This window comes from Nuphar pumila, chromosome 5 (genome assembly GCF_984573655.1).
Source record: "Nuphar pumila chromosome 5, dmNupPumi1.hap1.1, whole genome shotgun sequence".
Lineage (NCBI taxonomy): Eukaryota > Viridiplantae > Streptophyta > Magnoliopsida > Nymphaeales > Nymphaeaceae > Nuphar > Nuphar pumila.
In genome coordinates this window covers 101,327,053-101,399,141 of record NC_143253.1, presented here as the reverse complement: position 1 = coordinate 101,399,141, position 72,089 = coordinate 101,327,053, and the positions used below count along the sequence as shown (strand labels likewise).

At 35.3% G+C, this 72,089-nt stretch overlaps 1 protein-coding gene across 1 annotated transcript; it reads right to left on the bottom strand.

The window, feature by feature from the left end:
- Nucleotides 1-26,579: 26,579 nt before the first annotated feature.
- Nucleotides 26,580-35,982, bottom strand: LOC149837929 (transcription factor MYB1-like). The gene is made up of 4 exons (XM_090008155.1): nucleotides 35,848-35,982; nucleotides 28,701-28,833; nucleotides 28,262-28,391; nucleotides 26,580-27,183 (listed from the first exon to the last, which is right to left on the bottom strand). The coding sequence occupies exons 1-4, from the start codon at nucleotides 35,980-35,982 to the stop codon at nucleotides 26,580-26,582; spliced, it is 1,002 nt and encodes a 333-aa protein (XP_089864281.1).
- Between the last annotated feature and the right edge of the window lie 36,107 nt (nucleotides 35,983-72,089).

Sequence of the window (72,089 nt, the reverse complement as noted above, 5' to 3'; positions counted from 1 at the left end):
GACCGTAAGTATTTCATTTTCACTTATTGCATATCTTATAAATATTGTATATTGATATTTACTGTGTACCAATTAATGTGCAGCACGAGGTTCGAGCCACAAGAAGCAGTACGCGATATTAGGAATTCACTACTCCAACATCTACCAGGACCGATCGCTCAATGGAAAGAGTATCCAAAAGAGGTGATAGACAGATTGTGGTCCTCATTCACGGTATACAGTTGTTTGTCATAGTTAATGTATTTCATATTTAATTATTTGTTATAGTCATGTCTACTAACTTTCCGAAAATATTTGTAGGCTTTGAATCGCTTCACGACTACGATGGAGGAACATGATGCAAGGAAGGTGTGGCAGAAGGTGGCTGTCAATCGATTTGTAGACATGTTGCACAATATGAAGACTGCAGCAAGAAAAGCATCTGACGAGATAGATGATCCACTGCAGTGGAAGGGTCATGGACCTCCTACTATCAGGTCAGATGTTTGGGATGCAATGTGTGACAAGTGGGCTCGGGATGCATTTCAAAACCGCTCAACGAAGGCTGCACAAAATTGAGCGAAAATGTCTGAAGCTCATCTACACACAGGTGGATTTAGGACTTTTGGGAGCCGCCTGAAGAAAATGGCAACTCATCAATATATAAACAAATCAATTTTATAAGTATTGTTGCAAACCTGTTAACTAAATTTTTTATCATTTCACTTCGCAAGAAGCAGAAAAATGAGACATTGTGCTATACAAGGATGTGTTTGTTCAAACACATAAACGTAAGACCACAGGAGAGTTCGTATCAAAGAAGGCGAGAATGACAACGGTATGTATTTATTGTATTAATAATCATTGTAATATACAAGTTATCATAAATATTGTAATTCTTAATTATTAATTCATACTGTAAATATTATTTTGTAGGAGTCATATGAGCAACAGATGGTAGAGCGATATGGTGATGACTCTACTCAGCATCCAACATTTGATCCTACAACATGGGTGACTGCAGCAGGTGAACCAAAAAAGGGTCGTGTGTTTGGGTTTGGGAGTAATATGAACACCTCACCAGTCGTTGCTTCCTCCAGTCACGGATCAGCGACTTCTCCCATCAACATCAGCTCCAAGCATCCGACTGATTCTTGGGATGATGTACGCAAGATCGTTAAGGACACAATGCATGACTACTTCCATGAAATAATTGCCAACGCTCTTCGGGATGAGTTCAACATTTTTTTACAGAACAAGGGAGCTTCGTTTGCAGGTGCCTCTGAGGTATGAAAGTTTCATGTGATGTATTGCATGTCATTAGATTTCGTATAACTTTGATTGCCTTAACTTAGGTGCATTGCATATAATTTATTTCAGTATATTTTATTTATCAATACTGACCTTTTATATAATATTTCAGTATAATATTTTTACTACCTTAGAACACATATGAGCATGAAAGAATCACATATACAGTTTTTTTACTGTCTTTGAGCACATATGAGCATGATAGAATCACAAATACAATTTTTTTACTGCCTTAGAACACATATGCACATGATAGAATCACATACAGTTTTTTGACTGCCTTAGAGCACATATGAGCATGGTAGAATCACATATACAGTTTTTTTGACTGCCTTAGAGCATATATGAGCATGATATAATCACATATACAGTTTTTTGCCTGCCTTAGAACACATATGAGCATGATAGAATCACATATACAGTTTTTTACTGCCTTTGAACATATATAAGCATGATATAATCACATATATAATTTTTTTACTGCCTTAGAACACATATAAGCATGGTAGAATACAGTTTTTTGACTGCCTTAGGGCACATATGAGCATGGTAGAATCACATATACAATTTTTTTGACTGCCTTAGATCACATATGAGCATGATATAGTCACATATACAGTTTTTTGCCTGCCTTAGAACACATATGAGCATGATAAAATCATATATACAATTTTTTGACTGCCTTAGAGCACATATGCTCATGATAGAATCACATATACAGTTTTTTTGACTGCCTTAGAACACATATAAGCATGATATAATCACATATACAGTTTTTTGCCTGCCTTAGAACACATATGAGCATGATAGAATCACATATAATGTTTTTTGACTGCCTTAGAGCACATATGAGCATGATAGAATCACATATACAGTTTTTTTGACTGCCTTAAAACACATATGAGCATGATTTAATCACATATACAGTTTTTTGCATGCCTTAGAACATATATGAGCATGATAGAATCACATATAAAGTTTTTTGACTGCCTTAGAGCACATATGGGCATGATAGAATCACATATAAAGTTTCTTTGACTGCCTTAGAACACATATGAGCATGGTAGAATCACATATACAGTTTTTTTACTGCCTTAGAGCATATATGAGCATGGTAGAATCACATATAAAGTTTTTTAACTGCCTTAGAACACATATGAACATGATATAATCACATATAGAGTTTTTTGCCTGCCTTAGAACATATATGAGCATGATAGAATCACATATAAAGTTTTTTGACTGCCTTAGAGCACATATGGGCATGATAGGATCACATATAAAGTTTTTTTGACTGCCTTAGAACACATATGAGCATGGTAGAATCACATATACAGTTTTTTTACTAACTTAGAGCATATATGAGCATGGTAGAATCACATATAAAGTTTTTTTACTGCCTTTAGAACACATATGAGCATGATTGAATCACATATAAAGTTTTTTAACTGCCTTAGAACACATATGAGCATGATATAATCACATATAGAGTTTTTTGCCTACCTTAGAACACATATGAGCATGATAGAATCACATATACAGTTTTTTTACTGCCTTAGAGCATATATATATGAGTATGATAGAATCACAAAAATAGTCTTACTGTCTTTAGAACACATATGAGCATGATTGAATCACATATAAAGCTTTTTTACTGCCTTAGAACACATGAGCATGGTAGAATCACATATACATTTTTTTGACTGCCTTATAGCACATATGAGCATGATTGAATCACATATAAGTTTTTTTACTGCCTTAAGAACACATATGAACATGATAAAATCACATATACAGTTTTTTTACTGCCTTAGAACACATATGAGCATGATAGAATCATATATACAGTTTTTTTACTGCCTTAGAAAACATATGAGCATGATAGAATCACATATAGAGTATAATTTATTTCAGTATGTTTTGTTTATCAATACTGACCTTTCTTTTCTCGTGTAGGTTGCTGACATTAATCAGCGTAGTGGAGCTGAAGGGACAGATCAAGACAATGAACAAGAGGACGCACAAAATCTTGTCGATGATTAGATTCATGTGTTGAATTTGTTCTACCTTCTTTTTGTTTCAAAAATGTAAATGTTGAATTGTAAATAATTAGAACTTGTGAATTTTACAGTGAATTGATTAATTATTTTTGTTTCCTTTTATATGTATTTTGATGTATACTTTGTTTTTTATTCATAGGAAATATAAATTGTACAGGAAATATAAATTGTATCACGAGAAATTTTTTCTCGATATTTAATTTTCAAATATTTTTTTTAAATTTTTTTCTTGTTTGCGACGGATTAACGATGAATATATCTGTCACTAATTACTGTTAGCGTTGAATGTAGCGATGGATTAGCGATGACTATAAATTCGTCACAACACTAAAATCGTCGTATAGTAACGGCGGCCTTACGACGAATATTGGCATTCGTTATTTCGTCGCAACTTAGCGACAGAACTGGCGACAGATACATTTCGTTGCTACTTAGCAACGGAATGGGCGACAAATATATTTCGTCGCTAATTAACGTCAAAAATTTTGCGATGAAAGCTATCCGTCTTTAATCCAACGCTAATCCGTTGCTAAGTTGTTTAGCTATGGATTAGTGTCGGATTAGCGACGGATTTAGGTCATCACTAATCCACAAGTTTCTTGTAGTGAGGTACCTGCAGTAAACACACTCCAATATTCTACTAAGTGCTACCTTATAACTACTACCTCATCAAACATGGCAATACATTCAAACCATTCATAGCACTCAAACATGTATTTCACTAGATCGAGTATGCTTCATCATCACTTGTTTCACTTTCATATTTTTCTTATTCCTCCTCCTCTTCATCTTCTTCTACATTAGGCGCCCATCCACTTGGTATATCATTTGGATCACATTCTTCCATACGTGTGCCATCAGACAATGGAGATGTGACATGCAGATCATGTGTGATATCGTGACCATAAGAGAAGTCATACATATCATCTGATTGATAGTATTCAACCTCTTCAACAATCTTGTCTTATTGTAACTGATTATACTCGGGATATAGTTTAGACATCACCTTGCAAACCGCCCACTATTCATTTCTATCTGACTTCCTTGTATTCGGATATAAACTTGTTGAGCTTGCGATGCTAATATGAATGGTTCATATGTTTCAAACCTTGAATTATGATTCACCTCCATAATGCCTGAGGCTTTGTCGACTCTTGTTGTTGTGGTATCAAACCAATGACACTTGAATAAAGTTAACCTGTTATTTATGCCTAAGTAAGTGAACTCCATTATTTCTTCTATAACACCATAGTAGTCAAGTTCATTTTCACCGTAACTGCTACCCTGGACACACACGTCACTATTAATTGTTGATTTGTTTGCACCGTAGTCTTTTGTATGGAATCGATAACCATTTACGATGTATTCGTTGTAACATTGCACAACTTTGGTTGGACCATTTTGTAAATCACATATTCTTTGGTCATTAACACTACCATGGCGGACCTACAAGCATAAACAATGACTGTAAACACGACCAATTAAGTAACATATTGTTATTCACATGAAAATGCATGTCATCGTCCTTACCAATTCTTTCATCCATGCCACAAACTTATTTTCATATTCTTTTTGTAATTCTAAATCAGTTAGATGTGGAAGTTCTCTTCACAACTCCAGATCAAATCATATGTATTTAACTAATAATTATATTACCAAAACATATACGTAGAGAACTAAGTGTAACATATTATGTATACTTACTCGATGTAGGGGTCAATCTCTGAGCAATTAAAAATGATATAGATTTGTGATGCATTTTGCTCTTGATCTTTCAAGAGTCTTGATCGGCAACTACCAAAGGCCTTCCCAAGTGGTTTAAATATCAATAGTTTGTCAGTCACAATAACTTGTTCTCCATCATCATTACGAGGTGGGCAAGTGTAACATGTTGGAATGTGAGGCTCAAAGTACATAGATGAGAAATTTGAAATCTCTTCTAAAGTGTATGCCTCACAAATTGAACCCTCCACTCTTACTTTATTCCGAACCTTTTTTTTAGGTCAAACATGCATCTATCAATAACAAACATCTCGTAATACAATAAATTCTCAATAGCATTAAGGAGAAAATATAAAATAAATTTTACCTTTCAAATAGGTATATTCATCGATATTGCACAGGACCACCAACCCTAAGTTCATATGGCAAGTGTATGATCACATGTTCCATAACGTAGAAAAATATTAGAGGAAATATTTTCTCTAGCTGACAAATAGTAGTGACGACAAAATCCTCGCGATTCTTTACCTCAGCTACTACAACTTTCAATGCACACAATGTTTTAAAAAATTGACTCAACTCGGATAATACCCTCCATATAGATTTGTCTAACAAATCATGAAATGCTAAGGGAATCAACCGTTGCATGATAACATGACAATTATGGCTCTTCAACCCATACAATTGACCCTCGTCTATCTTCACAGCCCGAGCAATGTTAGAGACGTTTCCATTCAGAAATCTCAACTGTCTCAACCACTGGCATACCTGCTTTACTTGATCTGGTCCAAGTACGTACCTTGTCTTTGGTTTCAATAATTTACCATTGTACTCTTGGAGTTCCAATTCTAGTCTTTTACATATTACTTTTAAATCCATATGGGCTTTCAGATTATCCTTTGTTTTCTCTTTGACATTCATTACCGTATTGAACACATTATCAAACACATTTTTCTCTACATGCATCACATCCAGATTATGTCATATCAATAATTAAGGTCGGTCAATATGGTAGTTCCCAAAATATAGATTTCTTTGTCCAATTATGATCATTCCCAAATCCAAGGAAGGGACTCGCATTATAGGCATATGTCAGTCCATATGAAAAGTATCGCAATCGTCTTAAAATCTCTATGCCCAACAATCGTGCAAGTGGACATTCTATTTCAACTGTGCCTACTCAGAACGCATTCCTTTATCGTTGAAATGCATGATCGCTAGGTAGAAATCGATGATGACAATCAAACCAACATGACTTTCTTTCATGCGTCAATCTAAAAGATTTTGTATCCGCCATGTAGTACGGACATGCCAACCTCCCATGTGTGCTCCAACCATATAACATATCATATGTAGGGAAGTCACTAATTGACCATAAAACAACAACCTTCACATTAAAGTTTTGTTTTTTTTTTGCATCGTATGTGAGAACACCGTCATCTCATAGTATTTTCAGTTCAGCAATCAATGGCCTTAAATATACATCAAAATTTTGGCCCGGAGAAGTTGGACTAGGGATCAATAGAGATAAGAAAAGATTTTGACACTTCATATACAAGTTTGAAGGAAGGTTGTATGGGGTGACAAATACCGACCAACACGAGTATGAGGTTGATCTACCCCCAAATGAATTAAATCCATCTGTACATAAACTGAGCCTAACATTTCCTACTTCCATCGCAAAGTTCTGATGAGTATGATCAAAGTGTCTCCAAGCTTCCGCGTCAACAGGATGTGAGATCTTGTCTTTATCATGTCAAACTTTATTTGCATGCTATATCATTTATTTAGCTGTCCTCGAAGACATATACAGTCATTGCAATCTAAGGGTGAGAGGGAAGTAGCAGAGTGACTTGTATGACATTTCTTTTGACCTCGTGCTACCATTTTCACTTGTCTTTGGCTTGAACCAAGGATGCTCACATGACGAACATGATCTGCTATTTTTTTTATCCTTGAAATACAACATGCAGTGATTCAGACAAGCATCTATCGTTTGATACCCCATACCTATGGCGTTAACCATAACCTTTGTACATGTAAATACCCCAAATTTTCACTCACCTACCTGGCACTTCCATCAATCATTACAACGGGTTCTCCGAGATCACTGAAGGGCAAAATAGTCATTTCTTGAGAGTGAACCTTGCAGAAAGTCCAAAATTCATTCTCAATTCTCAAAATTTCTCCATTTAGGCTTAGGAACATCTTCAAATCGCAAATATTCAAAGCCTTACTCTTGATAGGGGACTGGACTCTCCAATTCCTGGTTCAGAATTGCATTGCCTAATACATGTCTTTGCATATCATCGCATGAGTATTTCATATCACTTCACCGCATAGCATGTCATTTCGAGATCTAGAACTCTTGATTTTCAAAACTTTCAATCCATATTCGAAATTCAACTCTTCCAAAATTGATTTCAAATCCCTGGGTTTTCAAAATTGCCAATTTTTCTCATTTTAATCCACAAGACCCCGAATTACAAAAGTTTTCTTAAAAAAGCAATCTAGACAGTTTTTAATATTGATTTTTAAAATATCGTCAATTGGAAAGAAGGGGATGAAGCTTTAAATTTAGAGATTTTATTTTAACTTTTTGCAAAAAAGACTTTGAATTTCTTTACAAAATCTCTACATTTTTTTATATTTTGCTCTAAAAGGCCATCTTTCTTCTAAATTTTTGCAATTAAGCGAAACTTTGCTTCATAATTTTTTTATTTAATCTAGTCTTAAAAAAAAAATCCAAAAAAGAGTTTTTATTTATATTTTTACTTTGGTTTTACTTATATTTCAAATAAAGAAATGATGTGGGACCCACCCTGAGGTGGCGTCACACTTGATTTCCCTTTTATTTCTCGTATTTCAATCTTGATTTCACGCAGGGCCCACCTGAGGTGGTGCAAATTTATAAATTCTTCTCTTAAATTTTCATTTTTTATTTATTTTATAAAATAACCAGTGGGCCCATGCATAGGTGGCACCACACTAGAACTCCCTGCATAGAAAATCAAATAAAACTTTATTTAAAAAAAAAAGAATTTTAAATCAGGCTGAGGTGGCACCACCCTAAGACCCCCTATTTTTACTCATTTTACCTTCATTTTCTTTACTTATTTTTTTAATAAAGGTAGCCCCAGATGGTGCCACCGCCGAACCCTGCTCCAAAAGGGGTTCACTTTACCTAAAATTTAGGTAAATGAACCAGAAAATATTACCTGAGAGTTGTCCCCCTCTCAAAATGGCGAGTTTTCAAAATGTTTCAAAAGTTTGTTTGAAAATTTTTCGAAGACTTTCAAAAATCGGTTGGAGAGCTTCAAGAAGCTCTGATCTTTCTGATAAACCTCCTCCAAAAGCTTTAAAAAGCCCCCTCTTTGGTGGCACAAGGGATCCGCTCTCCGATCTTTTCTTCCCTCCCATTTGCTCTTCCTTTCCCGTTCAGTCATCTCTCGTGCTATCTTGTTTTCACCCCCTTTCACGAGTTCCTGCTTTCATCTTCCTTCAACCGAACAGTCCAAGAGGACCAATCAAACCTGCAAAGGCATACAAGAGGTATACTACCTTCTTGCAATCAACCCTGGACATCGAGTTTCTCGTTTTCAAGTAAAGAGTTTTCAGGAATCGTCTTCAAGGAGGCTTCCAGTTCAAACAATTAGGTGAGGAATCCCTTTATATCTACAACTCAGTAAATTAGGCATCATATTCATGCCATATGCATTGTAAATTCATTACTTTCATTGATGAAATTTACACCCATGGTTGTTGCATGCATTGAGGATCGGTGATGCCTCGCAATGGCATCATTGATCCCTCTAGAGAGTAAGTTTTAGTTGAATCATTACCTTTCCCATAACATTTTGCCTGATTTATTTCAAAATTATAAGCCTTAGGAGATGATATCTCTTTCCAGTTCAAAGTTTTTTTTTTTTTAGAGTCATATCCATGCCATCCCCCATTGCATGTCATTGATTTCATCAAGATTATCAAAACTATTTTGCAGAAAATCTCGTTTCAGCCTCACATTCATGGACATATTGTCGTTTTTCATGTGCCTTCCATGTTTTCTTACGAGTTTTTATGTTTAACAACAGCATTGCCTAACTTCCTGTATCTCATTATTTCATATATACCCATATGATTTTTAATAAGGATGTTTGCATATCATTGTGTCAAACGAGGTCCAGAAGGACTCATCATACAGTGAAGGGTGACATTGACATAGGCACTACATCTAAATTTATGACTAATTCCCATTTTGTTTCCTATGACATCCCATTCCACATTGCATCATACATTTGTATGCTTTAACATATCATGATCTCGTATATTTCTATGTTTTCAAGTTCTATACTTCATATTTCATGAGTAGTCAAGCATAAGAGATCTGATCACTTAGTGATCTGTTTTGGCATCACTGATTATTCTTACCCTTAATATGAATTTGAAGTACTAAATGTTAATCTGAAATTTCAAATGCCAATGAGTCATAGTGAAGGTCTGTTGGAATATCATTGTTTCCATTTGATTCCAGCGTCCTACACTATCATATCTCATATTTCTGCATTCTGTAAAGTTTTATACCATTGAAGTTACTTTGTGTAATTAGCTTAATTTGTTTTATATATGAGTTCATATGGTGGCTATATCCATGTTATAGTATATTGATAACCCCTCTGTAACATCATATTTTATTTACCTTGTAATGAAGTACCCTGCTATGCATTCACGTCTTTCATTTTTTTTATATATATCATACAACCTTTTCACTATTTGTGCAGCCCCTGTTCTTACAGTATCACACTGATTGTATTTCAGCTACATTCCTTTTATATTTCCCTTTCCTTTTATCAACATTCGTTCTTCCATCTTACATCGCATGTTTTGGAATGCTGTTTTCTCCATCTGCATCATGGTTCTCGGATATGTTGCATACACATGAACACTCAGCGTGTCTTACTTCACAGTTCCCTTAATGGTTGTGTTCTTTTCTAGTGCTATTTTTATATGGATACACAATGGGTACCATTTCCAATTTTCACAAGCAGCTAGTACAGTACCGTCACGCAGTCATTAGATATATGATATCCAGAAGAACATTTTGTTGGCAATTTCCACAACAGTTTTAATTAGATCAATTACAACATTATATGCAAGTGTTTCAGCAAAATCTTTGGACGAATAGGGTTGCTATTGTCTGAACACCTGCTGCATGAAATCAGGTTACAATAATGTTTGTTGTGGGAGCTTAACCTATTGAAGACAATTGTTTAAGCAAAAATATCTCTTATGTTCGTTCAGAACAGTGGAATTTATAGTCATGATATGACATCCATATCTTCACTACACAAGCACTTAGGCAAAATACAGTGTTAGTATTTAGATGTTAGTCATTTATGATTTCTTAGTTAGAACATTGCTATACTATATTAATCATGTATATTTGTACACCACTTCATTGTCTTTCATATGTTAATTCCCATCTAAGGGCATATCGTTTGTATATTACATATTTCATTGCATTTTTTTTATTTTTTTCAATTGAACTAAGGCATTCCCATTACCTGTCATCACATTATCAAATCCTGTTTTTAGTTGCAGAAGCCAAGAGACTGTGCTATAGATAGAAATGTATGCATTTACAAGATAAACCTGTTATGGCTTTTTAAGGTTGCAAATAGGAATATATATATATATATATATATATATATATATATATATATATATATATATATGTGTGTGTGTGTGTGTGTGTGTGTGTGTGTGTGTGTGTGTGTGTGTGTGAGTGTGAGTGTGTGTGCTGAAGCCTTCAGCATGATAAAATGTTTCTTGTTTGTTGACCATCTCAAGATCAGTTTACAGGAACCAATTTGTGGCTGGCAGTTCATGTGAATTATATCCATCAGCCATCTATGCATTCCATAGTAACCAACAATTTCATCATTGTATATCGCATGTTATTTCCTGCATCTACTGCAATTTCAGCATTGGCATTTGTTTCCCAAAACGGTTCGTTGATCCATTCATCATGGCCTCTTATGATTTCATTTTTTTTATCATCTACATTTGTTTTATTTTCTGTAGCATCGCTCTGATATCTGTTTATCATTTTACATATCACTAGAAGCATGACATATCCCTGCGCAATGCATTTACAGACCATCTGTTGCAGCCATTAGTATAGCACTTCCTCACTGCATCTTTGTATTCTATACTTAGGCATCATCACTACACTTTTAGTGTTTAACATTCGATCTCACGGCATACCCTACTACTATTTGTAGCATTCATCTTCCTCACTGCTATACTTTGCATTTCATTGATGCATCTACCCTTATATCTGCCATAACACTTGTCCCCCACATATTTCCCCTTTCTGTCATTTGCATATTCACCTTCAGCTTAACACCTTCACTCCTTTGTACATCAATGCGGCACACCGCATTAATCACCCAGTACGTCTCTGCTTATTGCACACTTATTGCATTCATATACAACACTTATCTGGGCATTGGTGTTAATGTGAAATCTTCAGTTTCTCTACTGTATTTGGTATTTCTTGTGCTAACTCAGGAGGTATTTCAAAAGCCTTATCATCTAACATGGTAGGTTTTTCTTGTTCATTCTCTTCATATGATTTGATAATGTTTAACTCGCAGAATCATTTACATGTCATCTTCTTTCAATAAAAGGTATTGTAATCATGTTATCTTGCAGTGTTTTCTGTATTATCTGATAAACATCTACCTCAACATTTCGTTGCTTTTTCTTATGAAAAAAGAATCTTCATTAACTATCTAATTGCTATTTAATCCTTTTTTTTCTTGTTTTGTAACTCAATGAGATTGTCATTTGAAGGCATATCATTTTGAACACAAGGAATTTAGCTTATCATTTGCATTTTTGGAGGTAGGTTACACAACCTGTGAACATTTTGTTATCATCTATGTTCGGCAAGAGGATGCATATCAAAATTCTTTGCATGTAAGTGTTCTATGATTTTCTCAAAAGAATGTCATTTGTACTATTTCTATGCCAAGATTGAAGACTTGCAAACACAAGATGAATGTGATTTTGCATTTGTTTATAGTTTATAGTTTATACCATATTGAGCTCTAAATTTAGCTTTCAATATGGTCTTAAACAAATGTGCTTTTTATTTTGTGTATTGATTGAATATATGGAGTTCTCAAGATCCAGGAAGTTCTAGGGTTTGGATGGAAAAAACAGATGCAGTTATCAAACCATATGATGATGGTGAAATGTGGGCTTCTTTCTTTATTTTATGTATCACTTGTCTTCTTGAACTTTCTTTTTTATTGGATAGGATGAGATTTGGGCTGAGTTGAGATGTTTGGAAGTGGAGTTTTTTTTCACAATTTATTTATATATATATATTTTTTTATGTATTTGTTCTTAAACGAGATGGGATTTATATAGATTTGGTCTTCACATTGAAAATGATGTTTTTTACGTGTGTGCTTTTCTATTTTCTACTCTTAAGAGGGTTTTTGAGTGGGAAGGGATTGAGGATGTGTTTTAGGATTACAGATAATGAATTTAGTGGAATATGAATCAGCTCATTGGGATGCCTTCTTATTTTCTGTTAGTTTTTCAACAAAGTTTGAATGGTGCCATGATGATCCATTTTTTGCTGTTGACAAAAAGTGTTGATGCTTGGTGGGGTTGATTTTGATTAGTCTCTCTCTCTCTCTCCATGAAAGCAGTTAGACCATATTCTATGTTGATGGTTTTGAGTCTTTTGACTTAGGTTGTTGCTTGATGAGCACTTTCCTCACACTCAAAAGGATTTGTTTTTTAGAGAGAGAAAGGCAAATCTCATAATTTGCAGCAGTGGGTATCACTAAAACAATAGCTCATGTTATGTGTAGTCATCTGATTTCTTTATGAGAGAAAGAAAGATCTCATAATTTGTTGTATATATTAGAGTGGTTGGTTTGTTATGTGTAGTCATCTAGTTTCTTTATGATTTATGATTTATGATTACGTGTTGTAAACCATTGCCCCTAGGGCTCTGATTTTACTATTTTGACTTTTGATAGCTGCATGGTTTGTTAAGACTACCAGTCATAAGGCTATGGACATGTATGCAGAATTGCAGCGAGGTGAAAATATCGTTGTTACGCTCAAAATCGCTAGGGGTTCCATACTCTCAACCCTTTCACAGTTTGAATGCCTTTAATAACTGTAACCATTACTCTGATATGACTTCATATCATGTACCATGACCTTTTCACTGCATTTATAGTTGTCTAAAGAGTTCAAGTTTAGAACACGTCCTTGGAAAAAATCCCTTCTTTTCCCAAAAGATACGTCTCTTTGCATTTGAGCATTGTGATTGCTAGAATGGCCCCCAACAATCACCTTATGCCCACATGGCCTTACATCTTCCACTTGGCCATAAGGGATTTTCTCTATTCATATGCTTGTTCTCAACCGGAACCTTGCATACACGCTTTTTGAGTAATCTTTACTCATTCACCACTTAGACATATCTGAGTCTCATCTGACTCACATATCTAGTGAAAACATCCTCAGTGACTACCTTGGTTAGCGGATATGCTACCATGTCACTTAAAGGAATATAGTCCACTACTATTTTATTTTTCATAAGCCTATCATGAATATATTGATATTTAACTTCAATATGCTTATTTTTAGATCTATCAGCTCCTGTTTGTATTAGTCTTATAGCAGCTTTATTGTTACAATAAAATTAAACTGAATCTTTTGGAATATCCAATTTCAACTCATTGAGGAAATGATTTATTCACACACCAAAAGTGGTTATCATGTTATAGGCAATATACTCAGCTTTATGGATATGCTGTGCCACACACCCTTGTTTCTTGCATGACCGTACAATTGCCCCACCTCCTAACATAAATACATAACCAGAGGTGGGCTTTGCTTCATCTCTATCACCAACAAAGTCATCATCTGAGTAGCCTACACGCTTTAAACTATTTGATTGATAGCATAACTTGAGTTCCTTAGTTCTCTTTAGATATCAAAAAATTCTCTTCACTGCTTCCTAGTGAGAGAGTCCAAGATTACTTTGATATCTACTCACTAGACTTACGCCAAAACTTAATTCAGGTCTAGTGTAAAGCATTGCATACATCCGGTTTTTAATTGCCTGTGCATAGGGAACATTCAATTTTTTTTGTTTATCTTTTGGACAATCATTCTTACTTAACCTTTGGCCTTTTAGTACAAGAGTACCCTTTGCCTTGGTACTTTCCATTATAAATTTCTTTAGAATATGGTTAAGATATTTTTCTTGACTTAGACATAGCAATCTCAATTTTCTCTCTCTTTATCTTAATTCCAAGGATATATGAAGCTTTACACATATCCTTCATTTTAAATCAAGAACTTAACCATAATTTAGTCATATTTATCATATTTATATTATTTTTTGTAATTAATATATCATCAATATAGATGGATAACACAATAAACTTACTCTCACTATTTTTGGCATATATACAGTAGTCCAGACTATTTGCCTCATAACCCAATTTAGTTATAGCATTATAAAAAGTTAAATATCATTGTCTTGGTAACTGCTTAAGTTCATACAAGGATTTATTCAACTTGTATACTTTATCCTCTTGACCTTTAATTTCAAAACCTTCTGGTTGCTGCATGAAAATAATTTTATTTAGTTCACCATTTAAGGTCATTTTTACATCCATTTGATATAGATCAAGATAAAAATAAGCTATCAATGTCAAGATGAAATGAATAGATGTCAGTTTGGCTATAGGAGAGCAAGTTTCTTCATAATCAATCCCTTCTCGTTGAGAATAGCCTTTTTCTATTAATCTTGCCTTGAATCTATTAATAGATTCATCTGCCTTAAGTTTTTTCTTGAGAAACCTACTTACTACCAATTGCTCTATGTCCACTAGGAAAAGTGGCTAGTTCTCAAACTCCATTCTTTTCAATGAAGTTCAACTCATCTTTCATTGCTTCCTTTCATGGTTTAGACTCATTACAAGTAATTACATCTTCAAAACATAAGTTGTCAAGAGTTTCATTCAAATCCATGGAATAACATAATTCCTCAATCAAGAATATAAAATAATCATTCAAATAGGATGGAGGAGTTTTTGTTATTTTTTATCCAATTACTGGTTGTGAATTTTACTCATTATTTACAACTAGATTGTTATACTCTAACTCTTGATTTGGTACCCCAGGATCATTTATGATATCAAGAAAGACACTGTCATCTTTAGGATCAAAATTGTTTTCTTGAGTTTTCAGGAATTCTACCTCTTTACTCTTTATAAATCCCTTTTTAGGATTATATAGTCGATATCTTTTTAATCCTTTTGTGTATCTCATAAAGATACATTTGATAGTTTTGTTATCTAACTTGTCTATCAATTGACTAGAAATCAACACATGAGCAGGTGACCCCCACTTTCGCAAATGACTCAATTTTGGCTTCCTATCAGCCTATAATTCATGGGGTATAAGCTCTATAACCTTAGAAGAAACCTTATTTAGGATATACATGGTAGTGCAAATTACTTCTCTCCAAAATTTCTTCGGAAGATTTGCATGTGCCAACATGGACCTTGTCATATCCATTAAGGTTCTATTCCTTCATTCTGCTACACCATTCTGTTGTGATGTATAAGGCATAGTTGTATGCAAAGTTATATTATTATCAATGCAGAAGATCTTAAACTCGTCAAAATTATATTCACCTCCACTATCAGATCTAATAACTTGGATTTTTCTTCCTAGTAATCCTTCATCTTCATGTTTATATGACTTAAACTTTTCTAGAGCTTAAGATTTCTTATAGATTAAGTATATGCATTCATACCTTGAATAATCATTTATAAATGTGATGAAATGTGATTTCTTTTCATGTGTTTCTACTGTTAAGGGTCTAACTAGTAACTCACATGATCTATTTTTTTAGAAAAATATTTTCTAGTAATTTTAACTGATATGCATGGTTCACATATTTTAAATTCTATATTTTTAAGATAAGGTAATAATCCTATGCAAACTATTCCTTTTATTTTATTGACACTTAAATGCCATAAATATGCATCAACATTAAATGCATAGTCAATATAACCAGAAATATTCATTGCATTATTTATAGGAGTTACATTTAGAAGAAAGACTTTGGTCAGCATCATAGTGGCCTCTATGCTTCACTTTTCCATCTTTTTTAATAGTGACCTTGTCACCTCGAAAGCGAATTTTGAAACCCTTTTTAGCAAAATCTCTTATTGCTAAAAGATTATCTTTCATGAAAGGTACATAAAGTATATTTGTTAGTAAGAGACTGATCCTTTCTACCTAAAGCTTGTAGGTCCCTATTTCGACCATATCACTATAGGTGTTATTTTCCATATACACTTTATGATCTCCAAGCTTCAAATCTTTCATCTCTAAAAGTCTTTTCTTTGTCTTAGACAAATATCATGTTGCCCCTGAATCAATCAACCACCTTGAGAGATCACTATCTGCGATCAATAATTCAGACACAGTGCATACTAATTCTCGTTCTCCATTTACTTGCTTTCCTATATTATTTTTCTTGGTTTTATTTGGACAATTATTCTTGAAATGTTCAACTTTTTCATAAGAAAAATATGCTCTCTTGATTGCAGTCTTGGAGTTTTTAGTTTGCACTGGACGCTTCTTGTTGAATTTATTCTTCTTAAAATTTTTGAAGAATATGCATTTAGGCTTGAACTTGTGAGAGGTTGCCGGGAAGGATTCTTGGGTATTCATAACTTCTTTCTTCTTGTCTTTTGACATATGCTCTTGCTCAAAGGCTAATTGCAGAGGGAGCTCAGTTAGAGTAAGACTTTTTTGGTTTAATCTCATGGTAATTGACACCATGTTTCAAGTTAAAGGAAGGCTATTTAGTATGGTAGAGATTTGTATTCGCTTGAGAATATCATTTTCAACTATAGCTAAGTCATTAGCCATTACCAGCATTCGATTCACATGATCGACTACATTGCCTGACTCTTTCATCCTGCATGAGTTGTATTTCTTAAGAAAAAGTTGAATGTGGGTTTTTAAAGTCATATCATACTTTTTTTTTTTACTTATTCCATCATTCACTTTATAGTGTCAAAGTCTTCAAACACTCAGATAAGGTAATCTTGCATAAATGTCAGAAGAGTTGCCCAAGCAAGTTGATCGTCTTCGATAAACTTATTATGAGTTTTCTTCTCTTCTTCACTTGATTTATCAGTTAGTGAAGATTTTACATTAATCAATACATATATAGTCTTGTCATGTATAAATAAATATTTCATCTTCCTTCTCCATATTTCAAAATTCATTCTATTGAGTTTTTCGATTTTGGATAACTCAGCCATGACTATTCAATTTGTCATATTTCTAATTATAAACAATTATTAGAATTAATAAAGCTTATTTCAACTAATATTTGTAAATATAAATAGTTTTGATCTTTTAAAACTAGTTTAGCATGCAATATTGTCTTTAAGTATGCAAGATATTCACAAAAATTGCTAAATATTAAGTACTTTTTAACAAAAATAAGTAGTAGGTAGTTTTCAAAAACTCAGAACCACTTTTCTATAATTTCAAAAATTAAAATAAGTGGTTTTATGTAAATAAAAATAACAAAAACCTGTTTCTCTAACTTTCTAAGTTAAACAAAAAGTTCAAACTCTCTTTTTATAATTTCAAAAAAGATTAGAGGCCTTGTTCTGCAAAAATTCAATAAAGCAGAACACTTTCTGAAATTTTTTAGTTTATCAGAAAAGATAAACCACTTTTTTACAATTTCTAGAAAGATAAAAGCTTGTCTAAGCAAAAATGAAAACATAAACCTAAAAAAAAATTGAGTTAAACAGAAAGATACAACCCGCTTTCTGTAATTTAAGAAAAGATCACTAGTCACTTCGTAATTATCCAGCAAACTATATATGTATATGAAATTTTTTGAGTTTAACAAAAAATAAAGGAACCACTTTTCTGTAATTTCAAAAAAGTTGGTATATTGGTTTTTTGTTTTTTAGAAAAATGAATTAACAGAAACCCTTTTCGAAAATTTAAGTTTCAAACTAAAAATTTTTTTTATGTGTAAAGAAAGCTTATACGTAAAAATGAAAGGGGAGAACCTAATTAGGGTTCCCTTTTTATTTTTTCTTTCTTTTTGTTCTTTGAGAGAGGGAAAATGGCAGTTGGAGTTGTGCTGGAGTGGCGTCCGATTTTTCTTGTTTCAATGGCTTCAGTCGACACCTCTGCGAGTAATTTCTGGCGGGTCGAGCCCCTCAACAAAGAGAGAGAAAAGAGGCAGTTGAACCGTCTTTCTCTCATGATTTTTTATTTTCAGTCCCCGCCCTCTATCATTGCAGATGCTCTTTGGTGAGAGGGCAGATGTCTAAAAGAAAAAAGGGGAAGAGGGAAGCAATCGAACCCTCTTCCTCTTCTCCTTTTTTTTTGGCACTGCGACCACCGAAAAACCGAGTGGTCTGATGCACAGAGAAAGAGAGGGTCAAAACGACTGGACCACCACCAGTGGTGTTTTTTTTTTCTCTCTACCCAAAAAAAAAAACAAAGAGAACCGAACCCTCTTCCTGTTTTATTTTTTTAGTTTACGCAAATCGGGAATGCTTGGTTCACTGATTTGTCTAAATCAAAAAATAAAACTAACCACTTGTTTTTTGTTTTTCTTTATGTACCTTTTTCTGACAATGAGTCACTGCCATCACTGGCGATCCTGCATCAACATCCCTGCATGCACAGACTGCTTTCGGCACCGTCAGGGATCTGTTGAACCCACTCTGATATCAATGTAGGGACCTATATGCATGGATGCAGAATTGCAGCGGGGTGAAGATGTTGCTGTTATGCTCAAAATCGCTAAGGGTTCCACACTCTCAACCCTTTTACAGTTTGAATGCCTTTAGTAACTATAATTGTTACTCTAGTATGACTTCATATCATGTACCATACCCTTTTCACTGCATTTATAGTTGCGTAAAGAGTTCAAGTTTGGGACACACCCCTAGGAGAAATCCCTTCATCTCTCAATAGACACATCTCTTTGCATTTGATCATTGTGATTGTTGGAATGGCCTTATGGCCACATGGCCTTACAATAAGGTCTTTGTTTTTTTATTCTTTCATAATTTATCCAACATATGTTTCTGGTTTACTGATGATTGCATTTTTGGGGAGGAAAGCAAAAGAAAATTTTCTTTTGAGAAACTTCTTTTAAAACAAAGTTTTTGAGATACAAAAATTGAAGTTTCTGATAAGACCATCATTGTTTGGTGTATTGAAGGCCTTTGGGTTTGTATGGTTAAGGTAAAGTAAGCTTATTTTCCTGCTATTGGATGATAAGGATTGTAGGGTGAGGAATGAAGCGTTTGATTTCATACATATGTGCGTGTGTGATCATGTGCTATGCCTTTTAATGACCATTATTTGACATTACTTTGCAGGACAGTCCCTTGTTGCCAATTGGAAGAAGTCCTTGAGCAGATGTTCTCCTTAAAGCAGAAAACGAAATTCTTGAAGTTGGTGGTTGTGCAATCGGACTGGCAGGACCTTATATATCCTTACAGTTGCTTTTCTGTTTTGACTTTCGAAGTATTTATTGATTTTTCACTTGTGTGTGTTAGAAGTTGAATTCCTAGGCAGTGGCATTGCTGATTTGTAAGCCATTGTTCCTTGACTTTCTGTACAAGTCTGATAAGAGTGCCCATGCGTATTGGTCGGAGAAAGGAACTCTGGACATTTGTCCAGACCATATAGTCAGTCTTATTCACTGTGAGGTTATGAGTCATACCTTGTGTGATGTTGATATGCTTTCAAGAATTCTGTTACTAATGTTAGCATAGCCTTAATAGATTTCTCTTCTCCGGAATCATGATGTTGATGCGCTTCATTTTCTTTTCCCACTGGTCTCTCTCTCTCTCTCTCTCTCTCTCTCTCTCTCTCTTTCTTTCTTTACTGAATTTAACCATTAATGTCATGTCAGATAAGATTCATAAGCTAAGAGATGATGACCTGCAATCTCAACTAACTAAACTGATTGAAGGGAATGAAAATTTCTTTTTCTTGAGCCTCTATCCTCTCATTTCTGGATATATATGTGCAAGAGTGTGGTGGATCTACCTGAATTTTCAAAGATTTTTTTTCTGTTCAGAAGCTATTGATATTTGAATTCAACACATACGACTATATATATATCTTGTTTTTTTTGTAAGTATTTGGAAACAAAGAGTTACAAAGCTGATGTACTCTGTACTTTAAAAAATAATATATTAAATTTTTTATATGGTCGAATTTTCAAATCTGATTAATTGTGTTTATGCGTAGAATGAAAAACAGTTCTTGCCACTAATTTTATTATGTTGTAGGATGAAGAGAAGATGCAGCTGAATTGTGAAAAGAATTTCAAGCAACTGAAGGATTTGGATATTAAAGGTGCAGAACCTGAAAAGCTTCGTGTTACTCAAGTGTCAATTAGAAAACAACTGACAAAGATTAATCTGACTATTAGAGTCATTAATGTCATGTCAGATAAGATTCATAGGCTAAGAGATGATGAGTTGCAATCTCAACATACTAAACTGATTGAAGGGTATGAAAATTTCTTTTTCTTGACCCTCTGTCCTCTCATTTCTGTACATATATGTGCAAGAGTGTGGTGGCTTTACCAGAATTTTCAAAGAATTTTTTTTTCTGTTCAGAAGCTATTGATATTTGAGTTCAACGCATGAAGTATTTTTTCTTATGACAGCCGCATGCGTTGGTTTTTCTATTCCCACTGGTCTCTCTCTCTCTCTCTCTCTCTCTCTCTCTCTCATGAATTTGTAAAAAAAAAAAAATTATAGTCAATGTCAATGATAAATATCGTCCGCTTTTTAAAAATAATAATCAATGTCGACGATAATTAAATATTGTCGAGTTTAATATCTAACCGAAGATATTTATCATCGCCTTCAAATAAAATGGGTGACAATATTTATCATCGGTTAAGTAACATAGCCAACGATATTTGTCATCGGCTAATTAAAAATATATGATTCTTTTAATATAAATACGATGATAATTATCATCGCCTATTATCTCTCGTCAACGATAAATATCATCGATGATATTTATCGTCGCCTGTAATATATCACCAACGATACTTATCGTCGGTGAGAGATAATAAGGTTGACAATATTTATTGTCGGTTTTACTTACCATAGGTGACAATATGTATCATCGGCTTTAAATAATATAGGTGATGATATTTATCTTTGGCTCCTTTAATTACTATTACGGATGATATTTTAGAGCCGACCATTTTATACCGACTATAAATATTGTCGACTATATTATCTCTCGTTGACAATAAATATCATCGATGATATATACCAATTATAAATATATTATATTATCAAATTTATTTTTATAAAAACAATGATAAATAAATATCATCGTCTATAGTAATATAAATGACCATAAAAAGCCGACGATTGGGTTGACGATATTTATCGTCGTTTATGTTATTGGCCACCATAAATCATATATTTTGCCGACAATAAATGTCGTCGGCAATGACCTGTGTTCTTGTAATTTATTGCAAACCATCTCATAACCCCTAGGTTCAATACAACTTCACTTTGGAGGACTATGTCCACAAAGCACCACTACGATCAATGGTCCAACAACTTTCTCTCTCTCTCTCTCATCCCACATTCCTCTATTGGATCTTGGTACGAATTCAGTGTGGTCAATGGGTCACACACGAAACCCATATGTTGGATCCAGATAATAGATCTGAAACATGGATCTAGGTAATTAGATCCAATGATCCAAAGTAGTGGGCCAAGAATCCAATGACCCACTTGAGTAGTGAGTCATTGAGATATGAACCACCAGGATATTGGTGGGCCCACTTCACATTGGATTCTCAGCATGTTTGGGAATTCAATAAGATGATTATGGTTGGGTAACGGCTACCTAGGAGAGGATAAATATCCTAGCCCCTGTCTCTATAGGAGATATAAAGAGCTCAATAATTACATCGAGGGATCTCTCTGAAACAGATCGTTAATATCAACCATTTTCACTTCTTCTCTAGCCTTCATTATGCACACCATGATCCTAATTCCTATAGTGGTATCAAATCTTGGTTTTTCCGGTGTGTGTTGTGGTGTCAAATGGTATCTTTTCTACCGCATGGGTCCAACAATGAGGCCCTTGCTGCCTCCTACGCATCTCACCGGTGTCGACCACCTTGCCCCCCTTATGCCCTTCTATTTCTCTCTATCAAATAGTTGCAACCGAACATGGCGGGCCTCCCATTTAGCTGGCAAGATGGCCAGGGTTGCACCTTGCCGCACAACCTGAAGCCTCGCACAACCTGCTACCTCCTGCACACATGTTTTTTCCTTTCAATAGAGATGTGTCGGGAAATCTGATTGCCCGTCGAGAAAGGAAAAAAAACAATGGTCTCCATTAAAGACTGACTCGCCCGGGTGGGTTGCCAAGTCTTCGATCGATAGAAGAAGCACCACAAGGACCAGAGGACCCACTGAACCTCATCAAAAGAATCCTAATCCTCTTATCCCAGTGTTGTTGCACGCCATATCGGTGTAGATGTGCTTGAACTCAAGAAGGTTGGGCTCATCGTATTGTCGGTCGAGTTGAAAGATGGCATCATCGATCCGATTGAGGTCCTTGAGCTTCTCAGTGCGAGAGAGGCCGAGAAGGAAGGCCTCATCCTGGGAGACGTGCGAGGCAATGCTGGGGGACCGCATGGTCTCCAACTGAAGGTGCAAGACTTTATTGTCAGAGAGGGAGTGATGGAGGTCGATGAGAGGGTGAGGGCATTGGAGACGAACATCTCGTTCATGGGCTACCACTTCCTAAATTAAATCTCCAACGAGAGATCGGTCGACTCAGGTATGCCAGATGCCATCAGGATCACCAACGAACGGCCTCCAGGGTCCAAGGGCAAAGGAGAAGCACCAGTTTCTCTGTTTTTTCTAAAATATTATTGATAGTGGTTTTTTTGAACCCTACCCTCACTCAAGATTGATGTTCCATTGCCATCCCTAGACACTCGTCGATCGTATGATCGGCCATCGAAGCTGAAAATAGGTTTCCCATCTTCAGGCATGCCTCAGTCGCGTGGTTACCCATCGACCTCGAAGTTTGGTGTTTTGATAGCTAGGTCACCATAGATTGATGTTTCAGCAACGGAGTCACCTCGGCGAAGCGGTCGGCCACCAAAGCCTAAGGTCGGCATTCCAATGATAGGGTCGCCTCCACCTCATGGGCAGCCGTTGGAGCCAAAGATTGGCCTACCAATGGTGGGTTTTCCTCACCCTCGTGGAAGACCACCAAAGCCGCAAATCAGCCTACCGATAGTGGGTTCTTCTCAACCTCGAGGGTGACCACTGAAGCTGAAGGATTCAGCGACTATCGTGATGGTACGATCGCAAAGGGAGTAATTGAAGATCGGAGATGGTAGAGCCTCTCTCATTGGCTGACGGTTGTCGAATCTCATGGCAAATGGTAGAGCTGCAGGGTTAGAAGAGAACCCCCTACTGCCAGCGTCAGGGGCAACATATCTTCTGGAGGAGATGATCTTGCTAGCAGTTGTACCAAAAACCATGGCAGGTGACCACAGACGAAGCGGAGAAGCAACCGCCCACTACTGCTTCCCTCTGGTAAAAGGGGGAACCCTAGTTTGGTGAAAGGTAAAGGAAAAAAAATGAAAGAAGAGGGTGGTTGTCAGCAGCAAAGGCGGAGGCATAAGGGTTAGCTTCCCTCTTCCCACTCTTAAAAGGGGTGGAACCCTAATCAGGTTCCCTTTTGTTGGTGACGGTGAAAAAAAATAGAGTTATTCCTTTTAAGCAATTTTTACAGATCTGCCCTTATCTTTCTAGTTTATTCTGCCTTTGACCCTTTGTTTTATAAAACACAGTCCTCTATTTATGGGTAATTCCATAAACAACCCTATTCTCTGGATATTATCCGAGATAGGGTTGTTGTGTCCAATTTTTTCATAATAATTCCAATTTTTTGTAAAAATAAAGAAAACCACCAAGAGTTTTTTGTTTAACTTAATTTTTTTTGGGATATTATGTTCTAAATTATTTATTTTACCCAGAATTGTTTTTAACTTTTCTAATTTTGCAGAATAGTGCTTCTGGTTAGTGGAATACCTCCCAGAGCTTTATCCAAAACATGTTTGGATCTAGATTGGATCAATTCAGTATAGATATTTTCGTATACACCTAGTTAGATCTGGTAAATTTCTTTTGAACCTAGATATAATCTGCTTTAGATCTCTACCCCAATATTGAAGAGGTTGTTTTTTATATGTATCTGACTTGAATCTTGAAATATTTACATATTATTATTTTTATATGTTGTTCATGTTTTGGATCATATTATATTTCGATCCAGTATTATATGGATTAAGTATAAAGAGACAAGAAATCATTAGATCTAAAGTTTGGGTCAAGAATAGATCTAATCAGTATTAGATCAAATGTTTGGATATAATAAGGTGACACAGACCTTGGTTTGATTCAGTAAAATATTTTGGATCTGGTTGAATTTGTATAGATCTAAGTAGATTAAAATGAGAATAAGATCAAAATGATTGAGTATAGATTCAATTGAATGAGTTTAGATCCAGGCAATGCTATTGGATATTGTTGAACTTCAATGGATCTAAATAAATCCAGATTAAAATTTTTTACTCAAAGCTCTTAGTATGATATGTACATAATTATGGTTTAATGCATGGATAGTCTCTTATTGAATGAATCTAATATTGGATCTAGATCGTATAATTCTCAGATATGGGATATCAAATTGTGATGGATCCGAATAAGTATAATTATCATATATAGGATATAGATCTAGAATTGATCCAAAATTCATGATTGGATCCGGATAAGTGTTATACCCGGATATGGGATATGGATCCATATTTGATCTAGACACACCCGCATATATATATATATATATATATATATATATATATATATATATATATATATATATATATATATATATATATATATATATATATATATATATATATATTGTCACATATATTCTATGGATCTAGATTTGATCCAAGTTTTATGTTGAATCTAGATAGTATCAGGCCAGATATTTAGACCTAATAATGACATATATGAGTCTTTGTTTGACCTAAAATGATTATCTTGATATACTGATCACATGACTATCTTGATATACTAATCTAAAATGATCAACATGTGATAGTGCACATAGTGAGAGTATAAACTATGGTAAAAGTTTGAAAAGTGAAAGTATTTGCTATAGTTGGCAAATCATGAATTTATGAATTAATAAATTTTATAGTATTCCACTAGTGTATATGTAGACGTGATGATGTCCGATAATATAGTCATGAAAGAGCTACAAGAACCCCATGATTATGTGAGACCCACATTATATTGTATTCACTTTTTAGAACTATAGATTGCATGACTCAGTATGCAGTGGATGGTAATAAACTATTACACATTAAAGGTTATGATAAAATTTATGATATAATGAAAAAACAACCTAGTTTGTGAATAGCCTTATGATAGGGATATATCATGAAGGAGAAATCCAAATAGCGTATGTAAAACCTCATAATATCATGAGTGCATATTGCATTGGTTATGATATAATGTGGGTGTTCGCCTCATATGGCCAAGTGGGAGATGTTGGATCCTAGTATGGATTCAGTGTAGTCAATGGGTCTCACGTTGAACCCATATGTTGGATCCAGAGTTGAATCCAAGTAATGGATCTGAAACATGGACCTAGATAATTAGATCCAATGATCCAAAGTAGTGGGACAAAAATCCAATGACCTATTTGAGTAGTGGGTCATTGAGATATGAACCATCATGATAGTGGTGGGCCCACTTCACATTAGAATGTTTGGGAATCCAATGAGTTGGTTATGACTAGGTAATGACTACTTAGGGAAGGATAAATATCTCAACCCCTACCTCTACAGGAGATATAAAGAGCTTGATAATTATATGGAGGGATCCCCTTTCAATCAGGCCATTAATATCACCCATTTTTCACTTCTTCTCTAGCCTTCATTATGCACACCACGATCTTAATTCCTACACCCTCATGATTTCAATTTTATACCATCAGTTTACAAAAGCATAAGGGCATTTATTATCTTTTTTTTTTAAGAAAGTTAACTTTATTTAGATCATTACTTCAAATGATAAAATATCACTTGCAACATGTGCAGAGCATTAGAAACATCATATGACACATCAAAGAGACTGTGGGACCACCCAGCAAGTTTGAATTCTTATTGCGCCACTTATAACCCAGCAAGTTAGAATTCTTATTGGGCCACTTAAGTTTAGTCAAACAATGGGTTCACGCACCATGGATTAAGGCCCTAGACCATGGATCTTTCATATAGCTACAGGCTTCAAAAGGTGCTTAACCAATTTAAGTTGCATCACCCTCTTGCTTTTCGTCTACAATGCGGTTATTATCAGATGTATCAACGTTCTCCTCACCATGGCAATTGACAAGGTCTAGATAGTCCTCGTACACTTTATCAATCATATTCGGATTGTCGATGATCCAGCTTTCACATTCCAGCCATGAGCTCAAGTCCGCCATAGATGAGCTAATTGGGACTTCTTTCTCAATAATAGAGGGTTGTTCCATACCAATGCCAACCACATCAGGTGCTGAGAAGGCCATGGATGTTACTGTTTCTTGGGTTTCATCAAGTGTTGCCAATGGCACCATATTGCACCTTAGCTTGGAAAGAAAGGTAAATGGATCTATGCGGCTAGCTTTTGGAACATGGACTTTTATTGCATTACCACGCTTGGAATCCTCTGCTGGTTCACTATTGCTTGTGGACTTCTGGGTTACTTGAGTAGAGGAGGCAAGGTACTTGTCATGAGCACCTGGAGGCAATGGTTTGTGGGTTATTGGATTTATGCCTCTTTTCTTCAAGATTTTGCTGAGATGGGTGTTCCAATAATTCTTGATTTCATTGTCGGTTCGTCCGGGCAGCCTCCCTGCGATCATAGACCACCTGTCCAAGAAATTTATATGCATGCGTCATCAAGTAGTATTATGCTTGTGCTTAATTCTTGTGAAAAAATCAGGTGCAATATGAATGCAAAAATATTTGTGCATTGTTAAGCATGTGATCACCCTCCATCTCGGCGACATGCAAGGCCTGTCAGGTGTGGGACCCAAGACCTGATGGAGGTGCTTAATGCACAAATTTTTGTGCAATATCATATTACACTCCATCTGGACTCTTAATTCTTTCCATCGGCAATAAAAATTTTCTTTAGTTAGGAGTCTTAGCCTCAAAGTTTTACACTGGCTAAGCAAGCACGATGAGATCTTCGTGCCGGTGAAGTTTCTGTGGGTTATTAATTCAAAAAGTAGTAAAACGCCCTTTATAATGTTGGGGGAGAAATCACTGATTTTTGGGTTACTGAGAGGATAGGTGCAATGTATTTTTTTTTATAGATGATGATGTAAAACTCGCACCAAGAACTGGGTCTTAATGGGCTCACCTCCCTGTAAAGTAAAACTGGGATAAGGGTAAACCCTCACCGAGAACAAGACCACACCCAGCCTAACGTAACCGGATTGCGATAAAGCAACAGCAGCCTCCATGTGCCACCGGGATTCGAGAAACATTAATGGTGCCTTATGCTGGTGTCATTGTAAAACTCCAAGGGTACTCCTGTCCACCGGAAAAGCTTCCTCTTATGCTTCGGCTTGCGCACGGGGCGCACTCTTATGTTTCAAACTTATGTCTCCTCCTCATTCAGGACAAATGGAGACGACACCTCGCTAGATGTGCAGGGTCAACAATTTTATGATAAACATTAATTGTTCATGAGTGCTTTTATTTTCCATATAAATCTTTATTGAAAAGTTTTCTTTCACAAATAGTCTTGTCCAGGTTTATGGTTGAGCATCTGTGATCAGAGTAAGAATGCATTATGCACAAGTAAAATTTATTATCATTTTTCTCCAGCAGCTTATAAATAGAAAATTTTTTAGAAGAAGCTTATAGAAAGAATTGCATTGATGTTATGATATATATATATATATATATATATATATATATAGAGAGAGAGAGAGAGAACCTGTTTCCTAGAAGTGCATGGAGTTTGATGATAAGATCCTCTTCTTCTGGTTCTATATTTCCACGCTTTATGTTTGGTCTAAGATAATTCATCCATCTCAATCTGCAACTTTTGCCACACCTCAGCAGACCTAATTAAAGAAGGAACAAATTAAGGAGAGAGAGAATCCAGTGATCGAGGCTAAGTAACTTTACAAAGTATTAGGACCATACAAAACACAGAAACTCACTTGTGCATGCAGTGATTTTCTGTGCAACAACAGCACATAGCGTTTTTCTGTGTTTGCACAGAGAATCACTGCATGAAAAGTCGCTGCACGCACAAGCATTTTTCTGTGTTTTGTGTGGCCCGAGTAGTCCGATCGATGACTGGAACATTGGCTCGAGAGCTTTGGAAATAGAAACGGTCTATCAGGAGGCTTTTAAGATTCCAAAATTACCTGCCTTCTTTGGTAATGATCTCCAATTGCCCTCACCATGGTTCTCAACGTACCTCTTGAGAAGGGTGTCTTCCCTAGGACTCCATGGGCCTCTATGAAGCCCAACCTTGGAGCAACATGGAGCCCTTCCCATCTGAAAAGTTTTACTTCCAAAAAACACTTGGTTCAACTTATGTCTCCTTGGGGCTCTAGGGAATTGGCCCGCCTTATTACCCTTTTTAAAGCCCTCCCATGCATTAATCACTGGGGTCCCAAATCCCAATCAGGCGTTGAAGGGTAGAGAGACGGGTAGATATTAGAGCTAACACTCCACATACACACTCTTAACACTGAAAAAATTATGGAGCTTAAGATCAAGAGGAGTTCCCCCGACGGCCTTTGAGTTTAATGAGATGACATCAAATTCAAAAATTTTATGATGCAAGTTGTTTTGATCAAATCTGATCTTATAGCTGGATTCAGCATGGTCGATTTAATAATAATCAACCTTTGGATTGTATTTTTTTAACAAAAAAATATGAGTTTTTAAATCACAAAATGTTATATTTTGTCAACCGTTGATTCTTCACTAAATGAACAACGTAGATCACATCTGTGGAGCCGGATTTGATCAAAACAAGTTGCATCAATTAAATCACAAGGAGGGGTATCAAGACAGGGATGACATAGGGGATGAGTGGAACCGATTTGCCAAAATGGTGTGTCATGAGACATATCCTTTTTGAGATGATAGTTTGCCATTTGCATAACTTTGAGGTACTTACTAATTAAGGTACAGAACTAATGAGTTAGAAATCATAGGTGCAAGTTGTATAGACTCAATCTAACAATATAGATGTGTTCAACATGGTTTGTTTGCTAAGGATCAAGCCTTCTATCACATGTAAGAATGTGATCTTTTGAGTTATGAAATTTTGGCACATTGTGGGCCATTGAATTTTTTAACCCTTTAAACCTAATCATTTGTCATAATCACACGATTCAAAACAATTTTTCTACTAAACAAACCATGTAGAGCACATCCATAACATTTGATCCTCAAAATTTAGAATTTTTTGAAGAAAATAGTGATTTCTACTCATTAGTTCCGTACCTTCATTAGTAGTTAATATTAAAACATATATATATATATATCAAGCGGGTGCAACGTCGAACGAGTTGGGCATCGAATGCAGTTGGGTGCGCCTAAAGCATCCATGTGCATTTTTTTATCCGTTTTACACTTTTAGTGGCAGTCCAAGGCCACTAAATGTCCAATAAATGTAAAAAAAAAGTGTGCCATTGATCGTGCGCGCATTCGTCCGAATCAGATATTTTTTTGTGTATGACTATATATATATATATATAGAAAGAGAGAGAGAGAGAGAAAGAGAGTAATGCGCTCGTTCTGCCCCCTTTAGGCCCATTCAAAATCATAGTTTTTGGTATTTTTTTCTCACATCTAACACCATAGACATGATCTATAGGTTTTGTATAGTTGGAACCAGCTTTTAGAACACCAGAATCTGCCTATATAGATTTTTTTCGGTGATCCAAAATCAATGGCTATAAAGGCATCAACTTGAACCCCCCCCCTGCCCCTCCTCCTGCATCATCTTCATTGTTGTCACCCCATCACCATAATCCCGATCAATGGGTGGTGGAGGTGGTGGGAAGGGAAAAGAGAAAGAATGAGTTACACAAGAATTGTTCAATCTCAGATCAAACAACTCTTGTTGGTGCAAACTATGTTTGTTGGTTTGCAAATTAGAGTTCATATATATATATATATATATATATATATATAGTGATGCATAGCTGCACAATTACTAGGAGCACAATAGATGAGCGTCAATTTTCGCAAAAATACTTTTATCGGTGCACTAAAAGTGTGTGTCAGTAAAGGTCTGAGACTTTTAGTGATGCTTTTAGTGCACTGCTAAAGGTCTGGGATACGACGATAAAGGTCCCAAACTTTTACCAATGCACACTTTTAGTGCACCAGTAAAGGTATTTTTGCAAAAATTAACATTGAGCATCCATCACGTTGCGCAATAGACACTCAACATCATCCTGCTAGTAGTTGTGCACCTAAGGATTGTGCAGCGATCACTTTATATATTTATTTATTTATATATATACATATATATAGAAAAAGTGATAACTACTTAATCCATATGTGCTTAACGAAATGCATGTGTGATGATCATCCATCGCGCATGTGTGATAGATGCTCAACATTTTTTTGTTTTAAGATAACTTTTAGTAGTGCTTTTAAAGCACCACTAAAGGTCCCAGTTTTGTTGGAATCTTTAACGACACTTCAAAACCTCGATAAATGCCTCAACGGGGGCATGCACAATATAAAAATATTTGTTTTTAGCATCACTTCAAAACTTATTTTTGCGCAAAAAAATTATTGATCAAGCAACTAGCACTCTCTCTCTCTAATGGAGATTGTTCAGATACTTTTTTCGTTAGGTCATGTTTGGACCCTCAAAAATCATGGTTGTAGGTGTTTTAGGCTAAGTTCTGAACCATGAGATGTGTTTAACATCAGTCCTTATTAATCCGGTTTAGCATTGGTCCTTATAAATCTGGTTTAGCATTGGTCTTTCTAAATCCGGTTTAGCACTGGTCCTTCCCAAATCCAATTTTTCAAATTGGTCCTTATAAATCTGGTTTAGCATTGGTCCTTCTAAAAACCAATATTCGAATTGGTCCTTCCAAAACCTGGTTTAGCATCGGTCCTTCCAAAAACCAATCTTCAAATTGGTCCTTCCAAAACCCGGTTTAGCATCTGTCATTCCAAAAACTAATCTTCGAATTGGTCTTTCCAAAACCCGGTTTAGTATCGGTCATTCCAAAGACCAATCTTCGAATTGGTCCTTTCAAAACCCGGTTTAGCATCGGTCCTTCGAAAAACCAATCTTTGAATTTGTCCTTCCAAAACCCGGTTTAGCAGTGGTCCTTCCAAAATCCAATTTTTCAAATTGGTCCTTCCAAAACCGGTTTAGCACTGGTCCTTCCCAAATCCAATTTTTCAAATTGGTCCTTCCAACCCCCAGTTTAGCATCAGTCCTTCCATCAAATTCAACCTTGCATTGATTCTTTTACTAGATCCAGTTTTATGTTGGTCCTTTTACCAAATCCAATTCTTTGCTGGAATTTCCAAAATTCAGCTTTCGAGTTGATCTTTTACTGAGTCTTTTCAGGACTCAATTTAGCCAAGGGCGTGTCAGTTAGACCTCAAACAATTTCTTTGACCAGAGATTTCAAGAACATTTTGTCAATTTATCATCAAATATTTGTTGATTTCAAGACTTTTATTACGCAAAAGAACTACCTCAGAATACCTCCAACATTACTTCTGAAAGAGCAAAGCTTTTGCGAAAAAGGATTCAAAATTTAAAATCTTTCTATTGGCCAACCAAATGGACAAAGAATAAATCCTCAACATGGCCAGCAAAGAAAATTAAATGTTGTCGCAAAGCCATAAGTGGTTGATATTGATCGCAGTCAAGGGCATATTTTTAAAGACCATTCTTATGGTAATAAGGCAGTGGAAATATCCTGGGCGATAAAGAAAAAAAAATCATTCAATTTTAATCTCTCTTCAATAAATATCAAGTTGCAATTATATATCTGCAAAAGGGATCGCTCAAATATCGTCAAGTTGAAGACGGTGGACGAGTCAAATCCCCAGGGGGCAAAGAAGACTCGAAACATCTCCAAGTTGAAGGAGTTTATGATGAGTCATTTCAAGAAAAGTTTAAATCATATCCAAGTTAAAGGTTGATGCGATGAGCCTCCTGCCAATCCCTAAAAGATATCTAATCAAAGCTATCGTCAAAAGAGATTTCAATCAAAGAGACAATATCATCAATATAATTCCTGAGACAAAGAAGGCTCGAAACATCTCCAAGTTGAAAGAGTTTGGGACATATCCTTCTAAAAAAGAAGAAGAAGAAGGATCAAAGCATCTCCAAGTTGAAAAGGTTTGTGACGTACCCTTCCTAGAAAAAGAAAAGTCAGGACGTCTCCAAAATGAAGGATGATGTAATAAACTTTTCACCAAAAAGCCAAGAAAGCTCAATGTCTCAAAAAAAGAGTGCAAAAAGATCATCATGAGAAAATTCTAGGATATCAAACCACCAAATTTGTCAAGAATCTTCTTTAATTCTGTGAAATTCTATTATCAATATTCTTTCACCAATTGCTTTTACAATATCAAGAATACTCGCTTTTCTGTTTATATTAGGGAAATTGATAGCCTCCTTGAAAGAAAGTCCATTGCAAGCAATTTGAATTTAAATCTTGATTCTACAAAGTTAAGCCCAATTGGAGGTAATACTTCAGGTAGAAAAGAGGGAATATTTTCACACCAATGTACATCATTTTCAATTACTTTGAATCAATAATAATTTTCAATATTTTGACAATATTTTCTAGCTATCCTGGCATGAAGTGAGAGCTTGATGTCTGCTTTGATACATCCTGACGCCATTTGCCATCCCTTTTTAGGACTTGATAACGGGAGTTTTCAAGATTTCTTCCCTTCTTTGATATAATCTGAGCGCCAGGGCTCTCAGATTCGCACACTTCTCTGTGTCCCCACTCTTCCACCATAGACAGTCCAATTTCAGTTCGAGGTTGAGCCACCAATTATTTTCTCGCAAAAGGTCATTAATTTCAAAAGTTATTTAGTCTCAGCATTGAGGCACCCAAAATCAATTCATTTTCAAGCTTTAGGGACCCCTATTTTCATCCTTTTATAAAACCTCTATCGGATTCATTGTGCGGAAGTCTAAAGGTTCTATCATGGTCTCTTATTTTGACGATTCCATTTGTTTCCTGATCAGGTTAAGGGTTAAACCTGAGCTTCATTCTGATGAGGTATTTCATTTCTCGATCAGGTTAAGGATTAAACATGAGTCTCATTCTGATGAGGTATTTCATTTCTCGATCAGGTTAAGGATTAAACCTGAGCCTCATTCTGATGAGGCATTTCATCTCCCGATTAGGTTAAGGGTCAAGCCTAAGCCTCGTTTCTACACGAGGTATTTTTTGTCTCATCCAAGTTAAGGGCAAAACATGAGCTTCATCTCTATAAATTGAATCTTTCCTCTTCATTCTCCATTTCATACCTACCATTTTCATTAGGGCTAATCTTCTCATGACCATTTAGATCCTTCTAACTGGGGTATTTTAATAGCCCAAATTTGGTATGTTTTTTTTTTTGCCACTAAGCTCGGCTCTAAATTGGCTTAGTAGCAAAGAGGGGCATCTATAAATACCCTAAATTTTCCTCATCCATCCCCATCATGTGGATGTCAACCCTAATAGGCCAGTATAGGAGTCCAACCTCGAGACTATCTTAGGAAATTACCATTTTACCCATCTTTACCAGGAAAATTATCATTCTACCGTTAGGTCATCCTAGACCCCCATCAGTCAGAGTCAACCAAGCTCATTCTTAATCTTAGAACAATTAGAATGTCAGTCATTTCTAGCTCACCTGAGCTCACGATGAGCCGGTCATTTCCATTTCTGATCATTCCTGCCAAAATGGGATCATTTCCTCATAAATGAGCTCATTTCTAGCTCAAAATCTAAATCAATTGTTTTTTAGTCAGTTATTCTCAGTCAGTCATATTCTTCTGAGTCTAGCTTGATCTCATCAAGAGTTCAAGTGCTCCAGTTTCAGTTCAAATCCATTTCCCACAGTTTAAAAGCCCACTTTAGCTAGAATTGAGCTAAATTCAGTCAGTTGAGCTAGTGTTTGAGCTTCAGTTTTAGTTTATCTCAGTATTACTGACCTTTGTTCTAACTCAAACCCAGTTCTTGTTCATAGCTCGCTTCACTCCAATGACCATTTCTTACCATTTCTCTAAAAATGACAATATTCTTTGACAATTCAATCCAGGAGTCCAGTTGAGTCAGTGTCTTGTTAGTCCCTTTGAGTTCTGAAACCTTAGAATCGAGCTCAATTCAGTTCATTTCAGTTCAATATAGCTCAAACATAAAACTTTAGTGTCACTTTGGGCCCGACAAAGACAAAATTTATTTCTTGAACCATTTTGCCCATTTTTATCAATTTTAACACTTTCTGAGTTGGTACAACAGTCAATCAAGGCCTAAATATCCAAATTCCTTCATCCAGGGTTAGCATTTCGCATGGCATTTCATATCATTTCTCGTCATTTTCCATCATTTCATCACATTTCATTTTATTTTCGAGATCCAGAACTTCAGTTTTGAAATTTTCAATCCAGATTTGAGTTTTAAAGTCTTCAAAAATCAATTTCAAACTCTGGGTTTCCAAAATTGACATCTTTACCCCTAGGATTCTAAATTTGGAAATATTTTCTCGAGAAAACAATCTGGATTATTTTCAAACTTGATTTTTTAAATTCCAAACCAGATTTGCTCTGCAGCGGGGTACAGAACTTCGAATTCTGAGCTTATTTCAAAAATTGTCAAAAATAGCCAAAAGTCTTTCTGAAGAATTTTACAAAATCATTTTTTTACCTTTTTTTTTGTTTTTGTCATAAGTGGGACCCACTCTAAGCAGCGTCACACAAAAACCTTTTCGGGTTTTAAAATATCCTTTTTTTAGAAACTGTGTGGGCCCACTCCAAGGTGGCACCACTTGTAAAAAAAAATTATATATATATATATATATATATATATATATATATATATATATATATAATAAAAAAAGTTTAAAAAAAAAATCCAGATTTTCCTTTTTCCCTGTTCCTTCTTTCCTTTCTTCTTTCTCTTCCTTCTCTCCTTTCCCCTTTGCTTTTTTTGCTCCCTTTCTAAATCCTATAAGGCCATACGGCTGGAACCCATTCACGCCTCTATTTTTCCCTTCTCATTAGCCCCTCTCAACCCTAACTCTATCTCCAATTAAAACCTAAGTTTTTGGTTTTAATGAGAAGAACACTACATGGATGTTGATTCACCTCTCTCTATTGACTCTCATTACTCCCTCTCAGCCTTAAGATTCCCTCTCATACCAATTCACGCCTAACCCTCTCCTTAGCCTTTCTCCAGATCCCTCCCTTCAGCCATTGCAGCAGTCATCTTCACTACCTCTCTTCACCCTTCAGCAACACCTTAGATTTAGCCACAGCTGTGGCATTCACCATCAACCTCCAACCTGAGCAACAACAGCCGCCATAAGAGGAGCTCCAACCAGTTGCCTATCTCCAGCCACCTCCAACCTTGGTGACGCCATAACCTCCTCTTCAACAGTTGATGTTATATTTCCAACAACCACAACACCTTCAACCATCCCTACTACATTCAGCCTCCAGCAAGGCTAAGTTGCTTCAGCCCAAGCAGTCGGCTCCTCCGTTTGCATTCATTCCAACTGATGTAAATAAGCAAGGCTTTCAAGGTAAAGTGCCTATTCCTTTTATTATTTGGAGGATTTTTCTTGCTAACATGAGTTTTTTTTTTGTATTAAGCTATGAATACCACGTGAAACGAATTAAAACTAGATTCATGTTGGTAAGTGACCTTGCTTTATGGATTTGAACAACGTGAAATATCGGTTTTGTTATTACAAAGGTTATGCAAATGAGGTGATCCATTCGATAAATGGATCGGATCCCTCAATTCAATGGCCAATATAAAAAAAATGGATCATATCCCCCTGTGTATTTTGATTTAGTTTTATGTGTTTTTTATGTTTAAACATGGCATTTAGTCTTATCCCATTATCTCACATTCGTTTTATTAGTCTCATTGAAATTTTATTAGATAGTTTTAGATATTGATCTTAGGCGTATAGTCCAGTTATAATTTCATGCTCAAATTTTTGTTTATAATTCTTGAGTTTTTTGTGATAGACGTATTTATGCGTTGGTGATTCCATGTAAAAAATCTAGATTGATTTGATTGCTGCAATCTCATTTTTAAAATCAAACTCCAGATCGGGTTCTTAACCCTGTAGAAACTCTAGATCTTCATTTAGTAGAGTTATCGGTCTGAGATCATGGGAGATCCGAATCATCTTCAAAAAAAATACAGTAGTTCAGTGATTAGATCTACTATTTTCATGCAATTTTCTGGATTTTCTAAAAGGATTTAGTCCCTGTCAAAATTCGGGTTTTGCAGAACCCTGTGATTGGATTATTACAGACTCGTCAGGGTCTAGACCGACCTTAACTTGTTGTGGCTTTCTAATCCGTAGGTCAGATGCTCCAACTATCAAAAGAGGAGTTGTTCCTTATGAACTCTTATATCATTTTCAATATTTCAGTATTTTTAGGACTTAGATTCTTATTTTTTAAGATTTTACAAGTTCACTAGTTAATTCCCTGTCATTCCAATTTTATCAGAATTAGAGGTCTTATAATCTCTTGTGTCCTCCCAATCCGTAGGTCTAATGCCGAAACTGTCAAAATATATGTCAGGGAGATCCTTCTAAAATTTCATAGGTTTTGATCACTGTTCACTATCTTTACTGTATTTTTTGTGAAAACCTATCAGTCTGCCCTAAATTCCAGAGTCATCGGATTCTGACCGAACTTGTCGAAGTTGTAAATCTTTGACCATAGGTCAAATCCTAGATCTGTAAAAAGAAAAAATCATTGCCTAACTGTCCTCTATCACTCCATAAAATTTGGTAGATTTCTATGCTAGTTTAGTACCCAAAACCCTACTGTCATTAGGATAGGTCTTGGTTTTTTAGGCAAAAATCAGGTTTTATTAAGATTTTTAATTAGTTTCCATATTGAAAAATACCAAAAATATGAATTTTCATATTTCATTCTGTTCTCAGAATTAGTCTAGGTGTCCATGCCAAATTTGAGTCAATTTCAAAGTCATTTGCCATGTGTGTTAGTTAACTTTTAAAATCAAAGGCAAAATTCAGTGATTTTGTAATATTCTTGCATTTTTAGGGTTTTAGCATGCATATCATCATCTCATATCATATTATAGTTGATTTCTACATCATTTTCATTCATTGGAATTTTAAAATCCCTATTTTACAAAATTTATTTCTTAAAACCCTGATTTCAAGGCCATAGTCTTGCTATCTGGGGCATTTTAATCATTTTTACCTCAATTTCGAATTGTCAAACTTTAATTTTCATATTTTCATCATATCATATCATCTTTTATTTGATTTATCATTATTTAAAATCTAAAATCTCATTTTTACAAAATATCTTTCTGAAAAACCCTGATTTCAAGGCCATAGTCTTGCTATCAAAGGCATTTTGGTCATTTTGACCCCAATTTCGAAATTTCAAAATTTATATTCGGATTTTTCATTCATTTTCATCATATGTTTCTTATGTTTATATCAGGGAGGTATGAATTAGGTTTTTATTTGGATAATATCCGATAATTTTCTAATATTTTTGGATAAATCCAGATAAACCTATATTTTTGTGCTAACTTGTTTTCTAGTTTTGCAGGAATATTCAAGAAAAAGACTTTTATTTATTTTCTTTTATTTCAATTCAATATAATATCAAGATGTAATATTTGGAATAAGATTTACATTTTCTGCTTAGAATAGGATGCATTGCATATAGTTTGCTTTCGTAAAATTCAATATCTGATGTATGATTCACGCATATTTTTATAAATCCACTATGGTTGACATGAATGTCACGTGCACAAGCTCTTAGAGAGTTGACAAACTTGGTGGAATTTGTATTTATGGTCATAGTCAGAATACGAATGAAACCCAGATTTGTGATCTTCGTATTAGCCACATTCAGCCTACACTCTTAGGCTAACTTCAAAAATGCACTGCATTTCACAAAAACTCAAAAGGATTTTCTCAATTCCTCAAAAAAAAATATTTCAAATTCATATTCATTCATTTCAATCATTTCAAATAATCATATGCTTTCATCTCAATTCAGAGAAATCAATTTTCTCAAAATTTTCCAAGTCTTTCTCAGAAAGTGATTTTCTCAAAACTCTGAGTATTTGAATGATATTTCAAATATTTTTCAAATTCAAATCCTGATCTTTTAACATTCTCAATTTCATTTTCAAAGTTCACAAATCAATTTTCTCAAAGTCTTTGAAATATTTCTGAAACTTGTTTTCTCAGAACTCCCAAATCTACTTTAGAAATTGATTTTCTCAGAAAAAGCAGTTCAAATCTCAAAAATTGATTTTCTCAAAGTTCCAGTTTTCCTAAGAATCCATTTTTCATTTCAAAAGTCATTTTTCAATGCAATTCTTGATTTCCAATGAAATTCATGATTTTTCCAGAATCATCACTTTTCTCAAGTATTTTCAAGCATTTTTTCAAGCAAACATCATATTTCTCAAAATGTGCATTTTTCAAAATCTCATAACACAAGCTTGATTCTCTATGCATTTTAAGAAAATAGTGCATGATTCAAAAAAACGAACTTAGTCAAAGCACACTTTTGATCCTTAGTTCAATTACTCCTGGTAAAGGTGACATGAACGATTGAACCTCGTACGGACAGGAGGATCCCATTCCACAAAATTTTCTCACAGATTTCAAAAACGGAGGTGAGTAATTTTCAAAACTTTGACCGAGTTTGACTCGCAGAATCGTTTCTCTCTCTCTCGAAGAGGGAGAAAAATTTTTTGCGATGATAACAGGTTTGGCGACCGTTATTAAGAAGTAAGCTTTGTTTCAAATTGATTTGATGTAAAATTATAAATTTTTGTTATCAAATTTTGGTACAATATCAACAATTGAATTTTGCTTCCTTAAAATATACACATGAGAATATAAATACTTAATTAAAACCATGTTTTCTATTGAATAAACAATGATAAACACATATAACTTTTTAGATCTAGTCTAAAACACCTAAAACTATATTTTTTAGAGGGTCTAACGTGACCTAGCAAAGAAAAGGGCAGCATAATCCCCATTATATATATATATATGTATATATATATATATATATATATATATATATATATATATATATATATATAGAGAGAGAGAGAGAGAGAGAGACTATGTTGCCGCTTTTTTGGTTAGGTCATGTTAGGACACTCCAAAAGTCATGGTTTTAGGTGATTTGGGATAAGTTCTGAACAATCAGATGTGTTTATCATTGCCTATTTATTAAGAAGTAAGCTTTGTTTTAAATTGATTTGATGTAAAGTTGTGAATTTTTTATTAAATTTTAGTATAATATCATTAATTTTTGCTTCCTTAAAATAAGGACTTGATTATAAAAATGTTTAATTAAAAATATATTTTCTATTGAATAAACAATGATAAACACATATAACAGTTCAGATCTAGCCTAAAACTATGTTTTCAGCATAATCTCCATATATATATATATATATAGAAAGAGAGAGAGAGAGAGAGTAGGTGGTAGCTGCCTACCACTTTTTTGGCCAAATCCTAACTTATTGGGCTTTTGAAGGGTATTTTCATGTTTTTCTTAAATCTGAACGTATAAATGTGATCTACAAGATTGATTTTATAGGAATCAACTCTTTGATCATATGATTCCAACACGCAGGTAAGTTATTATGATATTTAAAAATTGACAGTTTAAACTCTTTTCATAAATATTGGAGGCTTAAAAACTCATGTTATATATTGAAAAAACTTGATCAAGGTGTTGCTTCCTGGCAAAGCGACCATGCTCAATACATCTGCAGGACCAGACTTGCTAAAATCAACCCGAAAAAGCTTATCAAATCGCGGTAAGCGGTTGGTAGGCCAAAAAAGTGGCTGGCAGTTACCACTTTTCTTATATATATAAAGAGACTTTTCAACCAAAGGAAGGTAATAAATATACAACCAATGACGATTGGATGGCTCCCCTTATCCAATGTTTGAGTGTTTTATCTATTTGTTCTTTATAATTTATTTAGTGAGAAATACACTTTCCAGGAAACTTTAAGACATCTAGACATGTTTTTAGGCATAAAAAATCGATGACTCACAATGTATTTAAAACTTTACAATATAAAGCATTGTGGGTCATTGATTTTTAATGCTTTCCAAAATGCATCTGAATATTGAAAATTCATAATAAAAAAATATGTCGCTTACTAAATGAACCGTAAAAAATCAATACATGAATTCCAATCGATGAAAAACTCAATCATTAGAGAAGGAACGCCATCGATCATCAGTTTGTATATTTTGGACCTTCATCTTGTTGGACAGTCTTGCTTCCTTATATATAAATGATTGAAAACCTAAGAATTCACTCTTATTGTAAACATTTTTTATTCATGAATTGGGACTTCAACATTTTCAAACAGTTGATTTTTAGCACATTATTATAAAAATCCTAGGAACACAGGAAAAATTTGCTACAATGCTTTTGGTTTTTCGTCATGGAGATTGTGTCCGTATAGTATATTTGCTAAAAAGCACTTTAAAAATTCATTTACGAAAGTAGTTTGGACGGTTTGTACCTTCCTTTGGTATATATATATATAGGGAGAGATAAATGGGTAGGTGCTTAATAAAATATGCTTAATGATGCATGTTTAATAGGTTTTTCTGCTCTTTGAGTATTTTTTTGGAGTTCTGATCCCATAAATGTATTGGGCACGGTCAATTTACAAGGAATCCACACCTAGATCATGTGTTTTCCATGAAAACAATGATATCTGGAGCCTAAAAGTTTTACAAAGATTCGGGACAGTGGATTTTTCGAACCTTATAAAAACCCATCCATATGTTAGAATTGAACACTTCAAGAGCTGATCCCTATAAAATCAATTGTACATAGCTAGATCACATCTTTACGGTCAGAATTTAAAAATAAAATGAAAAAACCTGAAAACCCTTTAAATACCTATCATTAAGCATATTTCATTAAGCACCTAACCATTACTTATATATATAAGAATTTAAAAATAAAACAAGAAAACCTGAAAAACCCATTAAGCACGTATCATTAAGCATATTTCATTAAGCGCCTACCCATTACTCTCTCTCTCTCTTTATATATATATATATATATATATATATATATATATATATATATATATATATATATATATATATATATCGTTTCGTCCTGAGGATGTGGATAGTCTTAATTTTTTAATATTTTATTTTTGTTAATCTGACCTAATGAATGTGATTTACATGGTTTGTTTAGTAGGATCAGGCATTTAGATCATGCGATTATGACATATCAACCAGTTTTCATAATGATTAAAAAAAATCAATAGCTTTAAAGCTTACAAAATCATTTTTTTTGTCACGAAACATAATCCAACAGTCAGTTCCTAATAAATGAATAATGATGAAAACATGGTGTAAAATATGTTAATCATGGCTTTAAACATGAAAAGTCAACACTATCCACACTATACGGAGGTTTAAGAGGAGCCAACTTAACACACACACACACACACACACACATATATATATATATATATATATATATATATATATATATATATATATATATATATATATATATATATATATATATGCTACAAATCTTTATAAGGCGCCTCTAGATTAAGTGTGGGCAATGAGCCAGGCACCCTAATGGGTCAAGCCAACACGGCCTGCCATGGGCTGGGTTTGGGCCATGATTTTAGTTCGGAGCCCATTAGGTAACGGACTGAAACCCAGTCTGTTATATATGTGGGCTGGGGTCGGACTGACCCACGGGCTATAGGGCCCGCCCGATGAGCCTAAGTTATTTATTAATTTTTTAATAGTATATAAATTTTAAAAAATAACTATTACATAATAACTTGGATAACTATTATTATTTACCTAATTAGTTGCATGAAAAACTTGTTATTTGTTATTACTATTTATCTAATTAGTTTCACTAATTACGAATTAGTTGCATGGATACTTGCTATTCTCTCATTAATCCATAATTTCTATCAAGCATTTATGCATTTTAGGATTGGGTCAGGCCGGACCCGGCCTGCTTCACATTGGCCCATTGGGCCAATGGGCTTCTCTTCAAACCCGAGTCTGTTAAGAACTGGGCAAAACCCAGCCAGGCCTGCCTGATGCCCACCCCTACTCTAGATTTCCAAGGTGGAGGTCGTTTTGATCCAACGGATCTCTCTCTCTCTCTCTCTCTCTCTCTCTCTCTCTATATATATATATATATATATATATATATATATATATATATATATATATATAGAGAGAGAGAGAGAGAGAGAGAGAGAGAGACGAGTTTATCGTCAAACTGTCTGATACAAATCGGACAGTTTTTGCGCCACTGATGGTGGCAGTCAAAAAACATGGCTAGTCTTTTTTCGAAATTTTTTTGATGCGCTGCATGTCCGATGTTACACTGTTTAAAGAGAGAGAAGTGTCTCGCTAGAGTCAAATTAAGGGCATTAACGAACCTTAGCCAAGCTGATCTGGTACTTTCAAGTCAGAAGCACAACCAACTCCAGGAACGTGGACTACGTATATTTTTTTGGTTGCACAGAATCATTATCTTCTGTATATTAGGTTCTTTTCATTGATAGGCAGGCTGGGGTTAGCTAGGGAGACCCCACCAGTTAAACATCATACCATTGGGATTTGAACTTGCAACGTCCCAACACATGTGAACTCCTACCAAACAAGCGGAGCCCCTGCAGTTGGTATCTGTATATTATACTCTTGCTGTAATTAATAGCTACTTTCTTGAAACAATCATTTTTGCCAGAATAATTAAAAGCTTCCTTACTGTATGTAGCCTTACCAACTTGATTTCCTACATGACGGATTTAGTGGAATGTATTGGGGAACTTGAGGGCGTTGTTTTAGAGACTTGTCAAACCTTGCAATAAAATAAAATTAAGGGAGTAGCACTTTTTTTTTTTTTAATTTAAAACCCCAGGAAACTGCACCCACCCCCAAGACCTGCTGGTAGCGCTGGCCCAGGCTGTTATATCTACTGCATGTCATCCTGCCGGCAGCGTAAAATTCCGAGTCTATGCCCCTTACCCGGGGGCCTATGCTATGCATTGGCTTGTGCAGAGGGGCAATGCCCATGAGAATCAAACCTTGACTAACCGTCTAGCAGCCAAGGCTCTCACCCCACTACGCCAACCCCCCTTAATTGGTGCAAGAAAAATAGCACTTGAATTCAATAAGGCTTTCATTGAAATTTAGAGTAGACTAGAGTCCTTTCATGGATCCCGTTTGGGTTAGGAATAGGCGAAGCCAATCTTTATATTTCTCAAAGTACCTTTACTATTGGGCCTTGTTAGCAAGTACGTACGGGTGTTACTTTCAGGGTTCATTTGGTTAGGTTTTGCCAGACTGCAAAGAGTTTTGGAGGGAAGCGGGAAGCGGGAAGGGGGAAGCGGAACGGGAACCAGATGCCGCATCGTCAATTACTATGTTTTTTGGACTTTTGCCTAAGAACCCCAGAAAATATTTCTTAAAACATTAAAAAACTGGGTGTTTACCGGCCCATAATTGTAATTAGGTGTTTACCGTGTGAATTGGGTTACGGTTCAATAAGTCTTGTGTCACTGTACTTCACAATTGATATTGAATGCTACTTAAATGGAATCCTTTGACAGGTTGTGTTTGATTATGGGGAGCTTTGCCCTAAGCATTTATGTCATCATTTTAAGTAACATAAATTCTCAATTACTTAGTCACATTGAGCACTCCAAGTAGTATACTTAGTGTAAGGGAATTGCTGTTCATGAACCCTAAGTTATAGCCAACAACTCATTAACCTGTCCCAACAAGTTTCCTATCCATTAACTGGTCTTTGATTGTCTTGTAGCCTTCAAGCTTCTCCATTACCCATCTCCTAGTGGATCCAAAACCATTTACGGATTGTTTAGATAAAACCAAAAATTTGGTTGAAATCTCGGGTTTTTTCAGTGCCAAACCGAACCAATTAGGTGTGGTTTTGTTTACCATGTTTGCCTGATAGATCTATTTGACGGTACCATATATCCATGCCATTGGCTGTTTTGTTTCCAGCTGGTGGGTGGACGGAAAATAGCAAAGACTTTTCTTTTTTTTTCTTCGACAGAGAAAGCTGGGGTTAGACGGACCCTTATCAGCTATACAACCATACCATTTGGGATTCGAACTTGCAACGTGACGGGTGCACTAACTGCTGCCAGACCCATTGGTGGAAAATAGCAAAAACTCATCACATCATTTCAACCATTTTTGTGCCAATGGTCACTACAAAAAAAAAGTCGTTTTGGGTTGGCCATAAAACGTACTGTTTTGTGACCATTGAATAGACGAAAAAAGGACCACAAGAAAATGTCAAAAAACCATATTTAAAAGTTGTTGTCATCCAAACATAAATTATGATTTTAAGAACTATAAATTCCCAGTTTCTTCTTCACGCAACGAACTATACTTGGTGTATGGGCATTATTGTTGAAGAACCCTAAGTTGAAGCTGACAACCCATTAACCTGGCTCAGCAAGTTTCCTACCCATAAAGTACATCTTTGGTTGTCTTAATTGTAGTCCTTAAGCTTCTCCATAACATACCTCTCCTAGTGGATCCAAACCCATTTATGGAGTGATTAGCGGAAACCAAAAAACTTGGTTTAAACCTCCTGTTTTAATTTAATGTCAAACCAATTAGCATCAAAACTTGGTTTTGTGCACCATTTTGGCCACACGGATGACAATTGAAAATCTATTGGGTGGTACAACATATATATCCATATCACAACACCTTACCGCCTGTTTTCTAATCAGCTGGTGGGTGGTCGGAAAATAGCAAGGGTTTTCTATTTTTTTTTCTTTTTTTGTGCAATAAACATAGGGTGAGCAAGACTTGGTTTAGATTTTAGGGTATGGTATCGTGTCCAGACCCGAGTCTAATCAGGTCTACAATAAGAGAAACTATACCCGGACCCGATAAGAACTACATGAACCATACCCAGTAAACTAATATTTTTTTTATCATTTTTTACAGTGAAAATTTTTGGGTCTTAAGCGAAACTTGGGTCGGGCCTGGGTCTAGTATAAAATTTTACAAACCATACCCGAATCTATATATTAATCGGACCTTCAGGTCCGGACCCAGGTCTTAATTGGGTCTTCTTATTTATCACCATATATACCTATACCTATAGGGTCCGGGTCCGGTCCAGGTAAACCCGACCGGTTGACACCCCTAAATAAACATAGTTGATAAGTGAGAAAACTGTGTCATCTAATGCCGACCACACCATTCGAGCCTTTTTCTTTTTTGAAAGGCAAATTGGGGTTAACCAGACCCCACCAGTTATTATTCAACGTGCCACTGAGTTTTGAACCTGCAACGTCCCACCACAAGGAGACGTGCACTGACAGCTCCTACGAACCACGCAGAGCCCCGTTGGTACCATTCCAGTCATTTTAGTGCCAATGGTCACTAAAAAAATAACCGAAACTTGATACAACTGTTTGCTAATAACTTTTGGTTTTAGTCCAAGATGGGGGGGAGGCAACTTTTGTATGTTTGATTGACGGGACATCCTAGCTGTTTTTGGCCATTGAGTAGACAAAAAAAAAACAACAGATTCCTAGCGATTAACTAGGACTTTGATTGTCTTGTACTTTTTATTTATTTTTATTTTTTATTTTGAAAGACAAGCTGGGGTTAGGCAGACCCAGGGGCGTAGCTAGGGGGCAGGTAGCCCAGTCCTGCCTCTCCAAACAGTTAATTTTTTTTTTTTTTTTGAAAGCCCAGTCCTAGCCCAACCCTGATTCCATATGAAATAGATTTTTATCTATTTTTTAGCCCAGCCCTGACTGCAGCAAATAGTTTGATTTGTCCATATGAAATAGATTTTTATTAATAATTGTAGCCATTTTTTATTTTATCTCAAAAAATTTTTTTTTCGGGGGCGCTGCCCCCAAACCCCCGACTATCACACAAATTTTTTTTCTACACCCCTGTTTGCCCCCCCTCGCATGAATCCTAGCTACGCCCTGGGCAGACCCTACTAGGTTTTGAACCTTCAACGTCCCAACACAAGGTGACTGTGCACTAGCTGCTCCTACCAGACAATCGGAGCCCGGTTGTCTTGTAGTTTTAAATTTATGAAGTGCTTGGATGAAAACCAAAATTTTGGCTGAAACCTCAGGTTTTTGGTGCCAAACCAATTAGGCGTCCAAACTTGGTTTTAATTTGTGCACCATTTTGAATGAAAATCTATTGGATGATTACATATGTCCATGCCACAATACCATACTGGTGGTTTTTTTATTTTTTATTTTTATTGTCAAGCTGGGGTTAGTCAGACCCCTCAACATTAGGTTTTGAACTTGCAACGTCTCAACACACGGTGATGTACACTAACAGTTCCTACCAAACAAGCTGAGCCCCCATTGGTTACTGGTTGTTTTTCTGATCAGCTGATTGGTGGTAGAAAAATGGTGTACATTCCTCCTTTTTTGTCATAACCATATAGCTGATAAGTGCAATCTAAGGCAGACGACACCATTCTTGCTAATCACTTTCTGTGAAGCTAGAAATGTAGGGGAGGCACCATTCGTGCGAATGATGGTACCTCCTAATCTATTTCTGACCGCTGAGTTGCCGAAAAAGGACCAGAGCCAGAAACTTTATTTTACAGTTTTTGTTATCCAAACATAAATCATCATTTTAAGAAACTATAAACTACTCTCCGTCTTTGATTCACTTGGAGTTTAGTGTTCCGAAAGCTTGGTTGAAATCTTGGGTTTTTAGCGTGAAACCAATTAGGCATCAAAACCTGGTTTTGTGCACCATTTCCGCCGGAAAGATGTGAAATCTATTGGGCGTCGCCGTATATATGTCCATGTCATGCGTGCCATACTGCTTAGTTTTTTACCGGATGGTCACGATCAACGTCAGACAATTCATCCATCGTGCTGAACAACGGCCACAATCAATGACAATAAGCAGGGCTACTGATCACGATGTCATCAGTGGCGATTATAGTGGGACCCACCATCTGCACGCACAATCACACGATGGAAATGAATGCGATGGACGGTGATGCGGCCACACCGGATCCGTTCTCTCATCGATGATACATGGACGTATAATCAAATCGATGATATGAATCAAAGATTTGCCGTCTAAATGCTTGTCTAATTAACAACTCCATCACAGGTGGGGGTGTCAAGTCAACGGATCTAGTTCGGACCCAGGTGAAACCAGACTTGGATCAGATTTTTGAGTATGGTATCGGGTCCCGACTCAAGTTTAATTGGGTCTACTATAAGAGAAACCATGCCCAGACTCGATAAGAACTATGGACCATACCTGATAAAATAATCATTTTTTATCATTTTTACATTAAAAATTTGTGAGTCTTAATCAGAACTCGGGTCAGGCACGGGTTTGGTATAAAATTTCACAAACTATACTCGGGTCCATGTATTAATTGGATCTTTTGGTCCTGACCCTGGTCTTAATCGGGTTTTCTTATTTGTCACCATACCCAAACCCTATAGGGTTGGTCCTGGAAAATGCAATTATGCAGCTAGGGATGTCAATGCTTTAGGTTTGAATTGGATACTACGTACTATAACTCCATTAGTCAGTTTGGTAAAAAAACTGAATCCGATTATGAAATCTGGAAGGATTTAGTTTTGCATAATCGAATTTGGAATCTGAGTTGGTGTTTTTCAGAGATCTGATCGGATTCTCAAGGATACCAATGGTGGCCAGTGGGTCGGGTTTGGATCAAGGTTTTAGGTCTTCATACTGGACTGAAACCCAGATCATTATATACATGTGTTAGGCTTTGAGCTACCTAAATAATTTTTTAATAACTTATTGCATAATAATTTGGTAAAACAGTGTATCACCGTATGCTCTTAGCATCGAACGCTGTTGGACGTGAAAGGGGCATCTGCATGTATTTTTTCTCGCTCCTGGACCACCGCTAAATATCCAAAAAATAATAATACATGCCGCTGATAGCGCATACACTCACTATTACTATTTACCTAATTAATTACACTGATTATATTGAAAATAAAAAGATAATTAGTTGGGTGCATTAATCTTTCATTTAATTCATTTATTTTTGTTATTATATGAAATTTTTGAACTTAATTTTTAAAATAGCCTTTAAATGGGTCCGAATCAAGCTGAACCGACCCGCTGATTGAGCCAATGAGCTGTTTCATGGATACTCTTCAAACCCCAATCCATTAAGAAGTGGGCCATCTCCGAGCCCGGTGTCACTTAAAACCAGATGGGCGGAGCCGGGCCAGCCAGATGCCAACCCCTAGTTAGTGGATACAATATCACATCCCATTCATTAGACAGATCCTCTGCGGGTAGTCGGACCAGCTCGTCTCCCGCTAATTAGAGTGAGCGTTCAAACATCTGTCTCACATCCATTCGAGAAGATTGACTTTTTCAAGAAAAAAGAGATACCTTTGAAATTCGAACAGCAAACCTCATGCCGTCGTGCGTATCAACAACTTTAATGATAGCGGCTAATCATCGAATCACTTCGGTGCCTGTGATAGGCCGCATAACGTTGTTTCTTATAACCACTAACAGCGAATCCGATCCAAACCACCTTTTCAAGAGGATTTTGAGTCGGATTCGGTTTCAGTAATCTCTTGTCCGACTTCGAATCCAAATCGGAGTCCGGAATTAAGACATATTCAATTTGTCGGATTTGGTACTAGTGCCCACATCGGACCCTAATCCGACTCGTTTACATCTGTATATGCAACTTTCTTTCCACGTCATCATTTGGGCTATATTTTCGCGCGAAATTTTTGAAAAAAAATATTCCTTTCCCGCCAAATTCGTCGTCGCCGTCCCCTGATACGAAAAGCAAAAGAAAAAATGGTCACAGCAAAGAAAAGGGGAAGACACGCCTGTTATGATCTGTCGGGCATCCGTATTCTTCCTGATCGAGCCTCTCCGGGAGATGGCGCTCGCCGTCCGTCTCGTGTGCCGCGGCGGCCTCTTCAGGCGGTGACTACTGATGCCGTCGTTCGTTGCCGCTCCAGCAACTGTGATCCCCTACGAGTCTGCGACAAGTGCGACCGTAGGGTCCACATCTTCTACCTCCGGCTGATCGTCGTCAGGGTTCCGATCGGGCCCTGGTTCTGCCCTAGCTGCTCCCCGCAGAAACCCTCCCGAGCTCCCCCGATCGACTTCTCCACCTCTTCGTTTGATTCAGGCTTTGTAATTCAAGGGTTTGGTTTCGATTTGACTTTCATTGGCTAATAGATCACTGGTGGATATCGGATCGCGCACACGAAGATCATTGAGTTCTTCCACATAGAAAAGCCAGATAGTTCAATTGAGAAATTGAACTGTGACTGTAATTAGTGGTGATTTTTTTTTCTTTTATTCTTTATGCCAACGAATCGAATGAATGGTGGGTGTGGTAGACTACGGAAAACGCAGGCCAAGATCAGGACAATTTGTGGTGCGGATGAAGAGGTTGTGGCAATTAGTGTTGCACATTTCCGTTAGGGTCCAACCAAGTTTGCACAAGGCACTAACTAAGGCATTAGTAGGAAAGTTAGTGGAGAAGGGGTTACGTGAATGTGAAGATTTCATATTCAATATGGCATGTTAAGGTGTAACCACTCACTCTCCTCCCGTTATAAATTGGGGCACGATTGTTAGATCAGTGCAATCAAGGTATCATCTTTCTCTCATTTGGGTTCAGGTTCAGGGTACTGCTTACCATCAACTTGATGGCAGGTGCTCATCGTGAGTATCGATAGGTTGAGAAGAATGTTGAGCAACTGCATCAATGCTTGCTTTTTACATTAAGGTTCTGTTTTAGAACTTCAACAATGGGTTATGGTCCCACAACCTATTATTATTGGCGTTCTAAAATAGAACCAGAATGTCAAAAGCGAAAAACATGTACCGGTAGCAGTCATGAACGAAAGGAGCATTGATGGGGGTGCTCGATCTCACATATTTATGAAAACAGGGTTTCAACATTCAAGAACCGGTGAAAAATTGATATGAACCGATCAAAAACTGCTTTGAACTGCTTCCAAAATGGCCTATATCGGTCACAAAACTGATTCAATTCTTTAAAGGTTTAAATAGTACATGAACCTTATTTTGGACTTGATTCGATTCATTCTGGATCTAGATCCAATTCCAATGCATCTCATGTGAACTCTCTCTAGTACGGATCCAATCTGGATCTAGACCTATTTATTATCGGGTCCTGAGTTGGATCCCATGATTCATGACCTGATCCAAATAGGATCTGGGTCAGATTCAAATCAACTCCCCAATCCATAACTGGACCTTGTCCAAACAGGATCTTGGTCAGATTTGAGAGTTTGAACTGATCCAGATCCGATCTGGTTGCTTTATGGATCGGGTCTGGATCTGGACTAAGTCGAGGATGCAGATCTAAGCCGAATACTTTATGGACTGGGTTCGGTTTTGGATCAGGTATAGATCCAAATTGGGTCATCGATCATGGGATCCAACCTGAGACCCAATAATAAACGGGTCTAGATCCAAACTTAGGGAGCTAACTCGGAATCCATTGAAACTAGATCGAGATCCAAATCTAGAATAAATTGGATCAGGTCTGAAATAAGGTCCATGTACTATTTAAACCTTTAAAAGACTGAACTAGTTTTGTAACCGATACGGGGCATTTCAGAACCGGTTCAGAGCAGTTTTTTGACCAGTTCCTATCATTTTTTCATCGGTTCTTGAATGTAGAAACCTTATTTTCATGAATCTTAAAAAAAACAAGGGTTTTCCATTTGGTTTTAGGGGTTTATAGGCTTGTGTACATGTTTTAGATCGATTCGACTATTTCAAGACTGCTTCAGACCCTTAGTTGATCGGTTCAGGGCCGTTTCAAATTAGTTCAGACCATTTTTAAATCGATTTCAGCATGAGGACCCCAGGTTTTACCCATAAGAGTATTTATGACATTTTTTTCATGCTTTATAGGTATTTATTATCATGGATGCATGACTTTTTCATGTCTTATACATGCATTTTATGTTATTTAAGTTATGCATGATATTTAAGCATAAATTATGACAAAATTTATGACATATGTGATGTGTTTTTGTTAAAATTTATTTATTCATATAAGTTGAAGCATGAATTTGTATTTTTTGATGATATAAAAACATATTTCATCATGAATATACATGCATTATTATGTGTGTATGGGTCTGCTCCACACTACGAATATGTTTGTGGTAAAAAAATCTCGATTAACTGACTCATGTAATCTAAGTTATGTTGATTGAGGATTCTTTGAATTGTGTTAAGATTCATTATTACGATTGTGTGTGACTTTATAAAACAATGATTCTACCCAAAGGTAGGTCATTGTGTTTCAAATTCACACGGGGTGTAATAGTAGATATGTATACCAACTCATTATGCAAGTTCGTACCCAAAGTTGAACAATAATGGCCTAATTATGCTTATCTCAAAATGATATGATATAGTGTTGAATTGTCTCTGGTTACATGATCTGCTAGTTTTACTAATTGAAGTTAATTCCTTGTGAATTGAGAAGATGAAGCAACTATGAGTATTATCGTTTCTACCAAAGTGGAACAATAATGGTTCAATTATGCTTATCTCAAAAAAAGTAAATAATAAAGGGTCTTAGTTTTTACCTTTTTAACATGAGTCTCGTTTGAGCAATTATAAGGGTTTTTTTCATTTTTTGTTGTACCAAGTTCTTTAATCATTGACGGTTCTAGTAACGTCCTCATGTTAGATGGATCCAATTTTTTGGATTGAAAAGAAATAATATTATTCACTCTGAGTTACATGGACCTAGATTTGACTTTGAAGATTGACAAACCTCTTGCTCTTACAGAGCAAAGTACAATTAAACATAATGTTACCTCTGAAAAGTGAGAATGCTCAAATAGACTTAGCCTATTGCTTTTTCAATCTTGAGTGGCTACAAACATTCGAGGCGCAATCCCTCACTAAAGGAAAATGAAAGAATTCCTAGGAGTCATTGAGTCTTAGTGATGCAGAGCATCCAGAGGTTCAAATTTCATAAGCGAAGTTGGATCCTAATCCAACTCTCCAGACTCGATCCGGGCATCGCTATCAAAGGCGATCCACCCACTTGCAGAACGTTCCTTATCTTAGTGGATCCGCAATCTAGCCGATGCTAGTCATTTTCCTTTGCTAGTTGTTTTGGTTCCATAGCATTCTGTGAAGAATCATCTTTTGGACATTTTTGTCTTCAGTATTTATTTGATGTAATTTCTATATATTTTTTTATTTATTTTTAGAAGCTGAATTCTTCAGATCTGGGTAGTTCTAGTGCCCTGTAGGATTGTTTTATGGCACTAGAGGGTGTACGGGGTTAATAGGGCAGTTTTCCTTTTTTATATAATTTTCTCATGTGTTTTCTTTTTAATAGGATCTACATTATAGCCAGTTTGGATCTTGCCCAAGATCCAAACTATCTTGGACCCAAATGGCGCCATTTCATATGGACAGCCAAGGACTTCACTTTAAAAAGTCCAGTTTGACTTTGAAAGCCTTATGGTTATTGGAAAGAAATTATGACATTTTTTTAAAACTTGCACACTCATTGGGCAAGTGGGCGGCAGCTTCAGAGAAGCCCCTTCCCCTGTGTGTGAGTGGTGGTAGGGGCCGACATAATCATGGCCTCTCCTCCTTGAGGGCTTAATAACCCTAATGGAGGTCGACCATGGGGGAGGGTGTTAAAAAAAAAGAAGAGAAAAAAATTTCTGCAAGTTTCTTTCTTTGTGAAGAAGAAACTCGAGTTTGGACCCGAGTATCTTGTTGGTGGTGGAGATCGAACGTGTGGTTGGGTTGTGGTTGTTTCAGTCTATGTTGTTGGACATCTGAATAGGCTTGCAATGCTCTGTTGCTCAAGTGTTCAAGTTGGTGTCTGCTGCTTCCCAGCGACACTCTGTCTCTCCCTACACCCAAATAACATGTTTTAGTTTGTGTTTCATTGTCGTTGCCTACTAACTCTTAAAGTTTATGATTCTTGTAACACTGCAAACTTGTTACTGATTGATTGAATGAACGTCATAGGTGTTTTTATGTTACTGAGCTTGATTCCCATTTGTATTTTGTTCCTGAACATCGTGGCTTTGTTTAACTAGGTTTCTGTCAAGAAATGAGTTAACCAATTCTTGAGTTGTCTAAGATGACTCCAAAGAATCAATCGTATCAGCCTGGATACTGATCAAATTCTAGCGTTCTTTAGGTTTCTGGAAATCTAAGACTCTGACCTTCAACTTTTCTGTTGAGGTCTTGGCACAAATCAGCCAGTAGTGTCCTTAAAAATCCCTATTAAATTTTGGTCGGACAGAATCAACCTGATACTTGTCCTGTGCAAGATACATCTACAATTGTTCCATGTTTAGTGGTTATTTTCTAGTTTTTTGCATGAAATTTTGAATGGCTTGATTTATTTGAAAGCTAATACATAGTTCTATAACTTTTATGTTTATGGTTTATGTCGAATTGTTGCTTCTAATGGTCTAAAATCACTGTCATTCTTGGTCTGCAGAAAATCATTTATTCCAAATCCTGCTAGTTCTTTTCCTGATTAGACCATAATCCTTGCTAGTTATCATGGTCATTTGTGCTTATTTTCTAAAACGAAACTCCGTTCTGATTAGCTAATATCCTGTTAAAAATTATTTGTGTTTTGAGTCTTGCATGAATCAAAATGTTGAGTGTCTGAATTTCATATTTGATCGATTGCATGATTCATAACTTGTTTCCCATTTTACATCAGTTAGAACAGAGAATATCTTAACTTCACAAATACGTAGAGGCCACTAGGGTAATCCAAAAATTTTGACCTTTGGCATTTTGGAAAGGTCTTGAGTCAAGCTTTAAATTGTCTGTTAGGATTTTTTCTAAAACTTTGTCGTCAGAGGGGTCAAATCCCCCTCGAACTGGTTCTCTGTCGATTTTAGACAGTCTCTCAAAGATTGGTCTAATTGGTCCAATCTTGCATCCGTGGATCAGACAGTTCTAGTCTGATTCTTGTGGTTTCATATTCATTAGAAAGGTGTATGTGTCGCGCAACCTTTGCCTTTGGACCACCTCTATCGAAACAGAGCACTCGGGTCTCAAAAATTCCTTTTTTCAGAGACCTATTTGGACTTGTCTACGTGATAATAGCTTCCACATGTATTGAGATCCATTTGGATCTTGGGTCATGGATCAACGCCTACTGAGTCTGCCATCACTTAGTTTGTCAGTTCTAATATGGCTAGGGCCAATAAATGTCCAAGTTGGTGTCTATGAAATATTCTAGTGATTATCACATCCGACAACACATCTTGGAGATGAAAAATATTGCATCTTAGCTGAATGACAAAAAGTTTACCATTTCAGACCCTTTTCTAGTCCATCTGATTTTGACCTTGTTGCCTATTGAATATGAACCCTCCAAGATCTCCTACAATACACATAATGATGAGTCATCTTTTAATGGTCTTTTGACAAAGTGTGTTGAATAAAAAGAAATAATGAAGGGTAAGAGGGTGTCAAGTGCACATATGGCCTCACATTAAGAAAAACATAAACCCGAGGCAAAGAAAAGTTCCTTCAAGAAGAAAAACAAGAAGAAAAGCTCTAGGAAGAGTTTAAACTCTCAGGCAAAAGATAAATCCCAAGCAGAAGGTTCTTCTCTAAAGTGTTTCTTCTGCATGAAGAAGGAACATAAGAAGTTTGATTGCCTGAAACATAAGAAATAAGTCGACAATAAAGGCAATAAGCTATTTATTTTTCATGAGTGCAATTTAATTCATGTTCCATTGCATAGTTGGTAGATTAATTATGATGCTACAGTACACATTGACAACTCTTTGCGGGCATTTCTAAACAAAAGATAACCAACAAAGCATGAAAGATGTATCTTCTCAAGAAATAAGATGTGTTTGCATGTCAAGAATGTTAGGACCTGCAGAGTTGTTTTAGAGTCAGGATTCATTTTGGATTTTGTTTATACATTTTATTTTTCATCCTATAGTCGAAACCTTATTTTGATTTCAAATTTTGATAAGTTTAATTTTATTTTTAAATTTGAAAATTCAAGCTTATTATTGTTAAAAATTTTATTCCTATAGGTTTTGCATACGTGTGTAATAGAGTTTAAACTCTCAGGCGAAAGCCAAATCTCAGGCAGGAGGTTCTTCTATAAAGTATTTTTTTTACAAGAAGAATAAATATAAGAAGGTGGACTGCCTGAAGCATAAGAAATGACTTGAGAATAAAGGTAATAAGTCATTTGTTTCTCATGAATGCAATTTAATCCATGTTCTATTGCATAGTTGGTGGATTGATTCTGGTGCCACAGTGCATATTGCTAACTTTTTGCAGGCATGTCTGAACAAAATGAAACTGATAAAGTATGCAAGAAGCATCTTCTCAAGAAATAAGATGTGTTTGCATGTCAAGAACGTTGGGACTTGAAGAGTTGTTTTGGAGTCAGAATTCACTTTGGAGGTTGATACATTTTATGTTTCATCTTATAGTCAGAACCTTGTTTCAATTTCAAAACTTGATAAGTTTGGTTTTATTTTTAAATTTGAAAAATCCAAGCTTATTATTGTTAATAATTATATTTTTGTAGGTTTTGCATATGTGTGTAATGGTTTGTATCATTTGAAAACCAAATTTCAAATATGATAATCTTACTTCATTGAGAACACAATGATTGACAATAAATGTAGCCTAAAGGATGATCAATCTTATTCGCTTTGGCATCCAATGTTAGGACATATATCAAAACTTGATAAGTTTGGTTTTATTTTTAAATTTGAAAACTCCAAGCTTATTATTGTTAATAATTATATTCTTGTAGGTTCTGCATATGTGTATGATGATTTGTATCGTTTAAAAACCAAATTTCAAATATGATAATCTCACTCCGTTGTGAACACAATGATTGATAATAAACGTAGCCTAAAGGATGATCAATCTTATTCGCTTTGGCATCCAAAGTTAGGACACATATCGAAAGAGAGAGTCCAAAGACTTGTGAAAGACGAAATTTTTGGATCTCTTGATTTCACAGATACATAATCATATGTTGATCGCATAAAAACTAAGCAGTGTAATACATATAAGAAAGATGTCAAACACAACATTGAAAAATTAAAAATTGTATATGAAGATGTTTGCAGGCCTTTTTTCCTGTGTTATACGAGTAAAAAATATTTTGTCACCTTTATAGATGATTACTCATGGTATATATATATATGTACTTATTATTTAAAAAATCTGAAGTCTTTTAGGTTTTTAAGGACTTCAAGAAAGAAGTAGAGAAATACATCGGTGAAGTTATTAAAGTGGTTAGGTGTGATAGAAATAGTAAATATTATAGTCATTTCACTAAGATGGAACAAAAAGAAAGACCATTAAAGCAATTTCTAAACGAGAAAGGTGTTGTACCACAATATACTATGTTTGGTAGTGCTTACGAGAATGGTGTAGCTAAAAGAAAAAATCGTATGTTTAAAGAAATGATTTGAGCGATATTGAATCACTCAAACCTTTCATTGACCTTATGAGGTAAAGTTTTTAGGACAACAATATATATTTTGAATAAGGTTCCTACGAAGGTTGTTCAAAAAACTCTTTACAAGCTATGGACTAGTAAGAAACCTTCTTTGTCATATATGCACATATAAGGATGTCCAGTTGAAGCTAAATTGTATAACTTACATATAAAAGCCTTTGATCCTAGGACAACTAGTGGATTTTTGATTGGTCATCCAAAAAAATCAAAGAGCTTTAGGTTTTATTGTCCATCTCATATACTATAGATAGTGAAAACATATAAAGCAAGATTTCTTAAAAGTAGTTTTATTAGAATAGATGCATCTCAAAGTTTTGAATTTGAGAAAATGCAAGATTAATGTTTCATACCTGCGAAGGAAAAATGCCTAGTTTTTTCGATTATTCTTCCTTTGGATAATTCTAGAAAAAATCTTATCAATGAACGCCAATTCTAAGTAAAACAAGTTGTTGATGAAGATATACAACAACAACAACAACAACAACAACAGGAAGCAAAGATTCATTTTGAACTACTTGCAACACCTCTATGGAGGTCTATGAAGACCAGAAAATCTACTATCCATCCAGACTATATGGTGTATTTACAAGACCCTAATAATTTCATAGACATTGATGGTGATCATTTTTCTTTTGTAGAAGTCATTGAAAGTAAAAGATCGACACATTGGATCAATGCCATAAAAGAAGAGCTTAATTTTATGGCAAAGAACCAAGTATGAGATCTTATACCTCGACCTGATGGAGTACGACCTGTTGATTGTAAGTGAGTCTTTAAGACCAAGATAGACTCCAAAGGTCAAATGAAGAGGTACAAGGCTAGACTCATTGCAAAGTGTTTAACACAGATGAAAGCTATTAATTATAATGAGACTTTTTTTCCTATCTCAATTATAGAATCATTGAAGATAATCATGGCCCTCATAGCTTATTTTGATTTAGAGCTACATCAAATGGATATAAAAATTGCTTTCCTGAATGGGGATCTTGAAGAAGAGGTATATATGCAATTACCTCCTCACTTCAGTGTAGATGACTCGAATCATATAATTTATAAATTAAAGAAATTAATTTATGAACTTAAACAAGCCTTCTGCTAGTGATATAAAAAGTTTAATCTGGCAATTTTGAACTTTGGATTCACTGAAATCATTGTTGATCAATGCATATATCTTAAGGCTAGTGGGAGTAAGTTCATAATTCTGGTTTTATATGTTGATGTTATTCTCCTTGCAACTAAAAATTTGAGCATACTACATGAGATAACTGTTGAGAAACTCTATTTTGATGTCACATAATATGATACACTGTCGTATTTGATTTTATATAATATGATAATATGTCTTCTTGAAAAATGTTATATTATGACTGGATATGTTTTGCCATATATCTAACGAGTATTTGATGCAAAGATATCTCACTCAAAAAGGATGGAGACCTCCTGTTCAAGTACAACTATGGTGCAATCATACTCCTTGAAGAAAAAGCTTGATGAGCCATGTATTCCTAAAGACCAACTAAAGAGATCGGCTACCTCAAGTTGAAGACTTTTTTCTTCTTTAGAGTCATATGTAACAGAACCTTCGGAAGCATGCATATTGCATATTACATACTCATTCATAAAAGCTATTTCATAAAAGTATACGATAGTTTCAAAAAGCACCTTTTTGAAAACCAATAATTGTACCTTCTTACAAACCTTTATGGAAAAGGTATTTTGACATGATATAATTCATGATTTCAAAAAGCAATAATTGTACCTTCTATCATATACAAGACAACTTGAAAAGTAATGATTTTAAAAGTAGGAAAAAGACAAAACATGGAAATCGGCTACACAAAGAAAAACAAATATAATACTTATTGAAAAGACTTTAGTTACCTTTTTAAAGAAATGATTTCAAATGTGTAGGAAAAAGACAAAACATGGAAATCGGCTACACAAAGAAAAACAAATATAATACTTGATAAAAAGACTTTAGTTACCTTTTTACAAACCCATAGAATGTCGACTTACTTGAAGTCATCATTCTCTTTGTATAGCATTAAATACCTCCTGTAAGAAATCCTTGTTAATATCCATCTCAAGAATGTCGACTTGTTTAAAGTCTTCATTCTCTCTGTAGACATTGAAAAACACATCATAAAGAAAACTCTTGATATGACTATGTACAAATAAATATCTCAAAGCATTTATTGTACTTACACTCATTTAAAGTAAAGAAGTACTTATGTACCACAAATCATTAATTAGGATAAAGACAAAACTACATGACAACCTACAATCCAACGTTCAATGTACTATTGTAAGAAATAGACTTTTTACATAAAATATATATTACCTAAAATATTACAACGACTATTGTACCCTATATTTTACTTTTATGGAAAGAAGACTTTTTCGAAAACCCATAAATTTGGTTTTTGAAATGACATGACATTTCACATCTCAAAAAGACTACGATTTCAAATAAGTAATGACTAATTTTTTAAAGCTATATAAACACACTCAAATAAAATATTCTAACGGGGAATGGAAATGTGAACTTACAACGAGAAAAAAATTCCTATTCGATATTTGAAAGAGAGTCTAGAAAAAGAAAGAGAAAAGAAAGAGAAAAAGTCAAGAATAGCTCTTTGACAAAGAGTATCTTCTGAGTGAAAAGAACAGAACATTCTGAGAATCCTTCATTCGTGCATTTATATCATTCTGAAGGTTCTATAGGAAGTATTGTAACTTTCTGTTATTCACTACATTTATTCTTTGTTGAAAGAAGTAGACCTCTGAGAAAGAGGGTGTTGCCCTTCTCTGTTGAGAGAAGAAGACCTCTGTGAAAGAGGGTGTTGTCCTTCTCTGTTGAGAGAAGAAGACCTTTGTGGAAGAGTGTGTGCCCCTTCTCTGTTGAGAGAAGAAGACCTCTGAGGAAGAGGGTGTTGTACTATTTATCCGGTGACTCGGATGTTATAGTGGAAAGCTCAAGTGGTTTGCTTGGGGACTGGATGTAGGTCAGGGTTTTGACCGAACCAGTATATATTCTGTGTTTATGTGTTGTGCCTTTATTGCATCATATTTTTAATTTATCGATCTGTTTAGTAATTCCCTATTCACCCCCCCCCCCTCTAGTGGAATTTCATTTGGTATCAGAGCAGGTTTACATAACAAGTCTTCCAGCACAAATGGCATCTACCTCTTATGCTCGTGATATTGAAGGTCAACACGCATCTCGTCCTCCTTTCTTCAATGGCTCCAACTATGGATATTGGAAGTGCAGAATGACTATATTTCTCAAGTCCATAGATTTTGCTGTATGGAAAATTGTTGAGCATCCATACACATCTCCATCCACAGACTATAGCTTATGGTCTGATGAAGAAAAGAAAATGGCAAATCTAAATGCAAAGGCTATGAATGCCTTATATTGTGCCATTGATCAGAATGAATTCAATAGAATATCTATATGTGAATCTGCATATGATATTTGGCATTCTTTGGAGGTTATTCATGAAGAAACCAATAAAGTGAAAGAAGCCAAAATCTCATCTCTTATCAGAAAATATGAGTTGTTCAAAATGAACAAAGATGAACCCATCACAGAGATGTTCACCAGATTTACCAACATCACCAACGATCTGAAATCTCTGGGTGTAACCCACTCTCAGACAGAAAAGGTGAAGAAAATCTTGAGATCTCTCACAACTGATTGGGAGAAAAGGACTACTGCTATTGAAGAAGCTCAAGATTTGGTCAAGCTTACCCTGGACGATTTAATAGGCAATCTTATGGCCTATGAAGTCCACATGAAGGAAATAAGGGAAGAGGAACAACCTTTAAAGAAAACTCTAGCCTTCCCAGCCCTTTCTGAGGATGAGGACTCAGAAAAAGAAACTGAGATTGTGCTATTCACCAGAAAATTCCAGCACTTTATGAGAAGGAACCGGCTTCCAAATAAGCACAAAGAAAGAAAAGACCCAAAGGAAGATTCTATGTGCTACCAGTGTAATAAGCCAGGTCACTTGAGACGTGATTGTCCTCTTCTCAAAAGAAAATCCAAGACTGAGGAACCAAAGAAAATGTTCTTCAAGAAAAAGGCTCTGCATGCTCAATGGGATGATTCAGAACCATCCACCAGTGAAGAGTCAAATGATGATGAAGTAGAAACCGCCAACATGTGCTTCATGGCAGAAAGCTTTGTAAGTGAATCCCTTGATTTCTCCTTTGAAGAACTTCAAAATGCTTTTCAGGAACTTTTTAAAGAATCAAGGAAAACGATTCTCAAAAATAGACATTTGAAATCTGAGAATCTATAGCTCATTCTGAAAAATGAAAAACTCAGTATTGAAAATTCTGAGTTACAAAAGAAAAATCTTCTTATTACTTCTAAAATCTCTTCTACTAGCTCCAAGACTAAAAATCTGCAAGTAGAAATTTCAGAATTAAAAAGTAAAACTGAGAACCTTATGAAAACGGTTTTCAAGTTTACTAAAGGAAAAGAGAACTTGGATAAACTTCTATCCTCTCAAAAAGTCTCTTTCTACAAGAATGGTATTGGCTACTCTCATTTCAACAAGCCTTCGTGTATGAATCAAAAAACCACTTTTGTGAAAAGTTCTTCTGAACCTAAAAAGGAGTATTATAATTTTAATTCCTTAAACTCCTTTAAAGTTGTAGTCAAACCTAAATCAAAATGGATTTGGGTTCCAAAATCTAACAAAAAGGGACCCGACTGGGTACCAAAAAGAAGTTTTACTTAATGTTTTGCAGGCTCCAAAGAAGAAGAACAGATGGATACTAGACAGTGGATGTTCAAAGCACATGACAGGACATCCAGACCTTTTTGCTGTTCTTCATCACAAAGAAGGAGGAACGGTCACCTTTGGTGATAACAACAAAGGTTTGATAATTGGTATTGGTAATATTGGTAATATTGATAAACCTCTTATCAAAGACGTTCTCCTGGTTAAAGGCTTAAAACATAACCTTCTAAGTATTAGTCAAATGTGTGACATAGGTTATAATGTTAGCTTTAATCATGATGCATGTCTTATAGCAGACACCAACGAGAACATCAATTTAAAAGGTATAAGAAGAAATAATATATATGAACTATATCTAGAAAACATCATTGAATATTGCCTTATAGCTAATAATGACACTCAACATTTATGGCACATGAGAATGGGTCATGTCAACTCCAAATACATGTCTAAATTAGCTAAAGATAAGTTAGTACGTGGGTTACCCAAAATATCTTTTAAAAAGGATTATTTTTGTGATGCATGTCAACTAGGAAAACTATCAAAATCATCTTTCAAATCAAAAAATATCATTTCAAGCAAAAGACCTTTAGAGCTTCTCCACCTGGATCTTTTTGGTCCTTCTAGAGTAGCTAGTCTTAATCACAATAAATACGTTTTTGTCATTGTAGATGACTACTCAAGATTTACTTGGGTAATATTTTTTAAAAACAAAAGTGACACGTTTTGTCAATTTGAAATTTTATGCAAAAAATTACAAAATGAAAAATCTTGTTCCATTGTAAAAATCCATAGTGACCATGGAGGAAAATTTGAAAATGAACTTTTTGAAAATTTTTGTAACTTGCATGGTATTTCTCATAACTTTGCCTTTCCTAGAGCTGCACCTCAAAATGCGGTAGTAGAAAGAAAAAATAGAACCCTTCAGGAATCTGCTAGAACTATGCTCCAACATAATAATCTTGCTAAATCTTTCTGGGCAGAAACTGTTAATACTGCATGCTATATAACAAATAGAGTTCTTATTAGACCCTTATTAAATAAAACTCCCTATGAATTATTCTATGACAGAACTCCAAGAATAGACTATTTCAAAGTCTTTGGATGTAAATGCTTTATCCTTAACACAAAAGATAGCCTGGATAAATTTGATGCTAAATCCATTGAAGGCATATTCTTAGGATATTCAAGTCATAGTAAAGCATATAGAGTTTTTAATAAGAGTTCATATACTATTGAAGAATCTATGCATGTCAGTTTTTGTGAATCTATTGATCAATCTGTTCCTAAACAGACTAACGATGATGATGTTGAAAGTACAGATTTGTTCCTAGATAACACAGCCAAATCTAATGAAGATGATCATCAAAGAACATTTGTCGAAATCAAAGATCATCCTCAAAAGCAGATTTTGGGAGACCTGACAAAGGGGGTTCAGACTAAAGCTCAACTAGAACGGATTGCAAATATGGCATTCATTTCTCAACTTGAACCAAAGAAGATTGATGAAGCCATCATCGATGAGTTCTGGATGCTAGCCATGACTGAAGAACTGAATCAATTCCAAAGGAATGAAGTTTGGGATCTTGTACAAGACCAAAGGATCATCAGATCATTAGGACAAGATGGATCTTCAGAAACAAGCTAGATGAAACAGGTAATGTTATAAGAAACAAGGCAAGACTAGTAGCTCAAGGATACAACCAGGAGGAAGGTATTGATTTTGATGAAACATTTGCTCCTGTTGCTAGACTTGAATCTATTAGGATGTTGTTAGCATATGCAAGCTATATGGATTTTAAACTTTATCAAATGGATGTTAAAAGTGCCTTTCTTAATGGTTTTATAAATGAAGAAGTTTATGTAAAACAACCTTCAGGCTTTGAAAATGAACAATATCCAGATCATATTTTCAAACTAAAACGTGCCTTATATGGATTAAAACAAGCACCTCGTGCTTGGTATGATAGGCTCAAAACCTTTTTATTAAAAACTGGTTTTTCGGTAGGCAAAGCAGACTCTACTCTATTTGTAAAAGTTGTGGATAATCATACCTTAATTGTTCAAGTTTATGTGAACGATATCATCTTTGGATCTACTAACAACACTCTCTGTGAAGAAATTTCTAAGTCCATGCAGAAGAAATTCGAAATGAGTATGATGGGAGAACTCAACTACTTTCTTGGACTGCATATTAAGCAAACCAAGGATGGAGTTTTCATCAATCAATCCAAGTATGCTCATGAACTTCTAAAGAGGTTCAACATGAACTCAATTGCTTCAAAAACCACTCCTATGAGCACAACCACTGTTTTGGACAAAAATGAAGATGGTAAGTCTGTTGATACAAAGGTATACCGAGGTATGATAGGATCACTTCTGTATTTAACTGCTAGCCATCCAGATATTATGTTCAGTGTTTGCTTGTGTGCTAGATTTCAGTCAAATCCAAAAGAATCACATCTTAAAGCTGTAAAAAGAATAATGAGATATTTAAAAGACACAGTTGATTTTGGATTATTTTATTCAAAATCCTCTACATTTGATCTAATCTCATACAGCGATGCTAACTTTGCTGGAAGTAAATCTGACAGAAAAAGCACAAGTGGAACATGTCATATGCTAGGGCACTCACTAGTTTCATGGTTCAGTAAGAAACAAAATTGTGTATCCTTATCAACTACTGAAGCTGAATACATTGCTGCTAGCCTAGCTTGTACACAAGTTATCTGGATGCAACAAACTTTGAAAGATTTTGGTTTAAATTTTGAAAATACAACTATTTTCTGTGATAATACTAGTGCTATAAACCTATCTAAAAATTCTATTTTACACTCACGAACTAAGCATATTCAAATAAGACACCACTTCTTAAGAGAACAAGTCTTAAACAACATAATTAAACTCGAATTCATACCCACTAATCAACAGTTAGCAGACATCTTTACTAAACCATTAAAACATGAAGACTTTACACGAATTAGAAGAGATTTAGGAATATGCAAACTAAGTGACTTATAATTAATCTCACCTACTAAGACTAAAACATCTTATAAGTGCTATTAAAGTTTTATTTTATTCGGTTTCATTCTTATCGATTTCTTATATTTATTTATTTTTTTAAAAAAAAGGCCAAACTATGTTTCTATATTCACGTATACTCTAAACACTTATAAAAACACATTCATCATGACACATTCTTTATGTCTTTCAACTTGTCATCTTTCAAGTACACATCTATAATGACTCCTTGTCCTATTTACTTTCACTCATATCCATAAAAACTAATTATATTAAGTAAAAGCTATCATGACATTTTTTCACATCACTCATCTCATAACACCTTTTATTACTTTTGTCCTTTTGTGAAAACTTTCTCTTACGATAAGTTAGTTCACCTTCAACATGATAACATATTCCTCTCAACTTGCCTATACGTAACTTAAACAATAATAGTATTTTATGAGAAACCTTGCTTTTCAACTTTTAGTCAAAATCGAATGATTATCTTTTTTTAGTTTTCTTTACCTTCTTCAAAAGTTAATGTTGTATTTCACGTATAATTTTACTATATCATTTGTTATATCATATATTACGTACACTCTATTTCTATCATGTCATCCTTCACACCTCTTTATGAATAATTATTATTTACAAAAACTTGTCCACCATTCTTTTTCATATGTACTATTTAGTACCACACTTTTCCTGTCGCTCTTCATCCAATACAAAGTGAATCTCCATCCGTGACCATTATACATTTAAATTTATCGTTTTCAAAAACCATGAACTCCCTCCATTAAAACCATGTCCTCTTAGCCAAACATCAATCTTGACTTTATGTCATACATCAAGTGATTGTTGTCCTTTATAATCTCTCTCTCTCTCTTTCTTTCAAATTCGTATATCAACTCACCTGTCTTTATGATTTTTTTCATTTTCCTACAAAAATTCTTCTCAAATAAGAAATTATTGCATCCTTGTTTGTCCTATTCTGAATTCATCTCTCACGGATTTTGTATGCTTTCATATAAAGTAACATAATATTTGGCTTAAAAAAAGTTGTTTGTTTTATTAGGCCATTATTTCCTTCACTATTCATCTTTTCTCTCATCTCTTCATCACACGAAACTCTTTAAAATCCTAGTCTAATAAGATAGTCCATATGCATCACATGACACATATCAAACTTCGACAAACTTTCCCATAGTAAACCTTTCTCTATATAGAAAAATTTCAAAATCATGTCCTTCTTAACATACAATACACTATCTTCCAACAACTGATTTGATTTGTCATTCACAAGCCTCTTATTTTACAACTCACGCATTTCCTCTTTCAGCTAAAATCTAAAAATCTTTCACTTCCAATGTCATTCATTTCTTATCACCATTACTTTTCTCCTTCTATTTATTAGATTGATTCATCTCTCACTAATTCCCCATGAATATCTCTATTCTCTTACAAACTACTACTCCTTCCAAGCTCTTCTCTCTTGCTCGTTTTTCCTAAGCTCTTGCAATGGCTTTCTCTTGCACATCCAACTTACTCCAAGCTTCGGAGTTGAGATTTCCGGATCTCATTCACACTTATCACTCCATAAAATCTTTGACCATCCTACCAGGCAGTTTGGTTCACCTTGAAGCCTTTCCAGCTTTTGATTTACAAACTTCTCTTTCCGAACTTATTCATGTTCTAGCCTCTCCGAAACGAATGCCATCTATCCTCATCTTATCAAAATATTCTACACCAACCTTTCTATAAACCATGATCACTCTTCTATCACTTCCATGGTACATGGAAAAATTTTCTCCTTCGACATATCTCAGTTAGGCAACATTTTGAATATTTCTTCTTACGGTATTGAGCTTCCCAACATTGTTCCTCTCGACCACTCTGTGTTTCAGAAAATCCTCCTCTCCACTCGCTCCACTCACTTTCCATGGCATGAGAGAAATCTCCAACCTCATGCTCTATTGTTGTCCAAAATTCTTTCCTCCAATATCGTCCCCAAGTCTCCCTCTAGGGGATTTATTGCAAATGAAGTCTCCCTTCTTCTTTATGCCATCTTCTCTGCCTTTCCCATCAACTGGTCCAGTGTCATCTTCCACAACATGATCAACTTTCGTTCCTTTAAGTCTCTTCCCTTCAGATATTTTATCACACTCATTCTTGAATTCTTCTAGATTCCTCTTGCAACAGATGTCGTCTACTACTCAAACAATATATTTGATGACTCCGCTCTCCATGAAGAAGAGTCCTCTCACCTAAACTCTGACGACGAAGGCCCTCAAGAAGCAGATCAAGCAGCAACTTCTGACCTTGACATCTTCTCAGCTCTTGTCAATGTCCAGAACACCCAGGATCTCCTTCTGAAGAATCAAGCTTCACTACAACTCGGCCAAGATGCATTACTCCAAAAGTTTCACCCTTCCTCCGGATCAAAATAAACTTTTTTTTGGACTGTAATAACTTTACATTATTTTGGTTTAACTTTATTTTTTTTGGTCTGTAATAACTCTGCTCACTCTGATCCCTTCCTTTTTGTCCATGACAAAGGGGGAGAAAAACCAATCTCCATTATTGGAGAAAAATACTCGTCTTTAACATTTTTCAATATTTTTATGATATTATTATTTCTATGCATAATGTCTTTTTGACAGGGGGAGCATATTTTGTCATCATCAAAAAGGGGGAGAATGTTGAAAAACTCTATTTTGATGTCATATAATATGATACACTGTCGTATTTAATTTTATATAATATGATAATATGTCTTCTTGAAAAATGTTATATTATGACGGGATATGTTTTGCCATATATCTAACGAGTATTTGATGCAAGGATATCTCACTCAAAAAGGATGAAGACCTCCTGTTCAAGTACAACTATGGTGCAATCATACTCCTTGAAGAAAAAGCTTGATGAGCCATGCATTCCTAAAGACCATCTAAAGAGATCAGCTACCTCAAGTTGAAGACTTTTTTCTTCTTTAGAGTCATATGTAACAGAACCTTCAGAAGCATGCATATTGCATATTACATACTCATTCATAAAAGCTATTTTATAAAAGTATACGATAGTTTCAAAAAGCACCTTTTTGAAAACCAATAATTGTACCTTCTTACAAACCTTTATGGAAAAGGTATTTTGACATGATATAATTCATGATTTCAAAAAGCAATAATTGTACCTTCTATCATATACAAGACAACTTGAAAAGTAATGATTTTAAAAGTAGGAAAAAGACAAAACATGGAAATCGGCTACACAAAGAAAAACAAATATAATACTTATTGAAAAGACTTTAGTTACCTTTTTAAAGAAATGATTTCAAATGTGTAGGAAAAAGACAAAACATGGAAATCGGCTACACAAAGAAAAACAAATATAATACTTGATGAAAAGACTTTAGTTACCTTTTTACAAACTCATAGAATGTCGACTTACTTGAAGTCATCATTCTCTTTGTATAGCATTAAATACCTCCTGTAAGAAATCCTTGTTAATATCCATCTCAAGAATGTCGACTTGTTTAAAGTCTTCATTCTCTCTGTAGACATTGAAAAACACATCATAAAGAAAACTCTTGATATGACTATGTACAAATAAATATCTCAAAGCATTTATTGTACTTACACTCATTTAAAGTAAAGAAGTACTTATGTATCACAAATCATTAATTAGGATAAAGACAAAACTACATGACAGCCTACAATCCAACGTTCAATGTACTATTGTAAGAAATAGACTTTTTACATAAAATATATATTACCTAAAATATTACAACGACTATTGTACCCTATATTTTACTTTTATGGAAAGAAGACTTTTTCGAAAACCCATAAATTTGGTTTTTGAAATGACATGACATTTCACATCTCAAAAAGACTACGATTTCAAATAAGTAATGACTAATTTTTTAAAGCTATATAAACACACTCAAATAAACTATTCTAACGGGGAATGGAAATGTGAGCTTACAACGAGAAAAAAATTCCTATTCGATATTTGAAAGAGAGCCTAGAAAAAGAAAGAGAAAAGAAAGAGAAAAAGTCAAGAATAGCTCTTTGACAAAGAGTATCTTCTGAGTGAAAAGAACAGAACATTCTGAGAATCCTTCATTCGTGCATTCATATCATTCTGAAGGTTCTATAGGAAGTATTGTAACTTTCTGTTATTCACTGTATTCCTTCTTTGTTGAAAGAAGTAGACCTCTGAGAAAGAGGGTGTTGCCCTTCTCTGTTGAGAGAAGAAGACCTCTGTGAAAGAGGGTGTTGTCCTTCTCTGTTGAGAGAAGAAGACCTCTGTGGAAGAGGGTGTGCCCCTTCTCTGTTGAGAGAAGAAGACCTCTGAGGAAGAGGGTGTTGTACTATTTATCCGGTGACTAGGATGTTATAGTGGAAAGCTCAAGTGGTTTGCTTGGGGACTGGATGTAGGAAAGGGTTTTGACTGAACCAGTATATATTCTGTGTTTATGTGTTGTGCCTTTATTGCATCATATTTTTAATTTATCGATCTGTTTAGTAATTCCATATTCACCCCCCCCTTTAGTGGAATTTCAATAACATTTTTTTTCCTTTGATTTTTTCATGAAGGACATGGGTAAAGCCACATATGTCCTTGGAATTGAGATCCGTCATGATAGAACCAAAAGTGTCCTTGGTCTCTCTCAGAAATCCTATATCCTTAAGGTTCTTAAAAGATATGGGATGGAGAATTGTTCTCCTATATCGACACCCATAGTGAAAGGAGATAAATTGAGCTTAAAGGGTTGTTCTCAGGATGATAGTGAAAAAACTCAAATGACAATTGTCTCATATGCTTCGACGGTTGAGAGTTTGCAGTACTCGTAGACCTGCACACAACCAGATATTACATTTGTGGTAGGAATGCTTGGTAGATATCAGTCTAATACAAACATTGTGCATTAGAAGACAACGAAGAAGATCACGGGCTATTTGCAATGAACGAAAGACATGTTGACCTATAAAAAGGTTGATCACTTAGAGGTTATTGGATACTCTGAAGCAGACTCGAGAAGATGTCTCAATAGTAAAAAGTTCACTATTGGATACATCTTACTACTGGCAGATGGTGTCATCTCATGGAGAAATGAAAAGCAGTCTACAACTGTTGCTTATACCATGAAGGCAAAATTCATTGCTCTATACGAGACTTCATCTCACACCATTTGGATAAAGAACTTCATTATGGGTCTTGGAATTGTGGACTCTATTGGGAGACAACTGAAAATCTTTTGTGATAATGAAGTTGTTGTGTTCTTTTTGAATAACAATAAGAGCTCAACATCATGTTGACACATGGAGTTAAAGTACTTTGTTGTTAAAGAAATAACTGAGAATCTTCTTGTGTGTATTGATACAATTGGTACAAAAGAAATGACTATAGATCCCATTATTAAATGGCTAGCATCAGGATTATATTCTCAACATGTAAAAGAGATGGGTCTTTTTTATTTTTTCTGATATATGACAATACATTATGGTTATATGTGATCACATTTGTGAAGCTAAATTGATTATTTATTGCTCTATGTATTATTGATTCTGCATAAAGGTTCTCTTATTCAAGTAGAGGGAATAGCAAAGTAACAATATTAAAGAACCAATAGAATAGGTTAGGGACCAACTTATTCATAAAGCTAATCTTAACATGCTAAAGCACTAAAAATGAATTATATTGTAGTGCATAAAAATATGGCATTTTATAAAGAGGTGTTTATCTCCATGACTCATATGGTTCATTCTTGTGATACCGAATAACATGTGAAACCACATAAAAATTAGATCAAGATAACTGTAAATAGCCTTAATTTTGTATCTTTCTGTGTCAATGGGTCAAGTGAGAGAATGTTGGATATTTTGGATCAGGTCCAACCCTAACTGACCCGGTTTGACACAAGGCACTAATAAATGCATTAGTGGGGAGGGGGTTACATGAATATGAAGAGTTCACATTCAATAAGACATGTGAAGGGTTCACATACATGAATGCATATATGTAATCTCCCACTCTCCTCCCACTATAAATTGAGGCATGGTTGCTTGATGAGTGCAACCAAGGTGTCTTATTTCTCTCATTTGGGTTCAGGGTCCTGCTCACAATCGACTTGACGACTTGGGCTCATCGTGGATGTCGATAGGATGAGAAGTCAACGCTTCTTTCATTCATGGCGGCTACCGGTATGTGTTTTTGCTTTTTACATTCCGGTTCTGCTTTAGAACTCCAACAATTGATTCCTAATGCAAAATGAGGGAGGAAATTATAATAGATGGGTTGGTTTTCTGTAGCTCTGAGATGCAGATGCATTTTTGAATTAAACGAGTGGCGGTGGGTTACTTGTGGTAGATTGCCGGAAACCCAGGCCACGATCTAGGGCGATTGGTGGTGTCAAAGAAGAAGAGCTTATTGTTGTTCAATCCAACCACAAGATCTGAGAGGAGATTGAAACAGATGGGTTCAGTCATGGTAGCTCTGATATGCAGATGCAGTTTAGCAACGAGCTGGGTTACATGCCGGGAATGGCACCTATGTCCACCAGTGACCAAATGGAGATGGGCGTACTACAGGTGCTTTCATTTCCTTATTTTCTCTAGGAGTTGACATTGGTGTTTCGTGATTCTGCTTTATTAAGTTTAGAAAAGTAAATGAAACTCTAGAAAGTTTAGTTGTCAAGTGGTTCTCCCATTCCTTTGTAGGCTTTTTTTTCATAAGAAGAATGCATATTTACCTTACAGAATTAGGGTGTTCATCCTTCTTCTTTTCACGGGTTTTGCTTGTGCAAATGCATCTGAGAATTTTGGTAACCTGTCGAAATCCTGCCATTGTGATGCATGTTCTTGTTAGAGAAGGTTAGATAACAGAACCAATCCTAATATTGTTAATAATTCTGGCATTTTGGGTATTATGTTTTTTGTATGTTCTGACACTAAAGGATTTAGTTATCAGAGAATTACAGAAAAATTGATTTGTTTTACGTTTCATCTGGATGAGGCATGTAAGCCTGGATCAGTCCATTATTATCATCATTAGGACTAGTTCCAACTGTATGGGTTCAGTTTCAACAATCCTATTCTACCCCATATTCACATTTAGAGCTAAAAGTGTGCATGTTTAACACATGCACGGGGATGCACACACACTCGTACTTAAACTAGGTA

Bases quoted from the DNA above. Each gene is read 5' to 3' on its own strand.
- LOC149837929 (XM_090008155.1), bottom strand. From the start codon at position 35,982: ATGGTTGAAGGTGTTGTGGTTGTTGGAAATATAACATCAACTGTTGAA. The intron at 28,834-35,847 runs GTTGGAGGTTGA...AAAACTTTTCAG, and splicing joins TGGCGGCTGTTGTTGCTCAG to ATGGGAAGGGCTCCATGTTG. The intron at 28,392-28,700 runs GTAATTTTGGAA...TTCTTTAATTAG, and splicing joins ATCATTACCAAAGAAGGCAG to GTCTGCTGAGGTGTGGCAAA.